The sequence below is a fragment of the Erinaceus europaeus genome, chromosome 10 (assembly GCF_950295315.1).
Source record: "Erinaceus europaeus chromosome 10, mEriEur2.1, whole genome shotgun sequence".
Taxonomy (NCBI): domain Eukaryota; kingdom Metazoa; phylum Chordata; class Mammalia; order Eulipotyphla; family Erinaceidae; genus Erinaceus; species Erinaceus europaeus.
Window position 1 is genome coordinate 94,683,285 of NC_080171.1, and position 60,948 is coordinate 94,744,232.

Sequence of the window (60,948 nt, forward strand, 5' to 3'; positions counted from 1 at the left end):
GTTCTGCCAATATATTCTTCTAAGTATCTGATAGTTTCTGGCCTAACATCCAAGTCCTTGATCCACGTGGAATTTACTTTTGTATTTGGTGAAATACAGTGGTTCAGTTTCATTCTTCTGCATGTTCCAACCCATAGTTTCCAACACCATTTGTTGAAGAGACTCTACTTTCCCCATTTAATAGTCTGGGCACCTCTGTCAAAGATTAGATGTCTATAGGCATGGGGGCTTACTTCTGGGCTCTCAATTTTATTCCACTGGTCAGTGTGTCCATTCATGTTCCAGTACCAAGCAGTTTTGATGACAATGGCCCTATAATACAATTTGAGATCTGGGAGTGTGATGCCTCCATTTCTGTTCTTTCTTCTCAAGATGGTTTTGGCAATTCTAGAGGTCTTTTCTGGATCCAGATAAACATTTGTAGCCAACATCACTCTAATACCAAAATCAGACAGGGAAACAACCAAAAAAGAAAACTGCAGACAAATATCTCTGATGATACTAAAATGTTAAACAAAATTCTAGCCAAGTGAATACAGCAGTATATTAAAAAGACTGTTCATCATGACCAAGTGGGATTTATCCCAGGGATGCAAGGTTGGTTTAATATATGTAAATCAATCAATGTGATCCACCACGTCAATAAAAGCAAGACCAAAAACCACATGGTCATATCAATCAATATATGCAAAGAAAGTCTGTGACAAAATCCAACATCCCTTCAAAATGCTACAAAAAATAGGAATAAATGGAAAATTCCTCAAAATAGTGGAGTCTATATGGAGCAAACCTACAGCCAACATCATACTTTTATTTCTGATTTTTTTTCAGAAATAAAAAGTTTAGTTTTCACTTAATGTCTGAATAATCTTAGGCCTCTTTCATATTTTAATTTGCAAAATCAAGTATCATTTCTCTTGAAGATCACTGAGGTTTAAGTGAGAAATTTATTCTAAAACACTATAGCACTGTCTATATCATGATTAACAAAAACTAGTTTACCTTTGATAATGTCAAAATTAATATAGATAAATAAAGATGGGGTGGGGCTGGGTGGTGGTACAGCTGATTGGATATACATGTTACGCTGTGCAAGGATCCAGGTTCAAGCCCCCAGTCCCCATGTGCAGGAAGGTAAGCTTTGCATGTGGTGAAGCAGTGCTGCAGGTATCCTCTTTTCTTATTCCTACCTTGCCCTCCCTTCCCAATTTCTCTCGTCTCTATCCAATAAACAAAAAATTAATATCAAGTAAAGATGGTAATTTTAACCTATCTCTCAAAATTAGCTCCTCTATAGCCCTAATAAGCAGTAAGAATGTTAAAACAGAAGTCTATCTTACCAGGCCCTAGAAACTGGCATCCTCGAGCTCTGACAGCAGCCCACAGGTTGGCAGACAATTGCTGAGGGTTCTGGTGCTGTAATATTAGTTCTGTCACCGTTCTTTCTCCAAGTGAACGGGCTGCTCGCATGGCTCTTACACGACCTTCTTCCTCCACCAGTTGACAGTTTACAAGCGTCACCAGTTTCCTTTGCATCGGACGGCTCAGTGCACTCTGATTCAAACTGGCTACACCTTTAGGTAAAAGGAAAACAAAGGAAACTAAAATTATTCAATTAAAAAGACAAGTCAGTATTCATTAACAACATAACAACACTCATTAACAACATTCATTAAGACACAATTCCTAGGAGTCAGGCGGTACACGGCACCAAGCACAAGGACGGGCATAAGGATCCCGGTTCGAGCCCCGGCTCCCCAGTTGCAGGGGAATCACTTTACAAGTGGTAAAGCAGGTCTGCAGGTGTTTTTCTCCCCCCGCTCTGTCTTCCCCTCCTCTCTCGATTTCTCTCTGTCCTGTCTAACAACAACAATAACTACAACAATTAAAAAAATGGCAACAAAAGGGAAAATAAATATAAAATAATAACTACAATAATAACTACAACAATAAAAAGCAACAAGGGAAACAAAAGGGAAAATAAATAAATATAAAATTAAAAAAAAAGACAATTCCTAGCAAGTCCACTGTAAGGTACTTTCACTTTTTTTTTAATGACTATTTTGTCTCTATACTATTATTCTGTGGTTCTAAGAATCTAGTTAATATTTACTTCAAATTTCATTTAGGTATTTTGTTCTCAGTTGCATATGCACCTCAAAAGAGTACTTTGAGGGACTAGGTGGTGGCATACCTGGTTGAGAGCACATGTTGCAATGCTCAAGTACCCAGGTTAGAGACCCTGGTCCCCACGTACAAGAGGAAAGCTTCCAAGTGGTGAAGCAGTACTCCAGGTGTCTCTCTGTCTCCCTCTTCCTCTCGGCTTCTGGCTATCTCTATCCAATAAGTAAAGAAAAAAAAAATTTTTTTTTAAGTTACTTTGAGGATTAAGGGGAGGCCAGGAGATAGCTCACCCAGTAAAACACACATTTATCAGACACAAGGATCTGGGTTTGAGTCACTAGCCACTATATAGGAACACAATACAAATGGGAAATTTCATGAGCATTGGAACCATGCTATAGTTTCTCAACTTCTCTATCCCTCTACCTGAAAAAAAAAAATTTTAAGGGGGGGGAGGAAGTCTACTGGAAGCAGTGGAACTGTACAGGTGCAGAGCCTTGGGAGTAAAAAATAAGTAATTTTTTATATTTATTTATTTTCCCTTTTGTTGCCCTTGTTTTTTTTATTGCTGTTGTAGTTATTATTGTTGTTGTTATTGATGTCATAATTGTTAGATAGGACTGAGAGAAATGGAGAGAGGAAGAGAAGACAGAGGTGGGTAGAGAAAGACAGACAACTGCAGACCTGCTTCACTTCTTAATGTCAGTGGTCCAAGACTCAGTATCTGTGTTCTCTATTTACATTCACAAGTTTAGTGATCTCATCAATCTTACTACTTTAAATATCAGGTGGCCCAGTGCTGACACACCTGGTTGAATGAACACAAGACAGTATATAAGGACCCTGCTTCAAGCCCCCAGTTCCCATAGGCAGGGGACTACATAAGCTTCATAAGTGGAGAAGCAGTGTTACAGGTCTGTTTCTCTCTCTCTCCCTTCCTGTCTCACCCCTTCCTCATGATTTCTATATCTATATCCAAAATAAATAAAACATAAATATCATATATGTCAAAGACCCATATAGCTCCTATACCTCATTTTCCAATATAGATCCGCTGACTATTTAATAGCATACAAGAATAGACTGTCCATCCCAAATTTAAAATGACCAAAACTGAACTCCTAATCTTCCTCCCTCAACCTGATCCACCTACAGTATTTCTCTTAGTTGATGGCAACTTCTCTTTACAGATGTTCATGCCTCAGAACCCAAAAATCATACTTGACTTTGCTCTTTCTCTTAATGAATACAAATACTGTATGAATATCAATATGCAGCATCTGATAATTCATAAAAATATTTGTTGTTTTTTGGGCAATGTAATATTATTAATCAAAATATTTCCAAGATCTCCTCAAGCTAATTCAAAATTACTTAATAGAATGTAACCATCAAGTATTTAAAAGCAAATGTCTTCCAGGGGCTGGGTGGTGGTGCATCAGGTTGCACAAGGACCTAGGTTTAAGCCCCTGGTCCCCACCTACTGGAGGAAAGTTTTTCAAATGGTGAAACAGTACTGTAGGTGTCTGTCTATCTCCCTCTCCATCCAACAAATAAATAAAGATAATTTTTTTTAATTTTATTTTTTAACCAGAGCACTGTTCAGCTCTGGCTTATGGTGGTACATGGGACTGAACCTGGGACTTTGGAGCCTCAGGCATGAGAGTCTGTTTGCATAACCATTATGCTATCTACCCTTTGCCAAAAAAAAAAAAATTTTTTTAATTAAAAAAAAAAAAATTTCTTCCTACTCACCAGCAAAATCAAGTTTTATGAACTTACCTTTACCTCCACTTAGTGGTTTTAAGTAGAGTGCCAAATCCTCAACACACTTCTTTGCAACCTCATAGTGTTTGTTTTCACCTAGATTACTTAACTTTATTGACTGATGATCTGGTACCTAAAACAAAGAAAAATGGAAGAAATACACCCATCCAGCTCACACAAATGTTATTTATATATTTTACAATATGTGGGCAAGTATAAACTTGTGAAACAGGCTGTGGAAATAGCATAATGATTATGCAAAAGATTTTCATGCTTACATCTCTCAAGTACAAGGTTCAATCCCGAGCACCACCATAAGCCAGAGCTGAAGAGTGTTCTGATCTCTCTCTCTAGAGATAGCTCTCTCTCTCTCTCTGTAGATAGCTCGCTCTCTCTCTCTCTCTCTCTCTCTCATTAAAATAAATAAAATTACCACATACAGGAAGCAAGGTTCAAGCCCCTGGCCACTACATGAGAGCACCTGTACAGATGAAACTTCCCAAGTGGTAGAGTGATGCTGTGGTGATTCTCCTCCTCTTTCTCTTCCACTCTTTCTATCTAAAAAATAAAGAATCCACCATGAATGGTTGAATAGAACAGAAAGCAGAGTCCCAGAAAAAATTCTGGCAGCAAATAATAAAAATAATGGAGTCAGGCAGCAGTGCACCCTATAGAGTGCACACATTACACTGCACAAAGACCAGGGTTAAGCCCCTAGTCCTCACCTGCAAGAGGAAAAAGGAGCTTTTTAAGCTGTAAAGCAATACTGCAGGTGTCTCTCCTCGCTAACATTCCTTTTCCTCTGAATTCTCAATTTCTCTGTCTTTATTAAAAAGAGGGGGGAAAATGGCCACTAGTGGATTCATTTAGTACAGGCACCTAGCCCCAGTTATAACGCTAACAGAACAAAAAGAAGCGGGGGCAGCGCAGTAGATTAAGCACATATGGCACAAAGCACTAGGACTGGCTTAAAGATCCCGGTTCCAGTCCACAGCTCCCCACCTGCAGGGGGGTTGCTTCATAAGCAGTGAAGCAGGTCTGCAGGTATCTATCTTTCTTTCCCCCTCTCTGTCTTCCCCTTCTCTCTCTTGATTTCTCTCTGTCCTACCCAACAACAACAGCTATAACAACAATAACAACCACAATAAGGGCAACAAAAACAGCCTTCAGGAGCAATGGATTCGTAGTGCTGGCACCAAGCCTCAGCAATAACCCTGGATGCAAAATATATATATATATAAAATAGATAGTAAATCAAAATGCTTTAAGTGGGCAGGGGTAGATAGTACAATGGTTATGCAAAGAGACTCTCATGCCTGGGGCTCCAAAGTCTTAGGCTCAATCCTCTGAACCACCATAAGGCAGAGAGATAAGTAATGCAGCAATGTTCTGGTAAAAAGAAAAAAAAAATTGTTTTAAGTTCAATGAAAAACAATCTGCTTTCCAAGAATATAGAATAGTTTTAGCAAAATTAATAAAAGGTCATCTTCCTCTCTCTTTCTCCTGCCATTCTCAATTTCTCTATCCTATCAAATAAACAGATAAACTTCAAAACAGGTATCATATAACAGTAATACAACAATGTTCATATCTGGAGACTGGTAACTATGCTATAATTTTGAAAAATTAATATGGGGATGCTACAGTAATTAGAGGTTCTTCATGAAGTTTTTACAACTTTTTTTCTAGGATTTCAAAATAAAAAGGAGGGGAAAGGCAAGGAATTTGCCTCATTTAACACTTAGGACCTGCTTACAATGTAATTTGTTATTATTCTTCATCTGTCCCTGTTCTCAAGGATATAAGTACCAAAATACATAGTGTTCTCAATAAAATTTCAAACTTGGCTATAAATCACAGTTACATAATTTCTATGTATGATCTTAAGTAAATTACTTAAACTATGCCAAGTTATGGCTTTTCTATGTATAAACTGAAGATGAAAGTCTCTAATAATCATTTAAAAAACTCAATTTAGGTTGGGGGTAGATAGCATAATCATTATCCAAAGAGACTTTCATGCTTCTGGCTTTAAGGTCTCAGATTCAATCCCCTGCACCATCATAATCCAGAGCTTAACAGTACTCTAGTTAAAATAAAAAATAAAATTAAAATAAAAATAAAAAATTAAAGGAGGGAGTCGGGCGGTAGCGCAGCAGGTTAAGTGCACATGGCGCAAAGCGCAAGGACTGGCATAAGGATCCTGGTTCCAGCCCCTACCTAGCTCCCCACCTGCAGGGGAGTCACTTCACAGGTGGTGAAGCAGGTCTGCAGGTGTCTATCTTTCTCTCCCCCTCTGTCTTCCCCTCCTCTCTCCATTTCTCTCTGTCCTATCCAACAACAATAATAACTACAACAATAAAACAACAAGGGCAACAAAAGGGAATAAATAAAAATTAAAAAAATTAAAGGAAAGGAAAAAAACTCAATTTAATTCAACAAATATGTTTTTGGCTGTATAGACTTTATATTCAATTGGAGAATAAAGAAGGCAGTCAACAAATAAAATATATAGTGTGGTGGTCCGGGAGGTGGCACAGTGGCTAAGGCACTAGACTCTCAAGCATGAGGTCCTGAGTTCGATCCCGGCAGCACATGTACCAGAGTAGTGGCTGGTTCTTTCTCTCCTCCTATCTTTCTCTTGAATAAATAAATAAATTATTTAAAATATATATACACACACACACACATATATATATATATATATATATATACACATATACACACACACACACACATAGTGATAGATTATGTTCAGCAAAATACTATACAGTAAAAATAAGGGGGGTTGGGAGTATTGGAGAGGACTTGGTGATCAAGATAGGCTTCCTTGACAATTATGGCATCTGAATCAGAGGAAAAAAGAATGAGCATTCTATATAAAAAGAAGATTCACAAAAAGTCTTACTACAGGAATGTGCTTGGCATATTTGAGGACTGACTAGGAGACCATTGTGACTCAAAGCAAAGCATGAGGGAGAGTCAGAAGGTAGCACAGTGGGTTAAGTACACACAAAGCACAAGGACCCGCGTAAGGATCCCAGTTCAAGCCCCCGGCTCCCCACCTGCAGGGGCATCATTTCACAGATGGTGAAGCAGGTCTGCAGGTGTCTATCTTTCTCTCCCCGTCTTCCCCTCCTCTCTCCATTTCTCTCTGTCCTATGCAACAACGACGACATCAATAACAACAATAACTATAACAATAAAAACAAGGGGAACAAAAGGGAATAAATATTACCAAAAAACATCTTTAAAAAAAACCAGGGCAACAAAAGGGAATAAATAAATATTTAAAATAAAATAAAATAAAATAAAACAAAGCATGAGAATGCTTAGGTGCTGTGGTATCGTTCTCTCTCTCTGTGTGTCTCTAATCTGAAAAAACTAGCCCTGAGTGTGAAGAAACATCACAATTCAAGATTCTAACGTAAAATTTGAGCTGGGAAGATACCATAATGGCTGTGCAAAAGATGTACTTGTTTGAATCACAGGCCCCAAGTTTAACTGCCAGCACCACTATAAGCCAGAGCTGAGTAGTGCTCTGGTAAACAAGCAAGAACAACAAAGGCTAAGAAGACAGTATAATGACTAAGCAAAAAGACTTCCATGCCTAAGGTTCTGAGGTCTCCGATTCAATCCCCTGCACCGCGGTAATCCAGAGCTGAGAAGTGCTCTGGAAAATAAAATATAAAAAAAGTATATACTTGTGGTCCAGGAAGTGGCACAGTGGATAAAACACTGGATTCTCAAGCATGAGGTTCTGAGTTAAATCCCCAGCGGCACATGTGCCAAAGTAATGTCTGGTTATTTCTCTCTCTCCTATCTTTCTTATAAATAAATAAATAAATAGGCAGTCGGGCGGTAGCGCACCAGGTTAAGCACACATGGTGCAACAATGCAAGGACCGGCGTAAGCATCCCAGTTCCAGCCCCCGGCTCCCCACCTGCAGGGGAGTCGCTTCACCGGCGGTGAAGCAGATCTGCAGGTGTCTTTCTCTCCCCTTCTCTGTCTTCCCCTCCTCTCTGTCCTATCCAACAACGATGACATCAACAATAAATACAACAACAATAAAAACAAGGGCAACAAAAAAGGAAAAAAATTAATAAATATTTAAATAAATAAAATATTTTTTTAAAAAGTATATACCCTATAAGTCAAAAAAAAGAAACAGAAAAATTCACTAAATACTACATGATTTGTCAGAAAAATACTTTAGTATGTAGTATATGATATACATAAATTCATATTCTTCAATTGTAAAAAAAAAAAAAGACTCGCAATTACCTGTAAACCTTAAAGATTATTAATAGGTGTTGCACTCTGACTATCATTAGTATCAAAGCACAGGCCTTCATTAAATGGAAAATGTAAGTCTAGGGTCTTGCTCTGATTCAAATGATTACAAAGAAATATTAATTTCATAAAATATGTATATAAGGAACTATATAAAATTTCTTAATGACACTCTGGAAATTGGTTTTCTTTTTACTTATTCTGTCTGTTTTTAACCAGAGAACTTCTCAGCTCAAATTTATGGTGGTACTGGGGTCTGAACCTAAGACCTTTGTTGCTTCAGGAATCAAAATCTTACTGTATCACCACTATGCTATCTCCCCACCCCTAGAAATTGGTTTCTATCTAGATATCCCCAGAATGACCTTATTTTCTTAATTATAATATTATTCTAAAATCAAGTGATGTTAAAAAAGAAAATCAAAAGCCTCCATTTGAGAGTTCTATACTAGTTGGCTGATTTCTTTTTTATTATTATTTTATTATCTTTATTTATTGGATAGAGACAGCCAGAAGTCAAGAGGGAAGGCGGTGATAGAGAGAGACAGAGAGACACCTGCAGCCCTGCTTCACCACTCATAAAGCTTTCCCCCTGCAGGTGGGGACAGTTAGCTGATTTTTGACCAAATCTTTAATTAGATTTTTTTCCCTACTATCAATACTTATATAAATGTGTGCCTTAAACAAAGACACATTTTGACCATAGTATTGAGAATTAAAACAAAATAACTAAAAATAAACTTATAGTATTATATAAGGATTTATAACATTAAAGAAAATCTTCTGCAGAATACATCAATGAAAAGCAGGTACACTGAATATTTCTTATGTCTCAAATATCTTTAAACATGTTTTCAAACCCTGAATAAACAAAATAATAACTATAGACACCAAAATAGTTAATACCTTGAAACTTACCTGGGCTCCAACTAATTGGAGAAGTGCAAAGTTGACAGGAAGTACATCAATGTCTGTGTTGATGGCAGTTTGGTCAAAAGGACAAGCTTTACGGTGAAGTTTATTCAAGCAGGTCTTGCAAACAGTGTGTGAACAGCCTAAGCTGATGGGTTTGTGCACATTCTCATCAAATTCATTATAGCAGATTGGACAGGACAGAAATTCTGTCCATTGAGCTGCCTGCACAGGCATTGTGGAAGGTGGATGCTCGGGTTAGCAGTCTAACAGATCATTATTTTGCTGTGTAGTGTTTTGTAAGCTGGAAATGAACAGAAGAACTAGTCACACATTCAATAGTCACCTTTCAAAAGTTTACTGCCAAAATCAATCATTACAGCTTCAAAACCAAAAACATTCCTGAATATTTTTTAAACATACTCATTATTCTGAATGAATATTTTTTCAAATTATTATTATACTATTTTTAGACAAAGAGAAAATGAGAGAGGAGGTGGCATTACGGTTGGGTGGTGGTGCACCTGGTTTAGCACACATTATAATGGGCAAATACTTGGGTTCAAGACCCCAGTCCTCACCTGCAGAGGGATAGCTTTGTGAGAGGTGAAGCAGTCTACAGGTGTCTTTCTGTCTCTCCATCTCAATCTCTCCCCCTCCCTCTAGATTTCTGGCTGTCTTGATCCAATAAATAAAGAGAAGGAGGAAGAGATCTCCGAAGGGAGGAGGTGGGAGAGAGAGAGAAGAGAGAACTGTAGCACTGCTTCAACACTTTTGAAGTTTTCCCCCTGCAGGTAGGGGAGGGACTAAGGACTTGAGCCTAGATCCTTGTGCACTGTAACATGTGTCCTCAATCAGGTGCAATCCAGCCTGGCCCCTGAGTATTTTTACCTACTTTGGAGATCTTCTACTTTGAACCTATTTACTGAATTAGTTAAATTTCTGAAATTTTGTGGGGAAAAAAATCACAAGAGTTCATTTCAACTGAAAATATTTATATCAGTAATTCATATATATATGTGTGTGTGTGTGTGTGTGTGTGTGTTATCCTAGTTTTCATAAAAATTACATCATATAACCACATAAAAACACATTTTTGGTGGGGGAGGGTGATAGTATAATTGCTATGCAAAGAGATTCTGACACCTGAGGCTATTAAGTCCCAGGTTCAATTCCTGACACCATCATAGCTGAGCAATACTGATAGGAAAAAAAAAAAAAAGAATAACAAGTAAATAATTTTTAATTACCATTTATTTTTAATTGATTTTTTTTTTTTTTTGCCTCCAAGGTTATCACTGGGGCTTGATAGCTGCACTTGGAATCCACTGCTCCTAGAGGCTGTTTTTCCCATTTTGTTGCCCTTGCTGTTGCCATTGTGTTGTTGGATAGGACAGAGAAATCGAGAGAGGAGAGGAAGAAAGAGAGGAGAGAAAGACCCCTGCAGAACTGCTTCACTGCTTGTGAAGCAACCGCCGCCAGGTAGGGAGCACGGGACTCTAAATCAGGACCTTTACATCAGTCCTTGTGCTTTGCATCATGGGCCAAGTGCACTTAACCGGCTGTGCTACCGCTTGACCCCTTAATTGTTTTTTTTTAAATCACAGATTGAACACAGAACCTCTGATGCCTCAAGTGTTGTACTACCAAGATGGTGCTATCTCCCAAACTCCAACATTTCTTTTTTTTTTTTTTTTCAATTTTTTACCAAAGCACTGTACAGATCTGGCTTATGGTGGTATACAGGATTGAACTTGTGACTACTAAGCCACAGGCATGAAAGTGTTTTGCATAACCATTATCCTATCTCTCCTCAACATACCACACATTTCATTCTTTTAAACATTTATTTTTTATATTTATTTATTTTCCCTTTTGTTGCCCTTGTTCTTTACTGTTGCTGTAGTTATTATTGTTGTTGTTACTGATGTCGATGCTGTTTAATAGGACAGAGAGAAATGGAGAGAGGAGGGGAAAACAGAGAGAGGGGAGAGAAAGATAGATACCAGCAGACCTACTTCACCGCCTGTGAAGCGACTCCCCTGCAGGTGGGGAGCCAGGGGCCCGAACCGGTATCGTTATGCCGGTCCCCCCACAATACTTTTTTAAAAAACACAATTTAGGGAGTCGGGTGGTACCAGAGCGGGTTAAGCGCAGGTGGCGCAAAGCCCAAGGACCGGCGTAAAGATCCCGTCCGAGCCTGCGGGTCCCCACTTGCATCAGGTCGCTTCAGGGGCGGTGAAGCAGGTCTGCAGGTGTCTATCTTTCTCTCCCCCTCTCTATCTTCCCATCCTCTCTCCATTTCTCTCTGTGCTATCCAACAACAACAACACCAATAACAACAATAATAACAACAAAGGTAAACAACAAGGACAAAAAGGGAAAAAATGGCCTCCAGGAGCAGTGGATTCATAGTGCAGGCAACAAGCCCCAGCAATAACCCTGGAGTCAAAAAAAAAACAAAAACACAATTTAATGACTAAATTTATATATTAACATACAGAATTTACAGAAATGAAACTTCTAGTGAGCAAGACATATTTAATAAAATCAAATAGCCTCCCTTAATTTTTCTTTTTAATTTTTTTTAAATCTTTATTTGTTGGTTAGAGACAGTCAGAAATTGAGAGGGGGAGTCGGGCGGTAGCACAGTGGGTTAAGCGCACGTGGCACAAAGCACAAGGACTGGCTTAAGGATCCTGGCTGGAGCCCCGGCAAGTCTGCAGGTGTCTTTCTTTTCCTTTCTCTGTCTTCCCCTCCTCTCTCCATTTCTCTCTATCCTATCCAACAACAAAGACAGCAATAACAACAATAACTATAACAATAAAACAAGGGCAACAAGAGGGAATAAATCAATATTTGAAAAAAATGTTGAGAGGGAAGGGGGGTGGTAGAGAGGGAGAGAGTCATAGACACACCTGCAGCCGTTTCACCTCTTGCTAAGTTTCCCCCCTACAGGTGGGGACCCGGGGCTTGAACTTGGGTCCTTGCGCACTACACTCAACCAGGTGCACCACCACCTGGCACTACCTCCCTTAATTATTCTAAAAGGGAAAAAGTATTAACTTGATATGATTATAGTTGGGGGAAATCATACATACATATAACTTTAGCACAAAAAAAGACTTTTTTTTAACTAGAAAACTGCTCAGAGGCAGAGGGTAGACAGCATAATCTTTATGCAGAGATGCTCATGCCTGAGGCTCCAAAGTCCCACTATCAATCCCCCCACACACACACACATACACACACCACCATAAACCAGAGCTGAGCAGTGCTCTGGTAAGAGGGGAGGGAGGGAGGGAGGGAGGAGTGGGGAGGGGAGGGAGGGAGGAGGGAGGGAGGGAGGGGAGGGAAAAAGCTGCTCAACTCTGGTTTATGGTAGTGCGGGGGACTGAACCTTGGAATTTGGAACCTCAGGCATGAGAGTCTCTTTACATTACCATTATGTTATCTACCTAGCCCTACATTTCTTTTTTTTTTCCCCCCCTTTTGTTGCCCTTGTTGTAGCTTCGTTGTGGCTATTATTATTGCCCTTGTTGATGCAATTCGTTGTTGGATAGGACAGAGAGAAATGGAGAGAGGAGGGGAAGACAGAGAAGGGGAGAGATAGACACCTGCAGACCTGCTTCACCGCCTGTGAAGCGACTCCCCTGCAGGTGGGGCGCCGGGAGCTCGAACCGGGATCCTTACGCCGGTCCCTGCGCTTTGCGCCACATGCGCTTAACCCACTGTGCCACCACCCGACCCCCACATTTCTTATTCTTGACATCTAAATATTTGCTCTGTAATTTTTTATATTTTATTTTTATATTTTATGAATTGATAGGAATCTAACTGTCCTATCAAATTAAAATAATACATTTTTTTTTAAATCTAACAAAAAACCAGGTTGTTGGTATCCAACTTTAAAAATGAGCACTAAGTAGCTGGAACACACCACTCATTTCCTGAAACTGTAATACCATTAGTGCTCATTTTTGTAAGCAGCACAAATTATATCTACAAAGAAAAGGCCCCTGTAGAAGAATAAATTTTATTTAGTATCTACTAATCAGTATCCTAATTTAGTCAATAATTTGAAAAGATTAAGATAATGGTATGGCTGAGAATGAAATGTGAAAAAATGATCATTTAAAAGGTAAAAAATACCTATCAAAAAAAAAATCTCTGCATCTATTTTTTCATAATGGTCACCTGTTTGGAAACATCAGTGCTGTAAAGTATCACAGTTCACTGGGTAATGAATAATTCTTTCCTAACAGAAAAAAAAAACAGAGAAAGAAGGAACTGGGTAGATAGTATAATGGTTATGCAAAGATACTGTCGTGCTTAATGCTCCAAAGTACTAGGTTAAATCCTTCAATCCCCACCACCATAAACCAGAGCTTAGCTGTGCTCTGGTATTAAACATAAAATAATAATAATAAAATAAAAGAAAGAAAACACTTTAGTTTTCCAAGAACATCCTGAAATGATTTTGTGAGTGGTGGGCAGAGGGGCAAGGAATAGAGCAAAGCACACATTTTGGCCTGTATGAAGGTCAGGGCTTTAGTCAGTCACCAATCACAAAACGAGCACCTGCAAGGGGATGTTTCATGAGTGGTGGAAGAGTGCTGTGGTGTACCTTCTTCTGTTTCTTTATCTTTCTCTCTCTCTTTGGCCCTCTGTCTAAACAAAACAAAACAAAACAAAATTTGCTGGGAAGATAGGGGAAATAGCATAATGGTTATGCCTACAGATTCTCATGCCTGAGACGCCAAGGTCCTAGGTTCAAACTCCCTATCATAAGCCAGAACTGGTAAAAATATATAAATAAATAAATAAATAAATCTGCTGTAAGTGGTCAAATCATGCAGGCATAGAATCCTAGTGATAACGCTGATAGCAAAAATAATAATAATAGTAGTAGTAGTATAGTTAGTGTGGTTGGGGCATCCGTTTGAATTGAACAGAATAAATAACACTATCTTTCATACTTGTCTTTCACCTTTTTTTTAAATAGTTTTTAGGAATTTTTTTAAAAGAATTTGGGAGTAAATGACAAGTTTTCCTTCTTCTACATGTTGGATTCTAACTTTGTGGCACAAAAATTAGAAACTAAATTTTCCTTTTAAGTTATAAAGAATGGTTTGGTATTTTCAATGTTTTCCTTCAAAACCATTATCAATAAATTCTAGATACCACAATTAAAATAAAGACAAAATACAACTTTAATAAGCAGAATCTTAAATATTCCGCTAAAATTGTTAACAAAATAGGATTTTCATACCTCTAATGCCTTTAAGTCACCTTCTAATAGTTTACCTAGAAAATATGCTTGCAGCTTGGGTAGTACAGCAGTAAAACTCTATAAACTTATAAGCATGAGAGATCCCAAATTCTATCTCTACCACTTATGTCAGAGTACTGGTCTGGACTCTCTCCCCCTCTTTCTCACTCAGCAGATATTTATCTTAATGAAAGAGAGCAAGGTAACCACAGCATCACTCCAGCACATGTACCTGTGTTCCTACTTGGGATCTCACCAACTCAAATCCTGAGCCTGACCACTGGGCCACTACCACCCACAAATAATTATCTGTGTAATTAACAAAAGTGACAGGCCTATTCTATTTATTTATCTACTAAATATTACATTTATTAATGAGAGAGATAGGAGGAAAGAGAAAGAACCAGGCATCACACTCGTGTATGTGCTGCAGGGAATAAAACTCATGACTTCATGCTTGTGAGTCCAACACTTTATCCACTTCATCTCCTGGACCACACAGCCTGTTATATTTATAATTTATTCTTATTTTTAATGTTTATTTATTTATGCGAGAGAGAGGAGAAAACCAGAGCATCGCATTTGCACATGTGATACAAGGAATCGAGTTCAGGATGTAATGACTGAGAGTTCACCGTTTTATCTATCGTGCTACATTCCAGTCATTGTGATTTCAATTTTCTTGCCTCCAAGGTTATTGCTGGAGTTTGGTGCCTGCACCAGGAATCCACTGCTCCTGGAGGCTACTGTTTTCCCTTTTGTTGCCTTATTGTTTTATCATTATTGTGATTATTATTATTATAACCGTTGTTGGATAAGACAGAGAAATGGGGAGTGGGGGTAGACAGAGATGGAGCAAGAAAGACAAATACCTGCAGACCTGCTTCACCATCAGTGAAGTGACTTCCCTGCAGGTGGGGAGCTGGGGGCTCGAACCGGGGTCCTTGCTCCGGTCCTTGTGCTTTGCACCATGTGTACTTAAAACCGCACCGCTACCACCCAACCCCCATAATTTAAATTTTTAAGATGTACTTATTCATTAAAAGCAGAGAGGAGATAATCAGAGGATTGTTCTCCAGCACATGCAATGTCAAGGAACAAACTCAAGACCTCTTGCTTAAGTGTCCAGTATTTTATCCATTGTACCAATTCATAGACCACAATAATTTACTTTTGATACTTTTATTTCTTTATGATGAGGAAAGGGGACCAGAACTATAGTCTGGCACATGTGATACTGGGCATCAAACTCATGACCTCTTGCTACTAAGTCCAGCACTTTAGCACCTCCTGGCCACTATATTTTATATAACGTCTAGGAAAAAAGAAAAAGAAAAAAATATATATAGTGGGGGAGAACATAATGGTTATGCAAAATGACTCTCATGCCTGAGGCTCCCAGGTCCCAGGTTCAATCCATAAACCAGAGCTGAGCAGTACTCCAGCAAAAAAAAAGAAAAATATATATACATATATACATTTATAGTCAACACAGAACTATAATCTTGGTAGAACTATAGTGGCTACCATTGGGGATGGAGGGACACAGAACTTTGGTTCTTGTAAATCACTATCAAATCACTAGTAGCATTTTTTAATAGTATTAAAAAAAAAAAAAAAAAAAGACTCATGCCTAAGACTCTGAGGTCTCAAGTTCAAGCCACCACACTGTGAGCCAGAGCTGTGCAGTGCTCTGGTCTCTCTATATCTATCTCTCTCATAAAAATAAATATTTAAAAAATAATAATAAATAAATAAATAAATAAAAATAAATATTTAATAATACCAAGTGTCTAAGTCATGGAAAGTTGAATATATATTAATGTATAAAATGCCTCGATTTACAATAGCATCCAATAGTAACTTAAGTCTATGAAAGTACAAATTGCTAGTAACATTTAATTTTATTTATTAATTTATTTTGGATAGACAGAAAAATTAGGAGTAATGGGAGAGATACCTTCACTGATCATGAAGCTTCCTCCTTGCAAGTAGAAACCAGGAGCTTGAACACAGGTGCTTGCAACTGTAATGTGTGTGCTCAATGTGTGATCCTGCATAAGGACCCCGGTTCACAGTCAACGACTGCCACCTCTCCAGATTCAAAGGAGGTCTTGAAACTTTACATCAGGTTCAACCTGACGCTGTTGACTGGCTACGGAAGAAGGGCAAACGCTAGAAGAAGAAGGACCCCGGTTCGAGCCCCTGGCTCCCCACCTGCAGGGGAGTCACTTCACTGGCGGTGAAACAGGTCTGCAGGTGTCTATCTCTCTTCCTCTCTGTCTTCCCCTCCTCTCTCCATTTCTCTCTGTCTCACATCAATAACAACAACGACTACAACAATAAAAAAACAAGGGCAACAAAAGGGAATATTTAAAAAAATGTCTAACAATGTATAAAGGTACTACTCAAAGTATTCAAATTATAATAATTTCACAAACTAGATATCAGGACTTAAGGTTCACTTATTATTTTTTGCTATCAATATAAACTTATAAAATAATAATATGATACCTTTTTAATATTTTATTAATGTTAATGTAAGAGAGAAACCAAGAGAAAGATACATACAGAGAAAGACAAGAGCACTGCTCAGTCTGGTTTATGATGGTGCTGGAGACTGAACCTTGGACCTCAGAGCCTCAGGCATGAAAGTCTTTTGCATAACCACTACTCCCCCAAGTTGCTCAATACACAACTCTTTTTATTTTATTAGTGATTTAATATTGGTTTACAAAACCATAACAGGGGTATAATTCCACACTGTTCCCACCACACAGTTCTGTGTCCCCATTCCCTCCAGTGAAAGCCACAGATATGGGTTGAATATTATTTCTATAACTATTATCTAGATTTACTTATTTATTTATCACCCATTTATTCTATGGTCCTGCCTTCTCTTCCTTACTAAGTTACACATACACCTATCACCACCTTTGAGTGTCCTTTTTTTTTTTTCTCTCTCAGGGTCCTGATGGAACTGAGTGGGGTTCAAAGCCCTATAGTCATCTTCCCTAACATTTCTCCCCCTCTGGATACCTCTCTTTTGATGCAAAATTAAACTATTTTACTAAAAGTAAATTGTATAATTGCAAACTACTTTCATTTTTTCTATAAAAAGTTTACTGTATTATGGAGCAAATTCAAGACCAAACATTTAATTTTGAAATGCTGAATAAAAGTTTATGCCTCTTTCACTACTGTGTAATAAAAAACACAAATAACAAAAAAAAAAAAACACACAAATGAAATTTTACAATTTTTTACCAAGATACAGATTAGTTAAAACATTGTTTTCATTATAGTTCACTCGTGAAAAAAACTTTTAAGTTACTGTGATAGACAATAACAGTACTTCTCAATTCAAAAAAACATTAAAAATCACTAGTTTGGGACCTAAAACATATCTAAAGCATAAGACATACAAATTTTATCTTCACCTATAAAACAAACAAAACCAATGGAAATAATCTTTGCAAGTTCTAAAACTCAGCATTCAAACAAAAGAATCTGTAGGAAAAACGAATTATGATTTTAAAGATTGTTATTTATTACATAAGTCAGGAAAGAGATAGGACTCAAGTTTTACTTCTTTTTTGTTTTATTTTTTTGTTTTTTGCCTCCAGGGTTATTTGCTGGGGCTCAGTGCAGACTACGAATCCACTTGCTCCTGGAGGCCACTTTTTTCCATTTTGTTGCCCTTGTTGTCGTTGTTATTGTTGTTATTGTTGTTATTAGATATGATAGAGAGAAATCAAGAGAGAAGGGGAGAGAGAGAGAGGGAGAGAAAGATATCGACACCTGCCGACCTGCTTCACCACCAGCGAAGCGAACCCCTTGCGGGTGGGGCGTCGGGGGCTCGAATGGGGTTGCTTACGCTGGTCCTCGCGCTTTGCACCATGTGCGCTTAACCCCGCTGTGCTACCGCCCGAACCCCAAGTTTTATGTCTTAAATCCCACTATGAGTTGAAGTCAGTTTTGTAGTTAAGTATAAGATATGGACTTTCTAGGGGCCGGGTGGTGGCGACCCTGGTTGAGCGCATGTATTACAATGCGCAAGGCGCTGGGTTCAAGCCCCAGGTCCCCACCTGCAGGGGGAAAGCTTTATAAGTGGTGAAGCAGGGCTACAGGTGTCTCTCTGTCTCTCTCCCTCTCTATCACACCCCCTCCCTCTTGATTTCTGGTTGTCTCTAATAAATAAAGATAATAAATAAAATTTTAAAAAAGATATGGACTTTCTGGCCAGGCAACAGGTAGAATACAATAGGTAGAGTACAAAAGCCATTATGTGCAAGGACTCAGGTTCACATTGCTGGTCCCCACATGCAGTGGGGAAGTTGCAGGTGTCTCTCCCCTTCTGTCCTCTCTTCCCTCTCAATTTCTCTCTGGCGCTATAAAAATAAATAAATAAATAAATAAATAAATAAGGGGTCAGGCGGTGGCGCAGTGGGTTAAGCGCACATGACGCAAAGCGCAAGGACCAGCATAAGGATCCCGGTTCCAGCCCACGGATCCCCCCACCTGCAGGGGAGTCGCTTCATGGGCGGTGAAGCAGGTCTGCAGGTGTCTATCTTTCTCTCCCCTTCTCTGTCTTCCCCTCCTCTCTCCATTTCTCTCTGTCCTATCCAACAACGAACAACCTCAACAATGGTAATAATAATAACCACAATGAGGCTACAACAAGGGCAACAAAAAGGGGGAAAAAATTACCTCCAGGAGCGGTGGATTCATGGTGCAGGCACCGAGCCCAGCAATAACCCTGGAGGAAAAAATAAATAAATAAATAAATAACCACCAGGAATGGTGGATTTGTCATATAGTCACCAAACTCCAACAATAACCTCCGTGGCAATTAATAAAAAACAAACATATAGATATATGTCTTTCAATGTTTCCTAAGTAGGGAAGTAAAAGGATAATTTCTGGGGGGGTTGGGTGGTAGTGCACCCAGGTGAGCACACCAAGGTTCAAGCCCCCATACCCCACCTGCAGGGGGGAAGCTTCATAAGCAGTGGTGCAGGTCTGCAGGTGTTTCTCTTTCTCTCTCCATCTCTACTTCTCCCCTCACAATTTCCCTCCATCCCACCAAATAAAAAATTTAATTAAAAATTTATTTTTAAAAGGGATAATTTCCTATTTTAGTTAACTTAAAAGGTTTTGTTTCTTTTCTTTTTTTTTTTTCTCCTCCAGGGTTATTGCTGGGCTCGGTGCCTGCACCATGAATCCACCGCTCCTGGAGGCCTTTTTCCCCCCTTTTGTTGCCCTTCTGATTGTAGCCTTGTTATGGTTATTATTGCTGTTATTGATGTCATTCGTTGTTGGACAGGACAGAGAGAAAGCGAGGAGGGGAAACAGAAGAGGGTAGAGAAAGACACCACCCGACCCCCAAGATTTTGCTTCTTTAGTGATGAGGGAACTTTAAAAATACTTATTTTGGAGGGTTGGGCGGTAGTGTAGTGGGGTTAAGTGCATATGGCGCACAGCATAAGGGCCAGCATAAGGATCCTAGTTCGAGCCCCCGACTCCCCACCTGCAGGGGGGTCACTTCACAGGCGGTGAAGCAGGTCTGCAGGTGTCTTTTTCTCCCCGTCTTCCCCTCCTCTCTCCATTTCTCTCTGTCCTATCCAACAACAATGGCATCAATAATAACAACAAAAAGAGCAACAAAGGCAACAAAAATGGGGGAAAAATTACCTCTAGGAGCAGTGGATTCACAGTGCCAGCACTGAGCCCCAGCAATAACCCCAGAGGCAAAAAAAAAAAAAAAAATAGTAATAATAAAATAAAAAAATACTTATTTTTGAGACAATTTAACTACTCTTTTCTGCCTCAAATAATGGTCACTCAGTAAATAACTTAATCTTTTATATTACCAAAGTCTTTAGTCTTCTGCTAATTCTGACTTTTGCAAACTTGTCAGGAAGTTTTGGGGTTTTTATGTGTCTCCTTTTTATGTGTCTCCTTTTTTATTTTTTTATGTATTTTTATGTGTCAGATAAATTACTTCTTGAATGAGTTGTGACACGATAGAAGTGTTGTCCAGGGAGTCGGGCGCAGCGGGTTAAGCGCAGGTGGCACAAAATGCAAGGACCTGTGTAAGGATCCGGGTTCCATACCCCAGCTCCCCACCTGCAGGGGAGTCACTTCACAGGCGGTGAAACAGGTCTGCAGGTGTCTTTCTCTCCCCCTGTCTGTCTTCCCCTCCTCCCTCCATTTCTCTCTGTCCTATCCAACAATGATGACATCAATAACAACAATAACTACAACAACAATGAAAAAACAAGGGCAACAAAAGAGAAAATAAAGATTTTTTAAAGTAAAGAAATATTAACTACAACTAATTAAGAATTTTTCTAATAGTCATATTAAAAAAGGGGAATTAGGGCTGCACTTAAGTCAATTTATTTAAAATATAATTTCAATATGCAAGTACAGAGGCTATCTAATTAGACTTGAACAGTACAATACCAGAATAATTTAGTCATACATAAGCCTTTTAGTAAATAATTTGAGATGAAAATCACACCTACCCTCAAGATTTTCATAAAACGAGAAGGGCCTAGGGATCACAGAGATATAACTTACACAAGACTGGATGCAAAATATGCATTACTTTAAATTTTCAGCTAGCATGACTATACTGCATGCTTCTTATTTCCATCAGTAGAAAGTGAAACTCAACCCAGTCCAACCAAAACAATAAGCAAGTGCTTCTCATAAGACTTCATAAGTTTATTCAGCATTCTTTGACATTACAAGAAAGTTTTACTTTTAACATAAATAAGTGTGTAAAACATTTCCCCGTCCAAAAATATATATATATATTGGTTGTTAACATTTTCAAACTGGAAGACATTAGAAACTACAAAAGCAGAAAGTGAACTAATGAAAACATGAACAAAGGACATAAGTCTTCTAACATGTCAGATTAACACAACAGTAATAGATTAGAATTCAAAAGTTCCACTAATGAACACGACTGCAATTAAATCCTCAAGAAAATAGAAACCAGTTGGAATAACAACATCTGCTTTTCTTAAACATGTCTGGAATTTTTTTTTTGTCCTTCTAGCAATTTTCCAAACTCTAGAATTTAGAAAACATGAGTCTCCCAAGTCAACAAAAAAGGTAATCCTTAAAATGGCCTTTGACAGGACATAATGGCTTCTATTTCACAAGGAACTCAATGTGGAAGTAAACAAAACAGAGATGCAATGCTAAAATAGTGTGGTTTTTTATATAAAAGAAAGTAATAATGGGAGAATCCATTAACTCTTCTTAATGTTTCAACTTAACAATTAATGTGTGCATGTAAACACAGATGATTGCTGAGACTATTAAAACATTTGTTTGTCTGATTTTGGGTGAAATCATATAAATTTAGTGTAGCAACATTTGTTTTGTCAAGTTAGTTAAAAGTTCCTAGTGGAACTTAAAAGTCCAATACAAAAATGTGGGGAAAATTACTTAAGCACTTTGGGGGGGGGGGGCTTAAAAAGTCATTTTAATCCCAGAAAACAGTGAGCAGAAATTTAAAAAAAAAAAAAAAAAAAAAAAAAAAGCCTATAAAGGGCAAAAAAAGAGAATTATAAGCAGGAACCAAGGGAAGGAGGAGGAGGAGATGATGATGACAAACACACAACGAAGCTTGGAACCACGAAACGAGATCTGTGTCAGTGATTACTTGAAACAATGTGGGTGTCAAGGCTCGACCTGCCAGTGTCTTAAACTCTTCCGTGATTCCAAGGATGGAAATGACAGCTTTCCTCATCTCCCTTCGTGAAAGCCAAGGATAGACAAGAGCAGAGTTCTTTCTCTGAGAAACAAAGATGCTTTTTTACCCTTCTTCTAAGATGGTGGAAGAGTCTCCTTAAGAGGCTTCCCCAAGAAGGAAAAATGAAAGAGGCAAAGAAGAAAGCCATAGCAGAATTCCCTAGGAGGCTCCGTTTCGTGCCGCCGCTCCGTCACATCCCCCGTGCAGCCTCTGCCCCGCCGTCTCCCTCCGGGAGCCCAGCCCTCCCACCGCATTGTTTCCCGGGGGTCCCCGGCGCCCACGCACAGCCTCCACCACCGCCTGGGTCTCGGGAGTCCCGGGGCGGAAAGCCGAAAAGCCCAGGAAGACTTGCTTTCCAACAGCCCCTGTTCCTAGCTGGTCTAGGAACGGGAGAGGGAGGCTGGCCTGTGCCTGGAGGGTTTCCGTGGGGCTTAGAAGCGTCCGCTCGGCTGCTGGTGAAGGGAGGTGGCCCCGGGCGCCCCGTGTTAAAAATAAAAACCAAGCAGTAAAAGACCTACCGGGGCGAGGGACCGCTTCAGGCCCTGGACTCGGGACCCGGTGCGGGCGTCAGGTGCGGCCCTCAGTTCCCACCCTCGGGGCACCGGCGGGGAGAGCACACAGGCCCCGGGTGCAGACCGGCTCCCGCCCGACCCCCAGGACCAGGGACCCGGGCTGGGGCCCGAGCCGCATCGTGCCCGCCCCCGCCCTACCTGAGGGGGCCCGGGCGGGGTCGCTAAGGGCCGCTCCCGGGAGCCCCGCGACGGCGCGGCTCGGCGACGGAGGCGCCTCGTCTCGCCGGGGCAGAGCTCGGCGGCGACTTCACGACCTCAAACTCCATCGGGAGCTACAGGGACAGCCCCGTTGGCGGCGGCGGAGGCCGCGACGGGGCCTCCTCCTCCTCCCTCCGCCTCCTCCTCCTGCACCTCCTCCTCCTCCTCACCGCGGAGGCGGACCTGGAGGGATCCCGACTTAGCTCTCGCGAGAAGACACTCCCCACATAACGCGAGATCACGCCAGACCGGGAGTTGGGGAGGTGTAAGAGAAGCGTAGTAGCCCCTTCCACCTGTACTGCGCATTAGCTTTCTTCTGGTCCAGCCCGACCATCCGCATCACGTGACTAGTGAACCCCAGAGAACTGTGGGAGGGGCTGTTGGGAGGCCAAGGCAACCGAAAAGGGTGATGGGAAACTCTCTGCACATTCATCTGCGCCCTAAACCAACCTCCTAAACACTGGTTTGAGCCAGTGTGATTCCCTTCCTGAAAGCATGGCATCCATTGCGCATTAGCTGGCACATCATTAGATTCTAAGGTACTCCCCCTTAATAAAATGCTTATAGAAGCCCTCAGCCCCTTCACACAGATGCCAAGTAGTCTCACTATTAAAAAACAAGAGAGAGCTAGAGTAAGAAAGCATATTTACTTTTATTAAACAGAAACTGCTATTCCGCCGCTAGCAGGATGTAAATTCTGGCACTCCTATCTTAAGTATTCGTTGTATGCCTTTCTGAGTAAACTGATAGAAAACTTGGAGGCAGTTTTTTTTCAGTTTTATGAGTTTTTTTCTTAGATTATTGGCTTTCTAGATAACTGGGAATGAACATAATATGTGCCAGGTGCTACATTTCATTTTTACTATTTTAGCTAATATTTCATTTACTTACCAAAATAACTTTAAATGGCAGATACTGTGTGTTGATTAGTTACTGATAATGAAATGAAAATATACAGATTAAGAAAATGGCCTTGGTGTGCTAGGTCGGCTCTATGGGATTTACAGTTATCGGTATTTATATATTTTTCCCATATTTAGGAGCTACTGTCTGCCCTGATGCAGCTTTCTAGCCCTATTCCCAAGTCTGATACCATCTTCCTAGACAATGTCTTTAGCCCACCTGAATGTTAGCTGTTGGGCTCAGGCAAAAATTAGTAAAGTCAAGGGCCCCTTGGAATATACCTAAAAGAGACTTCCTAGCTTCTTCCATCATGAAGACCCCAAATTTCACCTACTATAATCTTACCATTAGGTTCCTGACTACTAAACAATTTGTTCTGCTTTACATCTTAATGCTTTTCAGCCACTAAGTTGCAGGCGCTACCATACACCATCCTGACTTCCCTGAGCAGACAACCTCACCAATGATTCCTGGAACCCCACCTCCCCAGAACCCTAACCAACTAGGGAAAGATAGAAACAAGCTGGATATATGCATTGACCTGTCAATGCCAATGTCTACGGGAGAAGCAGTTGCAGAAGCCAGACCCCCACCTTCTGTACCGCATAAAGATCTTTGGTCCAGCAGTCCAGGAGGTGGTGCAATGGATAAAGCACTGGACTCTCAAGCATGAGGTCCCAATATCAACCTCTGGTAGCACATGTACCAGAGTAAAGTCTGTTTTTTTTTTTCTCTTTCCTCCTATCTTTCTCAATAAAATAAAGTCTTAAGAAAAAAGAAAAGAAAAGATCTTTGGTCCATACTCCCAGAGGGATAAAACATTAAGGAAGATTCCAATGGAGGGGAAGGGATGTGAAACACTGGTGGTGGAATTGTGTGGAATTGTACCCATTTTATCCCACAATCTTACGGATCATTATTAAATCACTACTTTAAAAAATTATGTACTGGAAATAAAAAAAAGAAAAGAAAAAAGAAAATGGCCATGGCAATTTGGGGGTGGCATAGTGGCTAGAGAATAAGACTCGGAATCATGAGGTCCTGAGGTTAAAGCCTGGCATCACATATGCCAGAATGATGCACTCGTTCCAGATAGATAAGATACATATATTTGATAGAAAGGAAATGGCGAGGGAAGATAGAGATGTAGAGAGATACACCAGCAGCACTGAATCACCACTCGTGGAGCTTCTTCCCCTCTGCAAGTTTCTTCCCCTCTGGGGGTTTGGACCCAGGTCCTTGAGCATAACAGGCATGCACAATACAGTGTGTCACAACCCACCTCCCACTGCTTCACTCTCTGTTGTTTTTTTTTTGTCGTGGTTTTTTTTTGCCTCTAGGGTTATTCCTGGGCTCGGTGCCAGCACTAAGAATCCCTGACTGCTCCTAGTAGCCATACCTCCCTTTTTTTTTTTTTTTTTTTTTGCCCTTGTGGTTGTCATAGCTGTTGTTGGATAGGACAGAGAGAAATGGAGAGAGGAGGGGAAGACTGAGAGGAGGAGAGAAAGACGCCTGAAGACCTGCTTTACCACTTGTGAAGCGACACCCCTGCAGGTGGGGAGCTGGGGGCTCAAACCTGGACCCTTAAGGCGGTTATGGCGCTTTGCACCATGTGCACTTAACCCGCTTTACTACCGCCCAGCTTGCCCACTGGTTCACTCTCAATCTCTCACAATCTTCTTCTCTCACAACTATTAAACGAGAACTAAAGGGGGCTAGGCGGTAGCACAGCAGGTTAAGCGCATATGGCACAAAGCCCAAGGGCCCGCGTAATTATCCCGGTTCGAGCCTCCAGTTTCCCACCTGCAGAGGGGTCGCTTCGCAAGCAGTGAAGCAGGTCTGCAGGTGTCTCTCTTTCTCTCCCCCTCTCTGTCTTCCCCTCCTTTCTCCATTCTCTCTGTCCTATCCAACAACTGTAACAACTACAAGAGCAACAACAAGGGCAACAAAATGGGAAAAATAGCCTCCAGGAGCAGTAGATTTGTAGTGCTGGCACGGAGCCCCAGCGATAACCCTAGAGGAAAATAAAAAGAGAGAGCTAAATACCTTTTTAAAAATATTTATTTATTCCCTTTTTGTTGCCGTTATTGTTGTCGCCGTTGTTGGATAGGACAGAGAGAAATGAATAGAGGAGGGGAAGACAGAGAGGGAGAGAGAAAGATAAGACACCTACGGAACTGCTTCACTTGTGAGGCGACTGCCCTGCTGGTGGGGAGCCGGGGGCTGGAACAGAGATCCTTACACAGGTCCTTGCGCTTTGCGCCACGTGCGCTTAACTGGCTGCGCTACCGCCCGACTCCCTACTAAATACCTTTTTAAAAGAAAATGTCTATGAGGAAGACAGCTCACCCTGTAGGGCATGAACTCTGCTGGTGAACAAGCCCCAGCTCCACTTGTAGTGTTGGAGCACTGAAAGAAATCTAGAGCCATGGCTTCCCCCCGCCCCCATACACAGACCTTTCCCCTCTTCACTTTTGTGATGCCAGGACCTTGTACACCTCCATTTTGGGGTGGGGGGGACACTCCCCAGAGCATGCACAAGGTCTTAACACCACAAATAAAAGATAAAGTAGGGAGTTGGGCGGTAGCGCAGCGGGTTAAGCACACGTAGCACAAAGCCCAAGGACCAGTGTAAAGATCCAGGCTCCAGCCCAGCTCCCCACCTGCAGGGGAGTCATTTCACAAGCGGTGAAGCAGGTCTGCAGGTGTCTCTCTTTCTCTCCCCCTCTGTCTTTCTCTCCTCTCTCCATTTCTCTCTATCCTATCTAACAACGCCAACATAAAAAACAAAAGTAACTACAACAATACAAAACAACAAGGGCAACAAAAGGGAAAATAAATAATTTTTTAAAAAGATAAAGTAGCTGTGATTTAAATTCAATTAAAGACATTTTCCAATGTGAAGCCAGATACCCAACAAAACCATATGTGAAAGTAAGCCCACCACAGATTAGAAGACATAAAGTAATAACAGGGGCCAGGTTGTGGTGTAGCTGGCTGGCTAAGCGCTCACGTTACAGGGTTCAAGGCCCTGGTCCCCACCTGCAGAGGAAAACCTTCACAGGCGGTGAAGCAGGGCTGCAGGTGTCTCTCTGTCTCTCTTCCTCTCTATCTTTCCCCCTCAATTTCTAATAAATACATTTTTAAAAAAGTAATAATAAATTTATATGTATTATGTATCTATCTTATGTATGTCAGGAATAATCCTTTTTAATGTTTGTTGTATACCTCAAAGACTATTCTATACATAATTATCCTTCTTATTATTTTATGAAATACAAGACAAAAATTCCAAACTATAGTTTTTCAATGTTTTGAATTCATCTAGTGATAGGTTTATACACATATATTATACCCCCAACTCCAGTAGACAATAGTATATGGCAACCTAGTTAAATATGTATCAAATGAGAAATATCTCCTTGCTATGTGAGTGGCCCAGGTTTAAGCCCCAGAACCACATGGTAAGTTCTATGGCACCAGTGGTTGCTTCCGTGCCCTAGTGTTTCTTTCCTTCTAATTTGAATGGTTGGTTGTTTTTTTTTTTTCAAAGTTTTGTTTTATTGGATAAGACAAAGAAAATTAGAGGGAAGGGGATAGAAAGTGAGAAAGAGGAAGTCAGGTGGTAGCCCAGTGGGTTAAGCGCAGGCGGTGCAAAACGCAAAGACCAGCCCCGGGCTCCCCACTTGCAGGGGAGTCACTTCACAAGTGGTGAAGCAGGTCTGCAGGTGTCTTTCTCTCCCCCTCCTCTCTCCATTTCTCTGTCCTATCCAACAATGACAACACCAATAACAACAATAACTACAACAATAAAATAGCAAGGGCAACAAAAGGGAATAAATAAATAAGAGAGACAGCACTGCTCCACCACTCCTGAAGCTTCCTCCTGCAGGTGGGGACCAGGGGTTTGAACCTGGGTCCTTATGCACTGTAATGTGTGCACCTAACGAGATGTGCTACTGCCTAGTCCCCTCCTCTGTTTGAATGAAAAAGTGGCCCAGAGGGCTGGCAAGATACCTAACTTGGATAGGGCACCTGATATGTGATGCAAGCAACACAGATTTAAGATAGGAGTCCCCAGGTCTAAATATGAAAGAAGATATGGTCTGGGAGGTGGCGCAGTGATAAAAGCTTTGGACTCTCAAGCATGAAGTCCCAAGTTTGGTCCCCGGCAGCACATGTGCCAGAGTGATGTCTGGTTCTTTCTCTCTCCTCCTATCTTTCTCATAAATAAATAAAATCTTACATCTGCAAAAGTCAAGCCCAGAGTGAAGCTCTCACAAAGAAAAAAAAAAGTGGCCCAGACCAGTGAAATCATGCATCTAAGTTGTTTCCATACAAACACAAATTTATCAAATGTGGCCTAATCACTGTATCTAAATTATAATTCCAATCCCTTCCCTATCTTTTGTTTTATCACTAGTGTTATTTTCTTTAAGACTTCTTTATTATTATAGTATTTATTGGATAGATACAGCCAGAAATAGTGAAGGGAGTGATAAGAGAGGGAGAGGGGCCTGGGCGGTAGCACAGTGGGTTAAGCACACATGGCATGAAGCACAAAGACCGGTGTAAAGACCCTGTTCAAGCCCCCAGCTGCAAGGGGGGGTTTCACTTCATAAGTGGTGAAGCAGGTCTGCAGATGTCTATCTTTCTCTCACCCTCTATTTCTCTGTCCTACCCAAAAGCAGCAGCAACAATAACAGTAAGACAAGAGCACAAGGGCAACAAAAATGGGAAGAAAAAGAAAAAAAAAACAGCCTCCAGGAGCAGTGGATTTGTAGTGTAGGCACTGGGCCCAAGCAATAAATAAAAAAAAATAAAAAATAAAAGGAAGAAGAGAGATTCGGGCTATAGCGCAGCGGGTTAAGCGGAGGTGGCACTAAGCACAAGGACCCGCATAAGGATCCTGGTTCAAGCCCTGGCTCCCCACCTGCAGGGGTGTCGCTTCACAAGCGGTGAAACAGGTCTTGCAGGTGTCTTTCTCTCCCTCTCTCTGTCTTCCCCCTCCTCTCTTCATTTCTCTCTGTCCTATCCAACAACAATGACAACAATAATAACTACAACAATAAAACAAGGGCAACAAAAGGGAATAAATAAATAAAAATAAATATAAAAAAAAAAAAAGGAAGAAGAGACAGAGAGACACTTGCAACACTGCTTCATCACTCGCAAAGCTTTCCCCCTGCAGATGGGGACCAGGAGGCTGATATCAAGTCCTAATGCATTGTAACATGTGCACTCAGCCAAGTGTACCAGCCCTAACTGCTGGAGCTCAGTGTCTGCATGACAAGTCCACTGTTCCCAGCGACCATTACTATTATTTTGTTCTCTTTTTGGTAAGACAAGGAGAGATTAAGAGGTGAGACGGAGAGACAAAGGGAGATGCCTGCAGCTCTGCTTCACCACTCATGAAGCTTCTTCCTCCTGCAGATGAGGCTGAGGGCTTGAACTGGGATGCTTGCCCATGGTAATATGTGCTCAGCCAAGTGTGCCATTGCCTTCCCGTTATTTTCTTCAATTCACTCTCCAAAATACGACATAGGATGATTTTTACTTATTTAGCCAGTGTTTATCTCCCTCCACCAGAATATACTTCATGAGAGCAGGAATTTTTGTCTGTATATCCACCTTCTAAAATAGCTATATACTATAGAATCACTTCATATTTGCTGAATGATTAAATGAGTAACGAGGAGAAATAGTTTTCTCCTTTAAAACACAGCAGACAATTAACAAAGTTGTTATTCCCATCTCCAGTTTATTTCCTATGTAAACATAAAGGATAGTTACATCCAAGAAATAAAGGCAAGGACTTTCTCTTACACCAAAGTAACAACTAACTTTCAAGATATTTTATATATAAATGCAGTAAATGAAGAGGCTGAACTAAAACATACTGCACTTTTATTATACTAGAGATACAAACTGAATGTTTTAAATAAAGTCAATACTTGAATTTTGCCATACTTGAATTTTAAGATACTATTTTTATGAAATTGTTTAAACACATCATGCAGACACTCTCCTAGGAATGTTTATCAGATCATTCTGTACTACTGAACAGGAATAAATAATAATAATAAATAACAACTATCACTTTCACAAAACACCCCTCCACCCCCCAAGCAAAAATCTCAAAGTGCTTACAAAAACTTTCACAAGAATCTTACAAGGCACACAGAATACATGAACATAATTCAACTATAAGTTTTTCAGACATCAATTAACAATTCCAGATAACAATTCCTAGAAGAAAAAGCTTAGTTTATTACTTTTTTTCCTACCCATTTCCAGTCCTCCCTCACAAGCTTTCATTCTAAGAAGCAAAAATAAGCAAAATACTTCAATCGCAAACTACTTCTGAAAGGTAACCATTTTCATGTCTACAAACGGCCAATCATAACTTAAGTGGGAAATAATATTGAGTGCTGGGTTATATCATGTTCTCCATGATCTAACACTGTAACTTTAGAAAAAGTCTATCTTTAGAGGGGTACTCAAGTAGAAACACTCATAAAGACACAGAAGTCCTCCTCTGTTGCTTTCCCTTCTGTTCTTGGGAACTTGGGAAGATTTACATGTAAAAATCATAGAATTTTCCATCTGGAAATTATTTGAAAAATTATGAGGACCAAAGTTTTGTTTTAAATATAAATCTCAGAAAAATTCAAATAGAGGTTACCTCTCCAATGTTACTAACTACTGACCTGAGGGTCATGAAGCCATTTTCCTTATCAAACATGTTCAAAGAGAAGCTGGGTTTTTTTTTTAAAGTCTCTCCCAGAGTTAAAATTTTATGAAGAATATATTTTTCATTAAAAGGATATTTAACATGTCTAACAGTCAACATGTGATTTCTCACAAAACTCCTATAAACTGTACTAAGTATATTATGTCTGAAAATACGGAAGGGCTTTAAATAAATAAAATAGTAGAAATTCTATATAAATCTGAGTTGAATAGAGGAGAAACAGAGCATCTTAGCAGTTAAATGCATCCAGTCAGGCTTCTTTACTAGCTTCTGAGAATATTACTTGCCCTACAACGTATCTTAACCTTTGCTATGATAACAAAAATGTGTTGCACTATATGTAGGTAAGTTATTAATGAACAATGATTCATAACACAACCTGGCATATTACTCCCAGTAAAATAACCACATAGCCATGGTTTTGTTTTTGGCAAATTTCTAGAAATATAAAATAAAATAAAATCCTTAATGACTAGAATTTTTGTCAACATGAAGGAAACAAAAGCATCATTAAAGCAATTAAACTATACATCTAGCAATAAACGAAATTAGCACATATTGCCAATTCAAAATAAAAAATGGATTGAATAGATGCAACATGGACAAATCCCAAAGGTATTATGTTGAGAGAAAAGAAGCATTGCAAAAGGGGACACAGTAAGATTTATGACTTCCATAAAAGAGAAATTATAGTTATAGCTGAACACAAGGGAACAGCATAACAAGTTTTTAACTGCAGTGGTGTTTTCACATATACACATGTAACACCAAAAAAATGTAACAATTTCACAGTAGGGTGACTACAAAAAGTTAGACAAGCATCTTTGGTAAAGTTGGGATTGCTAAACAAAAAAAAGATTCATAATTTTATGCCAATTATGTTATTTTATTGGTCACAAAATTAAATGCAATTATATTAAATGAAATTTTAAAACCTGGGTTCAATCAGTCATTTCCAAAATATGTAGAGTAAAAACTGACAGAAATATGATTTTAAGGTATATTAGCTCATAATAAGGAATTTCCCAAATGAATTTGAATTTTCTCTACATTTTATAATGAATACATTTGTGTTTAGTATAAGGTCCAGTAGTACTCAGTTTAAAAAAAAATCAGTATACTTGTCTATTCTTAAAGTGACTAAAATGGCTTACAGCATATTTTTAAAAATGTTTTCTTTCCACCAAGTATTACACATATCAGTTATTTGAAGATTCTATATCAGAATCTGGAAATCTGACTTGATACTGCTTGATTCCAAGAATCAAGGCTATTAAGGGACAGGGAGATAAAAGTATCATGATAAACTTCTATGCTGAGGCACCAGAGGTCCCAGCTTCAGTCCCCAGCACCACCTGTATCTGAAGAGTGCTCTGGTTAAAAAAAGAAGAGCAAAGAATATTTAGCAGAAGGGGCCAGGTGGTGGCGCACCTGGTTAAGCGCACACATTACAGGTGAGCAAGGACCCAGGTTCAAGCCCCTGGTCCCTACCTGCAGGGGGAAAGCTTTGCGAGTGATGAAACAGGTCTGCAGTTGTCTGCCTCTCTCCACTCTCTCTCCCCCTTCCTCTCAATTTCTGAGTGTCTCTAGCCAATAAAGATAATTTTTTTTAAAAAGAAGATTTAGCAGAATATTATTTCTTTAGGTAAACCTCTGGGGCTTATGTATAATGTATGAAATGAGATCCCATCTGCTTTATTATTTTATGTCTCACCACTCTGCAACTGGTAGAAGTTCAGAAAGGATAACATGTGTCAGCAAACCAAAAATAAAACCCAAGGATGGGGTTATGCAATATTAAAAATGCTGCATTTCTACAGGAAGACTTGCCTAACAGAATAATATAAGGCTTATATAGCAAGATGTGATTCTAATTATAATAGATTTTGCCTACTGAGATCATGCCTTGGGAGTTTTTCACCACTGCTTCTGCCATGAACAGATGTTAAGTGTTTTTTAAGGGCAGATTTGTGCTTGAAATCCATATCACAACAGTGGCATTTGTATGGTCGATCTCCACTATGTATATTCAAGTGGTCCTGTAGTGTGCTTTTAGCAGTAAATGTCTTCAAGCACACAGTACACTGAAAAGGACGGATGCCCATATGGCCTCGAATGTGCCGGTTGAGATTTTTTTTCTGTGTAAATGTTTTTCCACACTGCAAACACAAAAACAGTTTATGCATTTTAAGGTGACGCAGGTAGTTTTCGACATGTAGAAATCCTCGAGGACACCTAGGGCACTGATGCCTCAGTGAATAAACATCCTCCAGATTTTGAATCTCACTCACTGTATTGAGAGTTCCTTCAGTATTCTCACAGAATAAGCCCTGATCTTGATTTCCAGGAACCTCTGCCACTCTGCTCTCAACTGTAGAATTGATCAGTGAATGCTGTGTTTCAGGAAAATACATGTTTGCTGTTGAAGAGGTACAAGGCTGAGGAAACTGTCCATTTTCTACACCACCAGTATTGATAGATTCCACATGGAGGATACAAATTTCATTGTCTTTAAAACCTATATCTACTGAAGATAGCTCTGGTGACTTCATTTCCTTTCCCTCTGGTGTTAAGCTCTCGACTGTAGACTGTAAAGCACTGCTTTCCTCTTCTTTAATGTGGAAATCTATGTTTGCAGGACTATCTTCTGAAATTTCAATTATCTCACAGTCTTTATCTGAATTTTCTTCTTCATTCTTAACATCTAGTTCAGAGGACTGACATAAGTCAGAATGTTGACTGTTGTTTTTCATAGAATGATCAACTTCCAGGTACTTTGACAAAGCTTCTGTACACTTTTCCACAATGTGAACCATCTGAAGGTAACTAGCTGCTGTCAAATACTTCAAGAGCTCTTTCCTCTTAACTTCAAGTGCTCCAGTATAACAAGAAAGTAATAATTTTCTGCCAACTTCTGCACTCTGCAAGATGGTAATTCTGACATGTTTTGACTGTGTGAGTAAAAACTGATCTCTCATGAAAGTGGAGCAGGCAGCAAAAATCACCTTGTGCCCCTGGAACTCTGTATCATTAATATAAATTGATACATCACAAAATAAATTCTGTTGTCTCAAGAGATTCATTTTCTGCAAGACTACATCTCCTTGCTGTTCAAACTGGAAGTGCAGAACATCAGACTCAGCAGCCATGGTTGCAATCTATGCAAAATAAAACACAAATACTGATGTAAAGATAGGGAATGCTTAAATCAACAACAACCCAAATCTGAATTGGATAAAGAAAAATCAAATTCTCATCTGGGTCCTGACAGTGAATTCCTATGCCAACACCACAAAATCCAAAACATTTAAATACATTTTTCTTTGTGGCAAATTTTGCATATTTTCTTTGTATAGCATTATTACACTCAATTGCACTTTACAGTTTCTATGTTCCTCCCAATGTCCTCATACGCACAGTTAATGTCCACTGCTAAATAGATCTAACACGGTATTCCAAATTAGGAACTTTACTGTGAACTACAAATCCCCCCCTCCAGAACTATAATTTTCTAGCCTCACATTACTACTGCAGATGCTCATTTCCTTTTTAATTATTTATTTAGTATTGGTTAGAGACTGAGAATTTGAGAGCTGAGGATGAGATAGAGGGGGGGAGAAAACAGAGAAACACCTGCAGCCTTGCTTCACCCTGCTCTCCCCCTGCAGGTGGAGACCAGGCGTTTGAAGCCGGGTCCTTGTGCACTGTAGTATATGCGCTTGACCAGGTGCTCAGTCCCGTTCACCTTGACAATTGTAAGGCCTTCCTTATGCCGGTCCTTGTGCTTCGCACCATGTGTGCTTAACCCACTGCGCTACCACCCGACTCCCCTGCAAGGCCTTCCAAAAGATCTCAAGACCACTCTCTTATGTCCCAAACGACCCCACCTGAATACAATAGAATTCACTTTTAAAAACTTACAAATGTATATATCCTCTCCTCCGCTTTTAAATCTCCCATTACTCTCATCTATCCCCAGGACAACCTAAACTTCATAGCAAATACAAGACCCTTTACAATTTGACCCTAGCACCTTTATAGCTATTTTTTTTTCCTCTTTCCCTCTTTGCAGCTCTGTCGATATTTAGATTTTCACCGTAGTACCCACAGGAAAATCAGCATACACCTCTGCACGTGTTACATTCTCACTGCCAGACCCTTCTTCTAGGTTCGGCTCCTTTAAGGCCCAAAACCTGTAAGGCTTCTATGGCTCCTCCTCCAGCCGCCCTCCCAGAAAGGCAAAGACTCCCAGAACACCAGGAAATGGTGCCTGATTCACCAAAGTTCCCGCAGTAGGCAGAGGGCAGGCCGAGCAGCTGAGGGAGCAGCTGTTAACAGAATCGGTGAATCTTCCAGCTCGCCACCCAGGTCTTCTGAAAACAAACCTACCAGGATTAAGGTCCTGTGGTTCAGGCCGTTGCAGCACCAATTTAACCACTCCCAGGCCTCTCCCAACAACCCTGCTTCTCCTCCACCAGCTCGGGTTCCCCACACCTGCCTGAGTCCCAGACGAGTTCACTCACCAGCTTAAAAAGCCAGACTAGAAATTTCCGCGGTAGCGTAGGACCAGGCCGGAAGAAAGGCTCCGCTTGGGAGGGGGCACATCCGGTGTCAACTCATTTTAGTCCCCGTAGTGGTCGCCTGGGCGCCCCGGAAGAAGATCCTGAAACATTTTCCTTTCCTCTTTCTTTCCGCTCGCCTATTCTTCCCCCAGCCTCCTGGAATGTAGAGTCCCCCGAATTCCGGTGAATCTCTTCTCTCCTGTTCCGCCAACAGCCTTCCGGGACCTCCAATTAAATCGGAGACGGGTTGTGAAGTTGGGGGACAGCGCATCTACCAACGTAGGGTTGTGACCCCCTGGGAACCTCCCCCCGAATTATTATGGACCACGTCTTCTTTTAAATTTACAATTTACGGGGTCGGGAGGTAGCGCAGCGGGTTAAGCGCACATGGTGGCAAAGCGCAAGGACCAGGATAAGGATCCCGGTTCGAGCCCCCGGCTCCCCATCTGTAGGGGAGTCGCTTCACAAGCGGTGAAGCAGGTCTGCAGGTATCTTTCTCTCCCCCTCCCTGCCTACCCCTCTCTCCATTTCTCTCTGTCCTATCCGCAACAACAGCAATGACAATAACAAGAGCAACAAAATGGGAAAAATAGCCTACAGGAGCAGTGGGTTCGTAGTGTAGGCACTGAGCCCCAGCAATAACCCTGGAGACAGAAAGAACGAATGAAAGAAAAGAAAAAAATTACAATTTAGAAAATGGCAAATGAAAGGAGACTGTGGTAGGAATTCGAGATTGCTTAATGGCCCATCAGGATCTATTGCTTTCTCCGGGTCTCTCTCCCCACAAGCCTGAGCCTTAAGTATAAACTGCAGACTAAGCCTTATTCCTCATGCGACGTACCTACCCTTCAAAATATCCCTCATGAATGACATCATACCTTAACTACCCCCTGAATTTGTTGGTTCCCAGTAGGAAGCCTGTAAGCTTTCTTGGGATACTACCTTCATCTTTGTAGCTATTATAGCTGTTCTAAAATCCATGTGCTGTTTAGATGGAAGTATTTATTAGGACAGTGGCTGACCTCTGCATTCCTGAAGTCTAGCATTAAGCAGGTACCAAGTTTAACCAAATGTCTGACTTAGTTCTTAAAGACATTTGTTTCACCCTAAGTCAAATAGGTTTTCATTGGAAATAATTGCACCTAGAAACAATCTGTGCTTAGTGGTGAGGACATGGCAAGGTGGATAAAATGGTCCATCCATGGCATCACATGCCAGTGACAGTCTGGTGTGTTCTATCTATATACATATACATCAAACCTAGTACTAAGTAAATCTTTAAAAAATTGCCCTTAACCAAGATGTTCTTCTGAAACTAAACTTGTAGTTGGTTTGGAAGTTTTAAAGAATGAGAGGCCAAGCAGTGGCACACTTGGTTGAGCACACGTTACTATATATGGGTTCAAGCTCCTGTTTCCCACCAGCAGGAGACTTGCAGGTGTCCCTTTTTCTCTCTTTCCCTATCTCCCCCTCCCCTCTCAATTTCTCTCCTATCAAATAAAATAGAAAAAAGAAAGGAGGCCACCAGGAGTGGTGGATTTGCAGAGATAACCTTGGTGGCAATAAATAAATACACAGAATAGGAATAAGGAAGGCTTTGCAGTGTTTACTTTAAAAAATTTTATCGGGCAGTAGTGCAGTGGGTTAAGTGCACGTGGCATAAAGTGCAAGGACCAGTGTAAGGATCCAGGTTCATACTCCTAGCTCCCCACCTGCAGGGGAGTCGCTTCACAAGTGGTGAAGCAGGTCTGCAGGTGTCTGTCCTTCTCTCCCCCTCTCTATCTTCCCCTCCTCTCTCCATTTCTTTCTGTCCTATCCAACAATGATAACATCAACAACAGTAACTACAACAATAAAACAAGGGCAACAAAAAGGGAATAAACAAAATTTATTATTGGATAGAAACTAAGAAAAATTGAAAAGGGAGAGATAGAAAGGGAAAGAAGCAGAGACACCTGCAGTCCTACTTCACCACTCATGAAGCTTTCCCCCTCCAAGTTAGGGACAAGGGCTTAAACCGTGGTCATTGGGCAGGGGAGACAGCATAATGGTTATGCAAATAGACTCTCATGCCTGAGGCTCCCAGGTCCCAGATTCAATCCCCCACACCACCATAAACCTGAGCTGAGCAGAGCTCTGTTGTTTCTCTCTGTGTATCTCTCTCTGCATCTCTCTCAAAAATAAAATTAATTTAAAAAAATAAAAATAAAATAAACCCTTGGTCATTGCTGACTGTAATGTGTGTGCTCACCCAGGTGCGCCACTGCCTGGCCCTGCATTGCTGAGTTTAAATCACAGAAATTGGAAAGCAGGAGAGGAAATAAACTACTGACACCAGGAATTTAACAGTCACACTTTTATTACGGAAACTTCCCCATAATAAGTGAAGAGGTAGTTCGTAGTATGTCTAACATACAACAGATTTAGAACAGCTATTCACCAGCTGAAATAAAATATTCTGAGTTGCTTACTTAGGACAATATTTTTAGTAGTAGTGACACTAGTCACCTACATTTATAGACTTTCTAGTACATTAAAACAAATCAAAATGGTATCTGATTTACAGCAAAGCCAGTATGGAATGTGTCTTTAAAATGAAATAGTAACAATGACACAGTAAAAATTGTTAGCCAAATTATGATAGAGTCCTCTCTCCTTTTTAGTTATCCAGGGGAACCCACAAGATAGAAATGCTGAATGAATGATGTTTTAAAAAATAATCTTGCAAAAAAAAAAATCTTGCTACTTTTGAATATAACTTTTAGGAATATTACTACTTTTGAAAGTTGTCTTGCCCTATAAAACTATTTTTAGCAATAATTTGACTGCTTTGCAAGTACAAACTAAGACTCATGTACTAAAAAAAAAAAAAAAAAAAAAAAGATAAAAATCAAGTTCAATGAAAATGAAGACTATGTCTCACAGAAACAGAACACTTCTCCAGCCAAGAAATGGTGGACACTGTAAGTCACATCAGTGGTTTGCAGTTGCAAAAGATAACAACTACAAGTTTTACTAACAAAAAAACCATCAAGATCCTGACTTTATGTTATGTAATTAAAGAAAGCAAGGCAGATTATCCTGTTATATCAAGTTGGCACCTATCTCACTAAGATCAGATGAGACTGTAAGCTTCCTGAGGGCAGGGATGATAACAATCTTACCTTCATATCCTCAGTATCTAGCATAGTGCCAGGCACCAGTAATTACTTGGTAAATGTTTCTTGAATGACTAACTGAACCTGGTAATAGTCTCCAACCAGAGACAAATCTTATTTGAATACATGCCTTATTTAGTCTTCAAGCCAGAACAAAAACAGGACATGAATGTAAACAAAGAAGCACTCCAACTTGAAATTTTCCTGTGATGAAATAATGCTCAGAGAAAATAGTGAAACATTGGTTAGCATATTAGTGTCTCACTGATGCATAGAACTGGTACTCTTTGGTTGGATCATATAAAAATCAGAATGCTAGGAAGCATCATTAGACCATACAATGAGTGACATTAGACATAAGATACCTATTAGGTCTTATCACTAGTGTAGCCTCATTTTAAATCTATCAAGACAGACTTACATGTAAATGCATTATATTATAACATCTTTTAAGAATTTCCTGACTACACAAATTAAACCTAATTTCTGGTTTATCTTTACATACACTCTCATAACTCAAAAGTGAAAACAGGAAATCTTGATGGAAACTACATAAGCCCAGTTTACAGACAAAATCAGTTTCACATTTGGATTCTTCTCACATTATTCGTACTTGTCCTTTTCCTCCCTAACCCAGCAAGTCAATCACATATTTGGGAAGCATACTCAGTCTAACCCAAAAGTAACTAACATAAATAAATCCCTTTATGATATTTTGTTTACAAAAATCTAGCCTGTCTCACAGTTAACAGTCACAAATGTCAGACACAAAGGGAACCTTTTCATAACACTAACTCTTGATCATGTACTAAATCATTTTAAGCCAAGTATAGTGAGGAGACATTAGCTCATATTCAGCCACATAACATTTTGGCCAACCTAGGCCAGGCCACTTCTTTTGCCTCTGGATACCCCAATTTACAGTAAAAAAAAAAAAAAAAAAGAGCAAGTAAATGATTTTTAAAGATTTCCTAAGGAATCTAACACTCCTACTACCTAAGTCTAGCAAGTGAGGCAGGAACTAATAACATTCAGCATTTTACTTCTGAAGTATATGTGCTTTAGAAAAAAAGTTATGCTTTTCCATAGTGAAAAATCAATTTTTGAACTGTGATATATTCAAAAGTGGCAAATTGGGACAGTGTACCTTTATACTAATAGCTTAATGCAAAAGTCTGACTATTCCCTCTGTGATGTTCCCTCCTCCCCATCTGTTTCAGAAATTAAAGAACACAAGGAAAAGAGAAGTCAGGAACAATTATCACAGTGCACTGAACAACATGCTGAAGGCCAGACTCACCTTTCTTATGACAAAATTATGAGTTCACACTCATAATAAATATTCCCCTTAGGTCTTCTATACTTTAGTATAATAAAAATGTTTTTATAGCAATCCTGACTTTAACAAGTAAATTAGGCAGTAATAAGAATCTGGCTTCTTGAGGAAAACCATGCAAGTAATAGTATAACTGTACTTCATTCTTTTGTTGATTGTGATCCTAATGGTGACCCCCTAACAATCTGTCTGCATGAGCTGCTAAAAAGATTGTACTCTCCAACAACAAATGGCATCAGTAACAACAACAGTAATAACTACAACAATAAAAAAAAAACAAGGGCAACAAAAGGGAAAAATTATATTTATATATATATATATATATATATATATATATATATATATATATGGAAACAATTGAATGCCATGGAGTTGGGACCTAAGTAGTGTTGAAAAGAGTACAGAAGAATACAGAACTTCAAATATTTCTCTACAGTCATCTCTAAAACAAACACAAATTATCATAGGAAGCAGATTCATTCATTAAACAAACAATTGTCAATAGGCAACCAGAAGTTCTACCACATATTCAGGCCAACAACATTATCACTTTATATCCCGGCCTATTCTCTGCCGAAGAAAAACATTAGTCACTTCTTTTAGTACAGTATCTATTAGTGGAGGTTAGGTGAGGTACCTCCAAATGTGCCAAGTGCAAAGTCTAAAACACTGCCAGTCTCACACATAAGTCAGTGTTAGGTAGACAAATGGAATATTCCTTGGTAAAGAAAATCAGACATCAAAGGATAAATAATTGAAGACAGAATATGGGGAGGCTAAAGACAGCAAGACCACTCCAAGTAATAAGTTTCCTGGCCTACTAGTGCTTTGACTCACCCCTACAATTTGCACACGTTTTTGGAGAACTTAAGTAGCAAAATCACTCCTAAAAAGACTTAAACTATTGCCACATTATTTCAGTCAGTTCTAGTTATGAGTATAAAGCCCATACTCAATTCACACAACTACTATCATTCCTTAAGTTCAGAACAGCTTGGGCCAGTTTACCTGCATCCAGGACCTGTGTTGCATCAGGCTGTGACTGACACCCTTTAGAGTCTGTGACTGTTGTACATGCAAAAGAATCAAAATCCACTGTGAGGTCTTGGACATTTCTTTCATTGGCATTATCAAAGCTGTTTTTGCCATGTAGCTGTTTAAGGTGTTTCCTCAAAACTGGCTTATGTGCAAAAACCATGTCACAATAGTTACACTTATGGGGCTTATCTCCACTGTGAAGGTTAAGATGATCCTGTAAAGAACACTTCTGAGAAAAGGTTTTCCCACAGATCTTACACTGGAAAGGTTTAATGCCGGCATGCACACGCATGTGTCGATGAAGGTTGCCTTTCTGAGTAAAAGTCTTGCCGCAGAGTAGGCACATAAAGAGTTTGTGCATTTTTAAATGGTTGGCGTAGTTCTCCAGGTGACGAAACACCCTGGTACACTTTGGGCACTGATGATGCCACTGAAGGCCTTTGTCTACACCTCGAATATTAGGCCCAAACACATCTTTTGAGGCCATGATGATGTTATCACTGCCTGTATAAGAAAGGGCATAATTGTGGAGGTGGTTTTGTTCTATTTCACTTACTCTGTTTTCCACAGTTGAGTTTATCAAGGAGTGTTGGGGCTCTGATGAATGTAAAGCAGTGGGTTCAGAAGAAATGTACTGGTTCTGATCTTTTTTACTTCTAACCTCTGATACATCCCCAATAGATTCTACCTTAACAATCTGAATATCACTGTCCTCCATATCCATACTGTCTTCAGATGGATGAATACAAGGTGAATCCTGTTTGGGGGAGCCTCTGCCATCTCCCTGCTGTTCTTTTGACTGGGGAGAAGCACTCTGTGGTTCACATCCCTCTTTACTATCCATTGGCTGTTTTGGCTTTATAAACTTCCACAAGGCCTGTGTACACCGTTCTACAATGTGGCTCATCTGAAGAAAGCTCGCAGCAGTCAGGTAATTTACCAGTTCCATCTCAGGAAATTCCAGCACACCACTATAACAGGATAAGAGCAATTGTCTCCCCACTTCAGAACTTTGTAAAATGGAGATTTTCACCTCTCTGGAATCATTCAGTAAAAATTGATCTCTTAAGAATGGGGAACCTGCAGCAAAAACAATTTTATGCCCCTGTACCTCAACATCATCTATGAGAACTGTAACATCACAAAATTTATTTTCTTCTCTTAATTTGTTCATTTTTTGTAACATTGAATCTCCATAATTTTCAAACTTGAAGTGAAGGAGATCTGATCTTTCAGACATTTTGGCAGACCTAAGGAACAGAAATGTAAAAAGGATGAATTGAAGAAAATGTAAGCAATTAAGAAAACTGGATTTTCCTTCCACAAATTTGTGTTGTCATTTCTGTATGTATCCAAGGAAAATAATGAGGAAGGTACTACTATAACAGTTTTCCATTGCTGTTACAAATTTTTGTATACCAACTTCAGTGTCAACCACACCTAAGGAGTTGGACTACTATCACTATAAATATTGATAGCCTGGCATTCATTCATTGACTTTTTATGTTTGGCCCAGGAGATGGCTCAGTGGGTAAAGCACTGTACCTTAGCATACATAAGTCCTGGGTTTGATCTCTTCCCTCCCCACCCACCCACCTCTTTTTTTTTTTTCTTCTTCTTCTTTTTTTTTTTTTTTTTTTACTAGAGCACTGCTTAGCTCTAGCTTATGGTGTTAGGAATAGGGGGGAGAGTGGGGAATTAAACCTGAGACTTTGGAGCCCCAGCATAACTATTATGCTATCTTCTGCACCCAAGTTTGATCTCTGATACCACAAGGGAGCTTCATGGAAAACACCAAGGTGGGGCCTGGTGGTGGTGCACCTGACTGAATGCACATGTTACAATGACCAAGGACCAGATTTGAGCCCCCTGCAGAGTGCCACCACCTGAAGGAGGAAAGTTTTGACAGTGGTGACACAGTGTTGCAGGTCTCTTTCCCTCTATATCATCCACTCTTGATTTCTGGTTGTCTGTATCCAATAAATAAACAAACATTTAAAAAATTTTAAAAAGGAAGTCCGGTGGTACCACAGCGGGTTAAGCACACGTAGCACAAAGCGTAAGGACCAGCCTAAGGACCCCGGTTCAAGGCCCTGGCTCCCCACATGCAGAGGAGTCGCTTCACAAGCGGTGAAGCAGGTCTGCAGTGTCTATCTTTCTCTTCCCTTCTCTGTCTTTCCCTCCTCTCTCCATTTCTCTCTGTCCTATCTAACGACGACATCAGTTACAACAACAATAAAAAGGGCAACAAAAGGGAAAATAAATAAAAAATTAAAAATATATTTTAGTGAGTCAGGCAGTAGTGCAGCGGTTAAGCACAGGTGGCGCAAAACGCAAGGACCGGCTTAAGGATCTTGGTTCGAGCCCCCAGCTCCCCACCTGCAGGTGTGTCGCTGCAGGGGCAGTGAAGCAGGTCTGCAGGTGTCTATCTTTCTCTTCCCCCTCTCCGTCTTCCCCTCCTTTATTTCTCTCTGTCCTATCTAACGACGACGACATCACTAACAACCACTACAACAATAAAAAAAACAAGGGAAACAAAAGGGAAAATAAATAAATATTTTAAAAAGTGAAATATATATATATATATATATACTTTTTAAAAATTAAAAATAAACAATAGGGGCTGGGTGTTGTGCACCTGGTTCAGCACACATCACAATGCACAAGGACCCGGGTTCGGCCCCCCACTCCCACTCCCACCCCAGCCCCACCAGCAGGGGAAAAGCTTTGCAAATGTTGTAGCTGTCTCTCTGTCTCTCACCCTCTCTATCACCTCCTCCCCCTTCAATTTCTGGTTGTTTCTATCCAGTAAATAAATAAAGATAATAAATAAATAAAGATAATAAAAAATAAATGAAGGGTGGGGGCAGATAGCATAGTGGTTATGGAAAAAGAGACTCTCATGCCTGAGTCTCTGAACTCCCAGGTTCAACCCCCACATCATCATCTGGTAAAAATAAATATTTAAGAGAAAGAAAGAAAACACCAAGGGGACTACATGGATGGTAGAACAGTGTTTTGTTCCCTCTATTTAAAATATTTTTATTTAAATATAGAAACTGGAGGTAGAGGAAGGAGGGGGAGAAAGAGAAAGAGAGAAAGAGAGAGAGAGAGAGAGACCTGCAGCATTATTTGACTACTTGTGAAGCTTACTCCTTGCAGTGGGAACAGGGGGCTTGAATCTAGGTCTTTGTGCACTGTGATGTGTGTGTTCAACCAGGTGCGCCAACCTTCCTCATACATATATGTGTATGTATGTATATGTATATACAAAAATGGTGGGGAAAGCAGTTCAAGAGTTCAACAGTCCCAGTACTGTTCACTCTCCAACACTTCAGAAAAAAATTTTTAAAGACATTTCATACAAGAACGGGGGGGGGGGGGGCAGTAGCACACCAGGTTAAACCCACGTGGTGCAAAGCCCAAGGACCCGCTTAAGGATCCCAGTTCGAGCCCCTGGCTCCCCACCTGCAGGGGAGTCGCTTCACAGGCGGTGAAGCAGGTCTGCAGGTGTCTATCTTTCTCTTGCCCTCTCTGTCTTCCCCTCCTCTCTCCATTTCTCTCTGTCCTATCCAACAACAATGACATCAATAACAACAACAATAAGAACCACAACAACGATAAAACAACAAGGGCAACAAAAGGGAAAAAAATAGCCTCCAGGTGCAGTGGATTCCTGGTGCAGGCACCTAACCCCAGCAATAACCCTGGAGGCAAAAAAAAAAAAAAGGGGGGGGAACAACAATGCTTCTGTTACTCTAAGAATTTTTTTTTAAATATTTTATTTATTTATGAGTTAGTTGGGGAGAAAGAAAGAACCAGACATCACTCTGGTACATATGCTGCCGGGGATTGAACTCAGGACCTCATGCTTGAGAGTCCAACACTTTATCCACGATGCCAGCTCCCGGACCACACTCTAAGACTATCTTTCCCCCCACTTCTCAAAAGTGAATTTCACTAAGTTTCAGAAATAAATAGGTCTCAATAAACAATAGTGAAGTAACTTTTGGATGATACTGTGAAATTGTTTCTTCAGAGACAAAACACTTACCGTGCTTAAAAAAAAAAAAGATCGATTAAAGAGAAGGATAGCCAGAGCATCATTTGGGCATATGCAGTGCTGGGGATTGAATGCAGAATGTCATACTTGAGAGGCTAAGACTTTATCCACTGTTCCACCTCCTAGGCACCATTGCTTTTTTTAAAAAAAAAAATTTTACTTGCTGGGGTTATTGCTACTGCTTCATGCCTGCACAATAATGCTACCACTTCCAGCACTAACTTATTTCCTTCCTTCCTTCCTTCCTTCCTTCCTTCCTTCCTTTCTCCCTCCCTTCCTTCCTTCCTTCCTTCCTTCCTTCCTTCCATGTTAGGGACAGAGAGAAACAGATATGGGGGAAATGGAAAAAGACAAAAAGAGAGACACACCTGCAGAATTGCTCCACTGCTCAGAAAGTGTCCCCTCTCCAAGTAAGGACCAGGGGTTTGAATCTGGGTCTTCCCACTTTGTAATGTGTGTGCTCTATAAACTTTGCACTTATACATAAGTTATTTTGTACAGATTTCTGTCATCTTTACATTTTTGTATTGCCATGTTTATTTTGCTTGTATAATTTGTTTATAGCTAAGTAGTGACTATCTTTTCAGTAATTACTGTATAAAATGATCTATCCAGAATAAATTTTTGTGCTTATGAAATTTAAAAAAAAAAAAACTTTGCACTTATATAGCATTCTGAATGTACAGGAAATGAATAATCAAAGGTCTCAGTCCTGCACTGAGAGATAAAGGATGGAGAAATAGAAAGAAGCAAATGCAGCACCACAGAAAAGATGATGAATATAAAATAAAAAATGAAAAACCTAAGAACTACGAGAGCTATACCAGTATTTTAAAAAAGCAAAATTATGGAAGTCGGATGGTAGCGCAGCGGGTTAAGCGCATGTGGCACAAGGACTGGAGTAAGGATCCCAGTTCGAGACCCCCGGCTCCCCACCTGTAGGGGAATTGTTTCACAGGCAGTGAAGCAGGTCTGCAGGTGTCTATCTTTCTCTCCCCCTCTCTGTGTTCCCCTCCTCTCTCCATTTCTCTCTGTTCTATCCAACAACAACAACTATAAGAACTACAATTTAAAAAAACAAGGGAAACAAAAGGGAATAAATAAATTTTTAAAAAAGCAAAATTATATTATCTTAAGTTTAAACAGTTATAGTAGATTAAAATATTCACTCTGGAAATACTGAATACCTCAATTTATAACCAAAGTTATAAAAATGACTTGTTTTGGGGGCCGAGTGGCAGCACAGTGGGTTAAGCGCACATGGCACTAAGTGCAAGGACCTGAGTAAAGATCTCCATGCGAGCCCAGGCTCCCCACCTGCAGGGGAGTCGCTTCACAGGCAGTGAAGCAGGTCTGCAGGTGTCTATCTTTCTCTCTCCCTCTGTCCTCACCCTCCTCTCTCGATTTCTCTCTGCACTACCCAACAACAAGGATATTAGTAACAACAATAATAATAACAATGATAAAACAACAAGGGCAACAAAAGGGGGGAAAAGTCTCCAGGAGGAGTGGATTCATGGTGAAGGCACCAAGCCCCAGCAATAAACCTGGAGGCAGGAAAAAAAAAAAAAAAAGAATAGCATGCTATGGGGCCAGGTCATGGTACACCTAGTTAAGTGCATGTATTACCACACATAAGGACCCAGGTCCAAACCCCTGGTCCCTGGTCCCCACTTGCAGGAGGAAAGCTTCACGAGTGGTAAAGCAGGTCTGCAGGTGTCTCTCTGTCTCTTTCCCTATCTCTCCCATCTTAATTTCTCTCTGTTCTATCAAAATAAAGTTTAGCTCTCTCGCAGGTCGGGTTTACAAGGCACAACTGCGGCGAAGCGAGAGCCTTGGAGACACCACTGCCTCCAGCACAGCCGGAGACCGGAGCCAACACTGGGGGCTGTCCGAGTGCTTCACACACCCTCGATGAGTCAGAGAAGTCCCACTGTATCAGAGTAAGCTGGACGGTAGCTTTGACTGTGATTGTGGTGAGCTGGAGCCACCTGATCACTAACAAACTACATCTTCTGTTAAATAGCAGCCACCAGGGCTTCCTGTTGAAATAAATAATAACAAAGGAAGAAAAGAAGCAAAACGGAAATAGTGTATACCAGCACCTTAGAATGCTGCTGCTCAGGACCATCCCAACACTGAATGCATCTGCACTGAGGAGAATGTTCCTAGAAGCCTGTTGTGTGCACATTTATTCACTTTTTTCTGTTAAATGTAAATCGTTTAGCACAGTAAATCTGAGTGCATAGTATGTCAAAAAAAACCACAAAGTTTAAAAAACAAAAAATAAATGCTTTAGAATAGCATGCTATTTGAGAGTAAGGAACAACTGATATTGCTGTTATTTTTATACAGCTCATTAAAAAATAACTAGGGGGCGGGGCACACAGGGCGGAAAGTGCAAGGACCCTCGAAAGGATCCCTGTTCGAGCCCTGGGCTCCCCACCTGCGGGGGGTGGGGGGGGGGGGTGGGGGGGGGGGGTCACTTCAAAAGCGGTGAAGCAGGTCTACATGAGTCTGTCTTTCTCTCCCCCTCTCTATCTGCCCCTCATCTCTCCATTTCTCTCTGTCCTATCCAATAATAACAACAAGGGCAACAAGATGGGGTAAATGGCCTCCAGAAGCAGTGGATTCATAGTCCAGGCACCTAACCCCAGCGACAATCCTGGAGGCAAAAACAAAAGGATTTTCTTAATACAGAGATAAGAGGAGCGAAAACCAGAGCATCACCCTGGCAGATGAGCTTCCAGGAATGAAATTCAGGACCTCAAGCTTAAAAGTCCAGCACCTGGTGCACCTGGTTGAGCACATTATAAATGTGCAAGAATCAGGTTGGAGCTCCAGGTCCCCACCTGCAGGGGGGAAAGCTTTGCAAGTGGTGAAGCAGGGCTGCAGGTATCTGTCTCTCTTCCTCTTTATCTCCCCCAATCTTCTCAATTTCTGGCTGTCTATCCAATAAATTAAGATAATTTTTAAAAACGATCAACACTTTATCTACTTCACCACCTTTTGGATTATTTATTTTTCAGTCTTGTATGTATTTAGCATATTGAGACATGGCAGGAGTCAAGCAGTAGCAGACCGGGTTAAGCACATGTGGTATACAGCACAAGGACTGGTCTAAGGATCCCGGTTTGAGCCCCCAGCTCCCCACCTGCAGGGGAGTCACTTCACAGGCAGTGAAACAGGTCTGCAGGTGTCTGTCTTTCTCTCCCCCTCTCTGTCTTCCCCTCCTCTCTCCATTTCTGTCCTAGCCAACGATGACATCAATAACAACTACAATAATAACTACAACAATAAAAAAACAACAAGGGCAACAAAAGGGAATAAATAAAATAAAATATTTTTTAAAAGACATGGCTACTTGCGAATCAAATAAAGAATAAAATTATAGGGGGCTGGACAGTAGCACAGCAGGTTAAGTGCACATGGCGCAAAGCGCAAGAACCAGCGTAAGGATACCAGTTTGAGTCCCCATCTGCCCACCTGCGGGGGGCAAGGGGGGGTCACTTCACAAGCGGTGAAGTAGGTCTGCAAGTGTCTATCTTTCTCTCCCCCTCTCTGTCCTCGCTCTCCTCTGTCTGTCCTATCCAACAACAATGACAGCAATAAAAACAATAATAACAACAATGATGATAAACAACAAGGGCAAAAAAATAAACGAATAAAATTATAAATTTTTAGAAGGAGAAGATAGCATAATAATTATGCAAAAAGAGTTTTATGCCTGAGGTATAAAAGATTCCAGGTTCAATTCCCCACACCACCACCATAAACCAAAGCTAAACAGTGCCCTGGTTTAAAAAATTAAAAAGGAGAAGAAAAACTATATATTTTCAGAATATCTGATTATAGGTAACTTCTAAGTATAATTAGCGATAATTTTCATTAAAAGCACTTACTTTGGGATGGAAAAATAACTCAATTGGATAGCACAATGCTTTTGTTATTATTGTTGTTGTCTTTTTTTTTTTTTTTAAGATTTTATTTATGAGAAAGATAGGAGGAGAGAGAAAGAACCAGACATCACTCTGGCACATGTGCTGCCAGGGATCGAACTCGGGACCTCATGCTTGAGAGTCCAAAGTTTTATCACTGTGCCACTTCCCGGACCACAGCACACTGCTTTGCAGTGTGTGACATTCGTGGTATTCCAACACTGCACTACTGTGGTTTCTTTCCTTGAATCTTTCTTTCTTTCTTTCTTTCTTCCTTTCTTTCTTTCATTTATTCCCTTTTGTTGCCCTTGTTTTATTGTTGTTGTTATTGTTATTATTGTTGTTGTTGGCTAGGACAGAGAGAAGTGGAGAAAGGAGGGGAGACAGAGAGGAGTAGAGAAAGACACCTGCAGACCTGCTTCACTGCTTGTGAAGCGACTCCCCAGCAGGTGGGGAGCCAGGGTCTCAAACCGGGATCCTTGAGCGGGTCTTTGCACTCCGCACTACCTGTGCTTAACCCACTGCGGTACTGTCTGACTCCCCCTTGTATTTACTTCTATCTAAGAAAGTCAGTCGAGGGGGTTGGGCGGTAGCGCAGCGGGTTAAGCACACGTGGCACAAAGCGCAAGAACCAGGGTAAGGATCAGGTTCGAGCCCCCCCACACACACACCTGCAGGGGAGTCGCTTCACAAGGGGTGAAGTAAGTCTGCAGGTGTCTTTCTCCCCCTCTGTCTTCTCCTCTCTCGATTTCTCTCTGTCCTATCCAACAACGAAGGACATCAAATCAACATCAACAACAACAATATCCACAACAAGGCTACAAAAGGAAGTTAGGAAGGAAGGAAGGAAGGAAGTTAGGAAGTTAGGAAGGAAGGAAGGAAGGAAGGAAGGTCTGGAGCAGTAAAGCCTTGGAGATGACCAAAATAAATGAGTGAATGAACTCATTCATTCGTTCATTCATTCATTCATTCATTCATTCACAGATTTCTTGAATACAATGGATCTTCTGTTTTAAAAATGGGGGGGGGGGGTGCCGGGCAGTGGCGCAGCAGGTTGAGCACACATGGTAGAAAGCAAACCGACTGGCGCAAGGATCCCGGTTCGAGTCCCTAGCTCCCCACCTGTAGGGGGGTCACTTCACAGGAGGTCTTCACAAGTCTGCAGTCTATTTTTCTCTCCCCCTCGTCTCTCCATTTCTCCCTGTCCTATCCAACAACAACGACAGCAATAACAACAACAACGATAAGTAACAAGGGCAACAAAAGGGGAAAAAAAGTTTTTAAAAAAAGTGGAGGGGACTGGGGAGATAGCATGATGCTTATGTAAAAAGATTTTCAAAGATGCCAGGCTCAATTCCCAGCACCACCATAAAGCAAAGTTAAGTAGTACTGGGGGGGGGGGGGGGGCAAAGAAGTATGAAGTGGACTGGTATGAACCTGGTCACTACATTCTTTGGATTCTTTCTTCAAAATGATTTCCAGCGGCCTGGAAGGTGAAGGAATAGATAATAGACTCTCAAACAGGGCTCTCAGTTTGTTGCATGAGTTAGGAAGTGATGGTTTGTTTCTCACTTTTACTAGTAAACAAATAAATCTTCAAAAAGAAATTATTTCCAATCTCTCTTTCCCTATTCTTGTCATTCCCTTAGATTGGGTCTTTATCATCTACTGCCTAGATTACTGCAATTAAATATGACACTGCCAACTTTCTCAGAGTTCATAGGCAGAGCCACTACACCAGACCGGCAGTCTAACTGCCAAGTTTCTATCAGCAAGTTTTGAATAATCCAACCACTTTTTTTTATTCCCTTTTGTTGCCCTTGTTGTTTTATTGTTGTAGTTATTATTGTTGTTAATTGATGTCGTTATTGTTGGCTAAGACAGAGAGAAATGGAGAGAGTAGGGGAAGACAGAGAGGGGGTGAGAAAGATAGGTAGACACCTGCAGACCTGCTTCACCACTTGTAAAGTGACTCCGCTGCAGGTAGGGAGCCTGGGGCTCGAACCTGGATTCTTATGCCGGTCCTTGCACTTTGCGCCATGTGGGCTTAACCCACTGCGCTACCGCCAACTCCCAGGAAATATTTCTTAGTCTCTCATTAAAACTATATTATAGAAAGCCCGGCGGTAGCACAGCGGGTTAAGCACACGTGGCGCAAAAGCTCAAGGACCAGAGTAAAGATCCGGGTTGGAGCCCCCGGCTCCCGCCTGCAGGGGAGTCGCTTCACAGGCGGTGAAGCAGGTCTGCAGGTGTCTATCTTTCTCTCCCCTCCTCTGTCCAATTCTCTGTCCTATCCAACAACGTCGACATCAATACAACAACAATAATAACTACAACAATAAACAACAAGGGCAACCAAAGGGAAAATAAATAAATAAAAAGTTGAAAAAAAGAAAAATAAAACTATTATTTTCTTTTTCAAAGAGTTTGTATTCTAGTACTGTCTTTCTAAAAACTTCAAACGTGGAGCAGGATGGTGGTGCATCTGGTTGAGCGCATATGTTATAATCACAAGGACAGGGGAAAAGCTTTGCGAGTGGTAAAGCAGATGTCTCTTTCTCTCTCTCTCCCTATCTCCCCATACCTTCTCAATTTCAGGCTGTCTCTATTCAATAAATAAAGATGATACAAAAAATTTAAAAAATAAAAACTTCAAGCTTTGGTTCAGATCCCCAGTATACTGGGGTGGGATGGGCTTCATGAGCAATGAGACAGTACCAGGTGTCTGCCTCTATCTCTCTCTATATCCCTCCCTTCTCTATTTCTGTCTCTACCCAAACAAACAAATCTATTAAATACATGTATGTGGAGAGAGTAGGGGAGATAGCATAATGGTTATGCAAAAAGACTTTCATGCCTGGGGCTCTAAAGTACTAGGTCATCCATATCATCAATAAGCCACAGCCAGCAATGTTTTGTATCTCTCTCTCAATTAAAATAAGGCAAATGAAATATTTTAGAATTTAAAAAATATATGAAGATAAATCCTTGTCCAAAATGTTTAAACAGTATAGAAAAACACAAGTCCTCGTTCTCAAATGCCCTCCATTCAGCACTCAGTTTGTTGTCATTTTGGTCCTTCATGACTCCTCTACCCATTTTTTTAAAGAAGTGTTTTACTTTTTTCATAAGTGACTGAGAGGGAAAGAAGTCAGAGCACCACTCAAGCACAAGCAGTGCTGGGTATTGAACAAAGAGCCTCAGGCATGCCAAGTCCGTATTCTATCAAAAGAGCCAATTCTATATATATATATATTTATCTTATTTATTCCCTTTTGTTGTCCTTGTTGTTTTTTATTGTTGTCGTCATTGTTGGATAGGACAGAGAGAAATGGAGAGAGGAGGGGAAGACAGGGAAAGAAAGACACCTACAGACCTGCTTCTTTTTTTTTTTTTTTTTTTAACTCCAGGGTTATTGCTGGGCTTGGTGCCTGCACCACGAATCCACCCCTCCTGGAGACCACTTTTCCCCCCTTTTGTTGCCCTTGTTGTTGTAACCACCTTGTGGCTATTATTATTGCCATTGTTGATGCTGTTCGTTGTTGGATAGGACAGAGAGAAATGGAGAGAGGAGGGGAAGACAGAGGGGGAGAGAAAGATAGACACCTGCAGACCTGCTTCACCGCCTGTGAAGCGACTCCCCTGCAGGTAGGGGGGGCCGGGGACTTAAACCGGGATCCTTACGGCGGTCTGCGCCAAATGTGCTTAACCCACTGCGCCACTACCCGACCCCCTAGACCTTTTTTTTTTTTTAATATTTATTTTATTTATTTATTCCCTTTTGTTGCCCTTGTTGTTTTATTGTTGTAGTTGTCGTTGTTGGATAGGACAGAGAGAAAAGGAGAGAGGAGGGGAAGACAGAGAGGGGGAGAGAAAGACAGACACCTGCAGACCTGCTTCACCGCCTGTGAAGGGACTCCCCTGCAGATGGGGAGCCGGGGTTCGAACCGGGATCCTTATGCCGGTCCTTGTGCTTTGCGCCACCTGCGCTTAACCCGCTGCGCTACAGCCCGACTCCCCCCCCTACCCCCCCCCCCCCCCCCCGCAGACCTTCTTATGCCACTCCTTGAGCTTTGCGCCACATGTGCTTAACCCACTGTGCTAGCGCCCGACTTCCCACCCCCACTCTCAAAACTACCACTTTCTATGGCCAGTCATTGACAATACTATATAAACTAAGTTCCTTATACATGGACAATATATGTATTGTTTTGCAACATTTACTGTTTTTTGATAATTACTAACATTACAGGAATATAGAACTCATTCTGTATTCTATATACTTCATTCTATATATAGCTCATTCTTTTAAACTGTTTTATGAAAGTGGGAAGTTATTTAACCTCAGTTTTCTTCTTTTTTATTTATCTATTCCCTTTTGTTGTCCTCATTTTATTATTCTTGTTATTGATGTCGTCATTATTGGATAGGACGGAGAGAGGAGGGGAGGATAGAGAAGGGGAGAGAAAGATAGACACCTGCAAACCTGCTTCACTGCTTGTGTGTGGGGGCTTGAACCAGGATCCTTATGCCAGTCCTTGCGCCTTGTGCCACCTGCACTTAACCCATGACCTCAGTTTTCTATTATTCTGCTGATCCTTGAGGATTTACTAAATTATGTAAGGTTAAGCATCTCCATCAACACTTATTCCTTAATTGTTTGATGTTTTTTTAAGGTTTATATCCTTATTTTTTAAATTATTAATTTATTTATTATTGGATAGAAACAGAGAGAAATTGGGAGGGAAGGAGGAGAGAGAGATAGACAGATACCTGCAGCTCTGCTTCACCACTTGTGAAGCTTTCTCCCTGCAGGTGGGGACCAGGGATTTGAACCCCGGTCCTTGCACACTGTAACGAGTGCACTTAACCAGGTGCGCCACCGCCTGGACCCGTTTGTATCCTTATAAAGCCTGTCTGATTTCTCAATTCTTTTAAAAAATATCTTATTTATTTTACTGAGATAGAAAGAGACAGAAACCAGATCACTGCTCTGGCTTATGGTGGGGTTGGGGATCAAACTTGGGACCTCAGGCTCTCAGGATGAGTTGTTTACATAACCATTATGCTGTGACCCAAGCCCCTGATTTCTCAATGTTTTTATTTCCTTCTCTAACAAATTTAATCTCAACTCAAGCTACTTAAGAAATATATGTCCTGGGTTACAAATCTATCACTTGAAATTCCTAAACCTTACACTGTCTAAAACTTAGTAAGTCAAAAATAATGGAGAATGAGTTTGAGAACAATACACACAGATGAGGAAACAGTTTTGTTGTTTTTTTTTGTCTGTTTGTTTTTTTGCCTCCAGGGTTATTGCCCGGGCTCTGGGCCTGTACTACGAATCCACTGCTCCTGGAGGCTCTTTTTCCCATTTTGTTGCCCTTGTTGTTTTGCTTGTTGTAGTTGTTATTGTTGTCATAGCTGTTGTTGTTGTTGGATAGGACAGAGAAATGGAGAGAGGAGGGAAGTCAGAGAGGAGGAGAGAAAGATAAAGACACCTGCAGACCTGCTTCACCGCTTGCAAAGCAAACTCCTACAGGTGGGGAGCCCGGGGCTAGAACTGGGATCATTATGCCGGCCCTTGCCCTTTGCCCCATGTGCGCTTAACCTGCTGCGCTACCGCCCAGCTGCCGAGGAAACCTATTAGTGTCTTAAAACCCTAACAGATCAAGATAGAATTCATGAGAGCCTAAACAGAGAAAACAAGTATATGTATAAATGACAGTTGGCAAATTCAAGAGACATACAGACAAATAATTGGTGGGCTTCGCAAGCAAGGTTGTGGAACAAAGAGGAACAGTCAAAATAATACAAAGAAATTTACTTTAAGTGACTTAACATCTTTCAGTTATTCAATGAGCTTGAACATACTGAAGGGATCAGAGGTCTAGTCTCAAATGTTTAGCCTGAGAATGATTCAAGAAGAAGATCCATTAACTAGCAGGGATATGGGTTTGATGCTGAAGAGATCTGATTATACAAAGTCAGTGATGGATGAAAGCATGACATAAACTGACCTAACAGTGAAAGAAATTGATTTAAAATGGCACAGACTGGAAAGGGATCTAAGCCAGAAATGAAAAGTTCATAACATTTATGACATATAAATCCATAACTTACCATTTTCTCTAGATGTCCTTCCAAGCCTTTCTTTTCTATTTTATTTATTTATTTATTTAAATAATGAGCCTATCTTTCCTTAAAAAGTCCCCACTCCTTTTGGGAGTATGAATAGACCTGCCAATGCCCATGTCCATCAGAGAAGCAACTGAAGAAGCTAGAACTCCCACATTTTGCGCCCCAAAAAGAATTCTAGTCCATACTCCCATAGGGGAAGAAATGTTACAGGAAGATGATGAGAAGGTTCTAAAACCCAATTCCATCAGGACCCAGAGAGAGAGGAGGGAAAAAGGAAAGATATTCAGAAGTAGTAATAGGTGTAGATGTGACTTAGAAAGGAAAAGGAGGGGGGTCCAGCGGTAGTGCAGAGGGGCAGAGGGTTAAGCAAACGTGACAGTGAAGCTCAAGGGCCAGCTTAAGGATCCCTTTTGGAGCCTGGGCTCCCCACCTACAGGGGAGTGGCTTCACAGGCAGTGAAGTAGGTCTGTAGCTGTCTTTCTCTCCCCCTCCGTCTTCCCCTTCTCTCTCCATTTCTCTCTGTCCTAACAATGATGACATCAATAATAACTACAACAACAATATTAAAAAAAAAAAAAAAAAGGAAGAGGAGGCAGGATCATAGGAAAAAATGAGCAAAAAGATAAGATAGGTACTTAAATAGATATATAGACAGACAGACAAAGAAATAATAGTCAAACAAAAGAAAAAAGAAAAAACTAGTAATAGTCAACACCTATCTGTGACCTTGGAAGAACTACTTCAGTTTAGAATAGGCACATAGAACGCCGGTGCTGGGAACATTGCGGAACTGTACCAGTTATCTTGTAATTTTTCAAGCCCATATTAAATGACTAATAAAAAAATACACTCCTTTGACTTTCATATTCAGTCACTGCTTAGAACAGAGGATAAAATTAGGGATTCTGGAGTCATTTTTCTTAGACTTAAAACCCCATTCAACCACGTGACTTAGCCAATTTTCCTATCTGCCAACTAATAGTATTATTTCACAGAAGTGTTATGCAAATTTAATTTTTGAAGTAAATTACATTTTAAGTTTGAGCACACTGCTTAGAACAGTATATGGAATTTGATTTTATTAGGCAAATTAATAAAAATAAATGCAATTTTAAAATGTGCATTTACTAGATAAATAAATAAGCCTATTGACTGTCTTTGTGAAATTTTTTTTTTTGCTTCCAGGGTTATCACTGGGACTGGGTGCCTGTGCTATGAATCTACTGCTTCTGATGGCCATCTCCCCCCCCATTGTTGTTGTTGTTATTATTATTATTGTTGTTGTTGGATATGACAGAGAAAAATAGAAAGAGGAGGGGGAGAAAAAGATAAGACACCTGCAGACCTGTTTTACCACTTGCGAAGCAACACCCCTGCACATGAGGAGCCGTGATCCTTCCACTGGTCCTTGTACCTTGCACCATGTGGTGAATTTCTTCATTGTGGCTTTTTCTGATCTCACTTAAGACCAAAGCAATTGATGTCTCCACTACTTCCCCCCCTACTGTTAAACATTTTATTAAAGTTTATTTATTTACTTACTTATTGTTACCAAAGCACTTCTCAGCTCTGGCTTATGGTGGAGCTGGGGACTGAACTTGGACCTAAGTATGAAAGTCTTTTGCATAACCACTATGCTATCTCCCCAGCTCTAAAATTTATTAATTCATTTTATTTTTGGTGATCAGGGCTTCACCCCACAGAATGACATTTTTTTTTTTACCCTCCTTCAGGTAAAGACAGAGACAAAGAAGCAAAGAGAGCAAGAGTGAAACAGACCACATCACTAAAGCTTCCTGCAATAAAGCAGGACTAGGTTCAAACCTTGGTGGCACCCATGGCAAAGAAACACACTATTCAAGTGAGCTATTTTTATTTTTAAAAATTCACTAGTAATGTCTTAATAAAGAAGTGCTGCATTTTTTCTTTTATTATGTTTTCATTTCCCAGATGATCTGCCTGAATTGTTCTAGTGCACGTTCCTGAAAATTCTTCTTTTTCTAAGCTTTCTTGGTTGCTAGAAACCTGCCCTTTTATACTTTCTCCCTTATCTCTTTCTGCTGTACTCAGTCTAGTTCCTCTTTCAGTTTTATAAATATAACCACCACCTACTTCCCCAATATTTCCTTCTTTCTCAATATTCTCTTACTGATGTCATGACTTCCATCTCTGTGCTGACTCAGACCTTTACCACTAGTCATACCAATCATAACATTTAAGCTGGATTACAAATTTCTATTTCCACCTCTCAACTTGACAATTTCATATGGCAATCCCAATAGGACTTTAATTTGGCATACCCCCTAAAAAACATTTTATCGTTTATTTTTTACTACTTACTATTTACTATAGAATCGTGACATCATTCAAATCAGTATACTTGATTTCTTTCCAATAACAATGCCATACGTCCATTACAGAACTTCATTTCCTATCACAAGATAGATGCCATTATTCCTTTAAAAAAAAAAAAAAAGGACTATACTTTATCTCAGCAAGTTGAAATTGCAGCCTGGGAAATGGTGCAAAGGGTACAGTGCCTAATTTGCTTACATGAAGTCTAGAGTTTGATTTCCAGCACCATAAATGACAAAGTGATATTCTGGTTCTCTCTTTAATGTTAATAAATAAAAAAGAGGAGAGTGTACCTTGTAGAACATACATGTTACCATGTATAAAGACCTAGGTTCAAGCCCTCATTCCCACCTGCAGTGGGGGAAGCGTCACAAGCAGTAGAGCAATGCTGGTCATGTTTTTCTTTTCTCACTTTCTATTTCTGTCTCTGTCATAATAAATGAAAGAAAAAATGAAGAGAAGGAAAAGAAAAAAATGGCTGCTGGGAGCAATGAAGTACTTGTGTAGGCACCTAGCCTCAGAACTAACCCTGATGGCAAAAACTAACAAATCTAAGGTTAATTTGTAGAAGTTCTTTTATATAGGGGGGCCCAGAATATAGTTTTCTTTTTCTTTTTAATATTTATTTATCTATTCTCTTTTGTTGCCCTTGTTGTTTGACTGTTGTAGTTATTGTTGTTATCATTGTTGGATAGGACAGAGAGAAATGGAGAGAGGAGGGGCAGACAGAGGGGGGGAGAGAAAGACAGACACCTGTAGACCTGCTTCACCGCCTGTGAAGCGACTCCCCTGCAGGTGGGGAGCCGAGGGCTCGAACCGGGATTCTTTCATCGGTCCTTGCGCTTTGCGCCATGTGGACTTAACCCCCTGCTCTACTGCCCAACTCCCAGTTTTCTTTTTTTCTTTTTCTTTCTTTCTTTCTTTCTTTCTTTTTTTTTTTTTTTTTTACCAGAGCACTGTTCAGCTCTGGTTTATGGTGGTACAGGGGATTGAACCTGAACCTGGTATTTAGGAGCCTCCGGCATAAGAGTCTGTTTGCATAATTATTTTGCTATTTACCCTCTGCCCAAATATAGTTTTCTATAGTGTAAATGTTGACATACCTGTCTTCTGCTCAAAAAAAAAAAAAAAAAAATCTTGTTTAGAATTCAATGTGTCACTACCAGACTGTTTTCTTCCCTAATCTCTTATCTCCTACCTACAGGAGCTCCCCATATCCTCTTCTTCACACAATTTGTGCTCAATCACTTCTTGACAGGACTGCAACTGTTCCTTCTGTCTGAAAAACTCCTCCACTTCTCCTCTCCAAGTACAATGCAGAAGTCAGTCTTTCTTCATCCTTCATTCCCTTGGACTGTTCACACATACACGACTGATACAGATGTTGTAGGAACACTTTTTTCGTTTCTCTGACTCCCAAACTGGGCCGATATCTTATGAATCCCCAGTGTCTGGCATAGTGCCAGCGATATAAAAACTGCTATGGCCAACAGCCAATTTGGGGAAAACCTCTGCAAAAGGGTAGCCTAGCTTAGCAATCAGTGATACTCGCGGGCTGGCACTGAGGTTTTACAATGGTTTCTGCTCTGCCACTTCCTACAACATGCCAGAGTCTGAGGTCCAAGTTCAAAGGTGAGCCCAGAGCAAGGTTCCCAGGAGATGCCTAGGGCATCCTTAGGTTCCCAGTCCAGGCTCTGGGAAGGAAAAGGGGCGGGGCTCAGCGTGGGCCGGGCCAAGCGCTCCTTAAGTCCCCCCCACTGATCTCCAGGCCTAAGCCAGCCCCTCGGCCCCCATCCCAGTGCAAGTCCTGGCCACTCCAGGGCCCCAAGGGGGCTCCAACTTGAGCGATCCCGAATCCCTGCCCGGCGCTCCGGTCGCCTCTGCACTTACAGACCCAGTGGAAGGCCGCCTTCAGGATCCTGCAGTGCCAGGGGCTCCGGCCCCTTGGGGCTCCGGGAAGGGGGAGGGGCTGGGAACCCAAGCCAAAGGGGGACCCAACGGAACCGGAAGGGCAGCCCTCGCCGGACAAAGACAACTTCCAGGTCCCATGGTCGTCTCCGCCAATCGCAAGGCTCGGAGGGCAACGGGGTGCCCGAGGGACTTTCCGCTCGGTGGGCGGGGTGTGGCGGGAGTGGTCGGGATGTTGCTGCTGCAGGTTGATCGGCCTGCAACCTGGAGGAGCCTCGCACCTTAACCTCCCGGGCTGTGACCCTGCGCGCCACGCCTCTTCTGCTCAGCTCCTGGGGTCAGAGGTCGGCCACTGCTGGCGCCTAGAGGGCTGCTCTGCTCTTAACCCATGCAAGTTCCTCCGAAGTACAGATGTGGACTCATCGCGTCAGGGCCCGGGCCGAAGCCTATGGCTGTTGCCCTCCCGCAGCCTCCCTCACGTGCACCTGACGACCAGGGGCGGGTCTCTCCGGACAGCCCGCACAGTTCTCCTGAGTTTCTGATCCAAAGGCTAGAAGATAGCTCCCAGTGGCGTTTGTCTCCATGGTCACACACCTTTCAGTAACCTCAAATTCAGCTGCAGATGTTCTTTTTTTTTTTTTTAATTGAAAGGAGGAGAAAGTTTATTTGAACTTGAAATGTCCATGTGTTTTAATTTTTACCTAAAGTATCACTTCTGTCCTGTGGTACATTAAACTGGAAAAAAAAAAAAAAAGCTCACGTCACTTCTTCTAGCGTTTGCCCTTCTTCCGTAGCCAGTCAACAGCGTCAGGTTGAAAGCTGTCAGGAGCTGCTTGTTGCTGGCTTTGAAAGTGACTGGGATCCATGTGGATTCGGTAGGCTAGGAAAGGAAGGATCGTCAGTTTCCCCAATGAATGGGTACTCACGGGATGCACCACAAGAAGGTCGATCCAATGCATCCCACTCACCTCACTGAAATGTTGCCACTCTTTTCCTAAACCAGAATTATATTTCTGCTAACAGCTATCATGGGATAAAGAAAAAAAGGGGTCATGTTGTAAAAACTTCATCCTATAAGAAAGCTTCCAGAGCTATGAAAGCAGGCAAACCAGCACACATTGGCACAATTTGGTACTTTGATTGTTTTCATATTCATTTTCTTTTTTCCTTTGTTTCCTCTTTGACCCAGTAGTTGTTAAGTAGTGTACTGTTGAGCTTCCACATTTTGGGACTCTTGCTAATCTTTTGTTGATTGTTAAGTGTTAGTTTAATTCCACTGTGGTCTGAGAAGATGCTTGGGATGATTTCAGTGCTCTTGAATTTGCTGATGCTATCTTTGTGGCCTAACATATGGTCTGTCCTTGAGAATGACCCATGTGGACTTGAGTAAAATATGTATTCCAGTTTCTTGGGATGAATGACTGAAAATGTCCAATAGTTCTAGTTTACCTATCTCCTCATTTAGCTTCCTCAGGTCTTTATTGATTTTCTGCCTGGACGATCTGTCAAGTTGAGAGAGTGGGGTGTTGAAGTCCCCTACTATGACTGTGTTGCTGTTAATATATGGCTGTAGCTCTTTCAGTAGATGTTTGATGTATTTAGATGGCTTCTCATTGGGTGCATAGATGTTAATATTTGTTAAGTCCTCTTGATTGACTGATCCACTGAGCATTAAGTAGTGTCCATCCCTATCTTTTTTAAATTTTATTTACTTTAAAGTCTATCATGGCAGATATGAGAATAGGTGTTCCTGCCCTTTTTTGTGGGCCATTGGCCTGTATGGTAGTTTTCTATCCTTTCACTTTGAGTCTATGTTTGTCTTGTTGAGTTAGGTGGGTTTCCTGTAGACAGCATATAGTTGGATTGTGTTTTCTGACCCA

The 60,948-nt window shown here is 40.8% G+C and overlaps 3 protein-coding genes across 10 annotated transcripts in view; all 3 read right to left on the reverse strand.

Annotated features, from left to right (window-relative positions):
- RC3H2 (ring finger and CCCH-type domains 2) overlaps positions 1-23,196 on the reverse strand; it is a 70,204-nt gene extending 47,008 nt beyond the window's left edge. For 2 of the 6 annotated variants that reach the window (XM_007539959.3, XM_060200110.1), the window contains exons 1-4: positions 22,853-23,194; positions 9,103-9,400; positions 3,907-4,024; positions 1,341-1,574 (exon numbers count right to left, since the gene is read on the reverse strand). In XM_007539959.3, coding sequence (XP_007540021.1) covers positions 1,341-1,574; positions 3,907-4,024; positions 9,103-9,333 — 583 coding nt within the window. In that variant the 5' untranslated portion in view covers positions 9,334-9,400; positions 22,853-23,194. Of the gene's footprint in view, positions 1-1,340; positions 1,575-3,906; positions 4,025-9,102; positions 9,401-22,660; positions 22,796-22,852 lie in introns of those variants that run through there. The other 4 variants (XM_060200109.1, XM_060200112.1, XM_060200114.1 and 1 more) reach the window with 4 other exon arrangements.
- A 6,905-nt stretch (positions 23,197-30,101) lies between these two features.
- On the reverse strand, positions 30,102-35,226 carry ZBTB6 (zinc finger and BTB domain containing 6). 2 transcript variants are annotated; one of them, XM_007539960.3, is made up of 2 exons: positions 35,093-35,226; positions 30,102-33,727 (listed from the first exon to the last, which is right to left on the reverse strand). In XM_007539960.3, the coding sequence occupies exon 2, from the start codon at positions 33,716-33,718 to the stop codon at positions 32,444-32,446; it is 1,275 nt and encodes a 424-aa protein (XP_007540022.1). In that variant the 5' UTR covers positions 33,719-33,727; positions 35,093-35,226; the 3' UTR covers positions 30,102-32,443. The 2 variants fall into 2 exon arrangements, with proteins under 2 accessions (XP_007540022.1, XP_060056100.1); XM_060200117.1 differs by lacking the exon at positions 35,093-35,226 and adding an exon at positions 34,959-35,083.
- A 2,246-nt stretch (positions 35,227-37,472) lies between these two features.
- On the reverse strand, positions 37,473-59,393 carry ZBTB26 (zinc finger and BTB domain containing 26). 2 transcript variants are annotated; one of them, XM_060200115.1, is made up of 3 exons: positions 59,051-59,159; positions 57,146-57,262; positions 37,473-41,913 (listed from the first exon to the last, which is right to left on the reverse strand). In XM_060200115.1, exon 3 carries the CDS (start codon positions 41,901-41,903, stop codon positions 40,578-40,580), a length of 1,326 nt encoding a protein of 441 aa, XP_060056098.1. In that variant the 5' UTR covers positions 41,904-41,913; positions 57,146-57,262; positions 59,051-59,159; the 3' UTR covers positions 37,473-40,577. The 2 variants fall into 2 exon arrangements, with proteins under 2 accessions (XP_060056098.1, XP_007540023.1); XM_007539961.3 differs by lacking the exon at positions 57,146-57,262 and having other exon boundaries at positions 40,578-41,913; positions 59,051-59,393.
- Positions 59,394-60,948: the final 1,555 nt, after the last annotated feature.

Bases quoted from the DNA above. Each gene is read 5' to 3' on its own strand.
- ZBTB26 (XM_060200115.1), bottom strand. From the start codon at position 41,903: ATGTCTGAAAGATCAGATCTCCTTCACTTCAAGTTTGAAAATTATGGA.
- ZBTB6 (XM_007539960.3), bottom strand. From the start codon at position 33,718: ATGGCTGCTGAGTCTGATGTTCTGCACTTCCAGTTTGAACAGCAAGGA.